Here is a 70,695-nt window from a genome sequence, read left to right as displayed (position 1 = left end):
TGTGCATGGTGGCGGGGACGGGAGGGGGTGTTGCAACCTTGTAACTATGTCCAAAAGATGAAACAAAGGAAAGTACAACAATTTCAAAGTTCCACCGACCTAAGAAAGGTGGAAGCAAGGTGCAAGCGCCAGGCGCGAATTAGAGAGTCGAACGTATGCCTTGGGGACGTCACACACATTCAAATTTTTGAGACTCCAAGTGCATTGGTGAATATTCTCTGGAGGAATGTCTAACACCTAAGAGGTGTGTCCTTCCTTCCGGTGGCGCTGTCGTGAAGCGGTGGGTTGTGTGGAACTTGGTGGGGGGGGGGGGGGAGGCGGGGGATGGCTCTTAGTTCAGGCTGGATGCTCACCTGTGGGAATTTGAAATGCTTTTTCTTTGCTCAGTCAGTGATGACTAATTTATGGGTCAATGGATCAAGAGGTGATGTTTTGAGATCGTAGGAAAGTCTAAGTTGTGTCAAAGGATAATTTGGAAGTGAAAAAAAGAAGAAGGAGAAAAGACAGAAAGAGAGGAAAAGAAAAATCAGGCTGGGTTTATTAGCTTTGCTGCAGAGACCGTGTGTGAGGGCAGTGACGGAAACGGGCCGCAGACCTAGTGACGGGGTGTCTGAGAAGCAGCCCAACAAAGCAGGCCGCTGAGCGCTGGCGTCCTGAGGCCGAGGGCTGGGCTCACAGTCGGGTCTGGCCGGGGCCGGGAGGACCAGGCCTCTGCTTTCGCAAGCAGGCAGAGCAAGCTCAGAGGAAAAGAAAAACTTCAGTTTTCGTGCGTGGACTTCCTCCCTGCATGGGTTTGCGCAGTGCTCCCTCAGTGGGGTTCTGCAGGGACGAGGAGCCACAAGAAACAACTAAGGAAAGAGAGAGGATGTTCTCACCTGTTTCCAAACTCTACAGCATGAATTTCCCAAAGACGTTTTCCCCTGGTTTCACTGAGCCCTGACGGGTAAGCAGCACCGTCTAGGTTTGAGGCGTCCAGCACGGTACTTTGACTCCCCCATATTGTGAAGTGATCCCCACAGTCAGTTTGATTAACCTCCATCATCGCTCACATAGTTACAAACCAAAAAAGAAAAAATTGTTTTTCTCCTTGTGGTGAGAACTCTTAGGATTTACTCTCAGCAACTTTCAGAGATACCGTAGAGCAGTGGTAACCGTGGTAGAGCGGTGGTAACTAACAGTGCTCGTCACGTCGTGCATCACAGCCCCAGTACTCATTTATCTGCTCACTGGAGGTTTGTACCTTTTGACCACTTTCGTCCAATTCCCACCCCCCCAGCCCCTGCCTCTGGTAAGCAGAAATCTGGTCTTTTTCTGCAAGTTTGGTTTTTTGTTGTTAGATCCCACATAAAAGTGAGATCATGCAGCATTTGTCTGAAGAAAATGCTAAGGGAGGTTCCCCCTTAGTCTGCAATTAACAGTAAGAGTCGTTCTAGGAAACCGGTATTTTAAATATGCAGCTAGTAGCAGCCTTTACCTCAGTGAGCCCGATTTGCATTTTGGTTGTGTTTATGCAGGTTTGACCGCTGGTATGCTTGGATCCCTCAAAGTGAGCCCTATCACAGTGGCTTTTTAGACTACATATTCACACAGAAGGACCCAAACACTACGGTGGGAGAGTGAAAATAAGGCAACAGGCAGAGAGAGGAGGATGCAGACTGGGACTGTCCCAAAATAGTCAACACGACGTGATTGAGCTGACTAGGATGCTGAGGGGACAATGTAGTCTAAAGGGCAGTTTTATTTTTAGTTGTTTGGATATTTTGTGACCCCCTCACCCACACGGTTGTCGACTCTCTTCCCCAACCGCTGGTTCCATCTTCTTGCCTTAAGCATAAGGGAGGAGAAGGGGACCTCCTGGGTGAGCGGCGCGGCCTAGGTTGAGTGGCATGCCGGGCATCAGCGGCCCCCTCCCAGGGTCCTGGAGCAGTGGGCTGACCTGGTCCCGAGCCCAGGAAGGTTTGGAGGGTGGGCCAGGTCGGAGCTCGCAGAATTGACAACGGTGACAGCGGTATGCCTCTTTCCCTCCAAACTCTTGCCTGGGCAAGGATTTTAAGAGAGTTAGTCAACTCGGTAAATTTGGGACTTTAGTAAAGTCGGCCCGAATTTAGTGAGTCTAAGCATTCATTTCCCCTAAAGTCTAAAAAGTTAAAGCAGTGTCCATGGCTTCAGCTATCCTCGTGTCCCAGCAAGCCCGGCCACAAACTCCCTGGGCCCCCTCTGACCGAGCCTCGCTCGCAATGCCATCTTTTTAACTACCAAGAGGTGGCAGAGGATGAATGGCCCTTTAGTCATCCCTGAAGGAAAGCTTTGGTTTAAAAATCCCACACACCCCCTTTGATTATTTCCTGTACACTGAAGATGGGCTTTTCAACATGGAGGCTGTTCCCCTCAGGATGACTTTAAGAGACACCCACTTCCTACCATACTGTGCTTCCCCAAGGCCACTGTGACACTTGCCTAGTGAGGCGGGGTTAGTGGCAGCTGGACAGCTGAGGGGCAGCTGTCAGGACACAGACGTACCAAGCAGAGCAATCACAGCAGGGACACAGTGCAATTCCTCAGCCACACCTGCGTCCGAGAGTGGGGAAAATAACATTAAAGGTGGGAGGAGAGACACAGCAATCTGCCAAGCCGGAGCCTGGCACGCGGCCAGTGCTCACCGACGGCGAGCTGGGGCGGGGGGCCATGGTGGCAACTTTCCTAAGATATTTTCGCAAGAAGGAAACAGCTTCTCCTGACGCAGTTTAAAATCTTAAGGGCATAGAGAGTTGCCTGCTGTGTTTTTTCATGACATTAAACGCTCAACGTACTAAACCAATCCCTTTTTCCCTCTGTTTGAAGGTTTGGTTTAAGAATAGGAGGGCCAAGTGGAGGAGATGGCAGAGGGCGTTGATGTTCAGAGTCATGCCCCCCGTGGTCCTGGGCCCCCCCGTCGTCATTGGCTCGGGCAGACCCTGAAGTACCATCCTGATTCGGACTCCGGATTGCATGCGGATGCTTTTGCAGCCGCTGCCGCCGGGGCTGCCTCTGCCGCCCGGGTCTCCCTTTCCTCCTGTGTTCTTGCCGCCTCCGCCCTAGCTTCTTCCACCTTTCCTTCCCTGTGGCTGCTGTCGTGTGGCATGGCCTGCTCCCTTACCATCAGGGGGCCTTTTGTAGCCCACATTTTCTAAAGAATGGTCTCTGTGACAGTTTTTTCAAAGTTCTTTTGAGCCAAGTTCAAATTCTGCATCCCTCACCATCAAGAGCAGTTCACCAAATGCCTGCTAAATGTGTTAAATAAAAGTACACAGTCATTGACCCTCTCTTGTAGGGCACGTGTTTGTATTTTCAATAAAGTTGTGAATTCTCTGCAAATTTGTCTTGTGTGTTACATGGGGTTAGTGAGTTTGATGGAAATTGCGAAGAAGATGCCGTTCAGACCGACGGCCAAGGAGGCTTCCTGTCATGCAGGAGTATCTCTGAGTCACCATCGGCAGGCCACGCACATCTCAGAAGTTTCCCAAGTGCCCGTGGCAGGCTCACACAGACCCACCTCTTCTCTGCCACCCTCTCCCCCAACACCCCATCGTCCCCCGACCCTGCCCCGTTGGGACCATACAGATGTGTCAGATGGAGTGGCATGAGTCCCTGATGAGAGAACAGTGCGTTTCAAGGCAGGCCTGAGCCCCATTCTCGCTGAGGAGCTCAGGCACAACGGAGGACTCTACGGGAAGCTTCCTAAGAGGCTCCTCCTGGGGCTTTAGGGAGAAGTGGGAGCCAGGCCTTCACCTGGTGCTCTCCAAGTTCTGTTCGCCACCTTCCCTTTTGTGGAGGGGACACGGGGATAGAAAACTATAATTAGTGTTCGGGTGGTGAACATGATGGAATGTACACAGAACTCGCAATATGATGTACAGCCGAAAAAAAGAAAACTTGAAAAAAACAGAAAGAAACCATTCTAGCAGGAGGGTCCTGCTTCTTCCAAGGCGACGCAGGGGGAGACTCCCTCAAGGCCAGAGCAAGGCTCTTCTCCCGCCCCCTTGCCCTCCTCCACCCCCCACAAGTAGAGAGCACATTATAGCTTCCTCCTCAGCTCAGAGCTGAGATCACGCCTTCAAGTGTGTTTTGTCCCCTCCACCATCCTTGAGAGAACCCTGGTTCCAGCTAATTCTACAGCGAAACGTGCCAGGGTCGGGGAAAATCACCTTTCGACCCTTGTGTTCTATGGCTGGACTAACAATAAAATTGACACAAGACCAGATTAACAGGAGAAAAACCCAGTTTAATAGCACGTTTTGGAGATCATAGAGAAATGGTGCTCAGAGAGTGCACGTGGCAGGCAGCATATATATCTTTTACACAAAGAAACAATAAATTTGTGAGGAATGACACGACAAAGAAACTCAGATTAGAGGTACGTAATTCGTGACGCATTGAAGCAGAGTTGAGGCTTGAGGGAGTAAATTAGCAAGGTTTGTCTCTGCAGGCTCCCGGGATCAGGATGCAGGGAGAGCACCCTTCACAGGGGAGATGGATTTCCTGCTTTCAGGGGGGAACAGAGACAGGAGGGTCAGAATGCCCTTGTTGCTTCTCAAGTAACTTGAATTCAAAATAACCAATATGCTATTGTGGGATATTTCGGGGTGAGGTGGCCTGCCCTGGGCCCCAACAGTTCCCTCCTCTGAAACTTCCCTGGAAGTTTCCCATATTAAAAATCGAGTTGGTAGATTGTTCCATTATTTCACGGAATTAAACTTTTAGTCTTCAAAATAGATCGGTTCAGTTGAACAGTTGGGTCTCATTGCAGGAGACCACGATGCAGGTGGGCTCCCAGAGTTAGGGCTGGGACGTGCATGCAGGCTGTCAGTTCTTTCTTTTGGCTCTCTTTGGGAATGACTCTGGATCTTGGGAAGGTAGTAACCTCTGAGGACGCCTCTTGGGTCCGTAGAGTTGTTTAATACTGGCAGAAACATTTACTGTTTGTCTCACTTAAAAACCCAACAAGATATTTAAAAGGATTTTTTTAGCAGCTGTGTGGTCAAAGATTGGCCAAACTAAACCCTGATGTTCAGAGCCTGATAGGAATTTCTTATAGGCCTTCTTTGCTCAATTAGAATAAAACTATGTACCCAGAGGAAAGAAGCAAACTAGGAATAATGTAACCGGACCGGTAGATCAACCTATGATGTCATTTAAGTTACAGCCCAGTTTCTGAGGAATTGAGAGCCCACTGTCCTTACCTTACAAGTCCTTGCAAAGCTGAAAGTGCATCTCTACAGGCAGGTCAGATTCAACCCATTCCCTTTCACCAATCCCAAAACCTTCCCTATTTGCCTCAAAAGGCTTATAACCTCTCCCAGAACTCTTTAGACCATCCCCAGTTCCTAAGACTGAAGGAAAATTTTAAATGGCAATTACCCTGAAACTCCTTTGAAAAAAAGGGAAACTCGCCTTTTTTTCCTCTCTGTCCATTAAAGTTGTAAATTTTACCACGTCTTTAAAATGTAAACACCCCAAAAGATAACAGCCCACGGTTGCCTGAGACTAAACCTGGCTAGCTCAATCAATGAAGCCTAAGGTTTAAGGAAAAAAACCGAGGGAAAATGTTTTGTTTTAAATGCAGGCTACCAGAGAGGCTCTTTTGCTGCAAATCTAACTCACACCCTCCTTGTCTAAGGCAAATATAAATCTTAAAAGTCTTCCCCACAAATATTTAAAGATAAAAAACTTGGGGCCGGCCCAGTGGCAAAGTGGTTAAGTTCGCGTGCTCCGCTTCAGCAGCCCGGGGTTCTCAGGTTTGGATCCTGGGTGCAGACATAGCACCACTCGTCAAGCCAAGCTGTGGCGAGATCCCACATAAAAAGAGGGAGATTGGCACAGAATGTTAGCTCAGAGACAATCTTCCTCAAGCCAAAAGAAGAAGATTGACAACAGATGTTAGCTCGGGGCCAGTCTTCCTCACAAAAAACAAAAAGACAAAGAAACAAAAGACGTTTAAGCAGGTAATCTTAACTTGTTCCATCTGCTAGAGACATAATTATTTATAAATTAGTGAGTTTTGTATTGTACCTGATTCATGGCTGAAATTTGTTTTTTTAAGATTTTATCTTTTTTTCCTTTTTCTCCCCAAAGCCCCCCGGTACATAGTTGTATATTCTTTGTTGTGGATCCTTCTAGTTGTGGCATGTGGGACGCCGCCTCAGCATGGTTTGATGAGCAGTGCCATGTCCGCGCCCAGCTCAGGATTCGAACCAACGAAACCCTGGGCCGCCTGCAGCGGGGCGCGCGAACTTAACCACTCGGCCACACGGCCAGCCCCCTCTCTCTTTCTAACAGGGACAGAAAATCTAATTTTAATTTTAGACTAGTTTACTTTTGATATTAAAACTTATTTACTCAATTAAATTCATTCCAATCTTAGCCAGCCCTGGCCACACATAAAATCCCTTTCCAACTTTTTTTGTTAATAAACCTTCTATAACATTTTTATGTGCATTTTAGTTTATCCCTTGTTCTTTTATCATTATTATTATTCAGAAATAACCAGCTTTATTCTGGGACAAAATTATTCTTTTCTCAACAAAAATGCATCTCCATTCCTCACACCTTTTTTTTTTTTTACCAGAAACATACAACTTAGTTTCTTTGTGTACAGAGGTTTTTCTTTATTATTTATAGTAGCTTTCATTACATATATTAATTAGAATTATTAACCCTTAGAAACTTTAATTTCTAGTGAAAACTAAGAAGTAAGCAGTTGCCTCTTGACCAGTGAGAATATTCTCCTTGGTCTCCACCATATGGAAGGGGCATTTACCAGAGTGCACATTGGTGGCCAGTCAAATAGCCTGGGGTTCCGAGCTATCTCTCTGTCCGGCTGTGCCAAGCTCTCAGGAGAGTTTGTCATAAAGGGCCCAGTCCATAAGGGCCTTTGTCGTCTCAACCTTCGTTGAGATACTTTCCTCCTATACTCATTTTATTCAGAGTTGTTATCAAAAACAGATGTTAGATCTTGTCAAATGCTTTCTCTGCATCCACTGAGATGATCATGTGACTTTTATTCTTCATTTTGTTAATGTGGTGTATCACATTGATTGATTTGCAGATGTTGAACTATTCCTGCATCCCTGGAATGAATCCCACTTGTGCATGGTGTATGATATGTTTCATGTATTGTTATATTCGATTTGCTAGTATTTTGTTGACGATTTTTGCATCAGGTTCCACAGTGGCCTGTAATTTTATTTTTTTGTGTTTTCCTTGTCTGGTTTTGGTATCAGGGTAATGAGAACGAGTTAGGAAGCTTCCCCTCCTCTTGAAGTTTTCGGAAGAGTTTGAGAAGGATAGGTATTAAGTCTTCTTTGAATGCTCAGAGGAATTCACCAGGGAAGCCGTTTGGTCCTGGACTTTTCATTTTGGGGAGGTTTTTGATTACTGTTTTGCTCTCCTTACTGGTGATTGTTCTATTCAGATTCTCTGTTTCTTCTTGATTCACTTTTGGGAGGTTGTGTGATTCTAAGAATTTATGCATTTCTTCTAGATTATCTAATTTGTTGGCATATAGCTTTTCATAGTATTCTCTTATAATCTTTTGTTTTTCTGAGGTGTCCATTGTAATTTCTCCTCTTTCACTTCTGGTTTTATTTATTTGAGCCTTCTCTCTTTTTTTCTTGGTGAGTGTAGCTAAAGGTTTGTCAGTTTTGTTTATCTTTTCAAAGAACCAGCTCTTCATTTCATTGATTTTTTTCTATTGATTTTTTTAGTCTCTATTTCATTTATTTCTGCTCTGATTTTATCATTTCCTCTGTACTACTGATTTTGGGCTTTATTTATTCTTCTTTTTCCAGTTCCTTTAGGTGCACTGTTAGATTGTTTGAGGTTTTTCTCGTTTGTTGAGGTAGGCCTGTACTGCTATAAATTTCCCTCTTAGAATCGTTTTTGCTGTATCCCATAAATTTTGGCATGTCATATTTTCATTTGTCTCCAGATATTTTTTATTTCTCCTTTGATTTCTTCATTGACCCAGTCATTGTTCAGTAGCGTTTTGTTTAATCTCCGCATATTTATTGCATTTCCGACTTTCTTCCTGTAGTTGATTTCTAGTTTTATACTGTTGTGGTCAGAAAAGATGCTTGGTATTATTTTAATCTTCTTCAATTTATTGAGACTTGTTTTGTGGCCTAATATGTGATCTATCCTGGAGAATATTCCATTTGCATTTGAAAAGAATGCGCATTTGTGGGTTTTTGGGCGCATTCTTCTGTATATATCTACTAAGTCCATCTGGTCTAAGGTATCATTTAAGGGCAGTGTTTCCTTATTGATCTGCTGTTTGGATGCTCTGTCCATTGGTGTAAGTGGAGTGTTAAAGTTCCCTACTATTATTGTGTTACTGTTTATTTCTCCTTTTATGTTTGTTAATAAGTGCTTTATATATTTAGGTGCTCCTATGTTGCGTGGATAAATATTTACAAGTGTTATATCCTCTTGTTGGATTGTTCCCTTTATCTTTATGTAGTGCCCTTCTTTGTCTCTTGTTACAGTTTTTGTTTTAAAGTCTATTTTGTCTGATATAAGTATTGCTACTCCAGCGTTCTTTTCTTTCTCATTTGCATGGAGTATCTTTTTCCAACCCTTCACTTTCAGTTTGTGAGTGGCTTTAGGTCTGAAATGGGTTTCTTGTATGCAGCATATATATGGGTCTTTTTTTCACCCAGTTGGCCAGCCTATGCCTTTTGATTGGAGCATTTAGTCCACTGACATTTAAAGTAGCTGTTGATAAGAATGTACTTATTGCCATTTTGTTACTTTTTTCTGTATGTTTAAGTAGTTCTCTGTTCCTTTCTTCTTCTCTTGGTTTTCCCTTGTGGTTTGATGGCTTTCTTTACTATTATGTTTGGGTTCCTTTCTCTTAATTATTTCTGTATTTATCATAGGTTTCTGCTTTGTGATTACCATGAGGTTCATATATAATAACCTGTGTATATAGAAATCTATATTAAGTTGATGGTCTCTTAAGTTGGGCCTCTTTCTACAAGCTCTACTCTTTTAGTCCCCTTCTCCCACATTTTATGTTTTTGATATCATATCTTACCTCTTTTTTGTGCATATGTATCCATTAGCCTCTTATCATGGAAGTAGATGATTTTAGTACTTTTGTCTTTTGACCCTCATCTTAGCTTCATACACGGTTGATCTGCTACTTTTACTCTCTACTTGCCTTTACCAGTGATTTTATTGCTTTGTTAGTTAATTTCTTATCCCTATTTGTGATTTTTCTTTTTTTAGTGAGGAAGATTGGCCCGGAGCTAACATCCATTGCCAATCTTCCTCTTCTTGCTTGAAGGAAGATTGTTGCTGAGCTAACATCTGTGCCAATCCTCCTCTATTTTATGTGGGATGCCACCACAACGTGGTCTAAGGAACAGTGCTAGGTCCATGCCTGGGATCCAAACCTGCAAACCCAGGGCTGCCAAAGCGGAGTGTGTGAACTTATCCACTATGGCCAATGTCCCAGCCCTTGTGGTCTTTCTTTTCAAGTTAAATTAGTCCCTTTAGCGTTTCTTGTAAGGCTAGTTTCTTGGTGATAAGCTCCTTTAGTTTTTGCTTGTCTGAAAAACTCTCTCTCCTTCCATTCTGAATGATAAACTTGCTGGGTAGAATATTCTTGGCTGTAGGTTTGTTCCTTTCAGCACTTTAACTACACCATGCCACTTGCTTCTAGCCTGTAAGATTTCTGCTTTGAAGTCAGCTGATAGCCTTATGGGCTTTCCTTTGTATGTAACTTGTTGCCTTTTTCTTGCAGCTTTTAGGATTCTCTCTTTATCTTTAATTCTGGGAGGTCCAGCACCTCCACCTTCAGATGTATGGCTGCGAGGGTCTCTCAGGTGTCTTTTGGGTTGTGTGAATGTGCTCTGTTGGTATATGAATGTACTTTTCATTGTATCATAGCGGGAGAGTCTGAGGGGAGGGCTCACTCCACCATGATGCTGATGTCACTCCTCTCTGTGTCTGTTTTTGTGCCAGTAGAATGCTGTTTTGATTACTATAGTTTTGTAGTAAATTTTGAAATCAGGGATTGTGATACCTCCAGCTTTGTTCTTTTTTCCCAGGATTCCCTTCACTATTCAGGATCTTTATTGTTCCATATAACTTTTACATTCTTTGTTCTCTTTCTTTGAAAAATGTCATTGGAACTTTGATAGGGATTGCATTGAAACTGTCACTATTTGCAGATGACATCATTTTATATATAGAAAACCCAAAAGAATCCACCAAAAGACTTTGAGAAATAATAAATGAATACAGTAAAGTTCCAGGATACAAAATCAATTTACAAAAATCAGTTGCGTTTCTATACAATAACAATGAAATAGCAGAAAGAGAAATTAAGAATACAATCCCATTTACAATTGCACCAAAAAGAATAAGACACCTTGGAATAAATTTTGCCAAACAGGTGAAAGGCCTGTACATTGAAAACTATAAAACATTGTTGAAAGAAATTGAAGAGGACACAAACTAATGGAAAAATATTCTAGCTCTTGGATTGGAAGAATTTAAAAGTCATTGTATTGTGCTTTTTCTTTTTGATAATTTTCTTATCCCAATATGTGATCTTTATTTATTTACTTATTTTTGGTGAGGAAGATTGGCCCCGAGCTAACATCTGTTGCCAATCTTCCTCTTTTTGCTTCAAGAAAATTGTTGCTGAGCTAACATCTATGCTAGTCCTCCTCTATTTTATGTGGGATGCCACCACAGCATGGCCTAAGGAGCAGTGCTTGGTCTGTGCTCAGGATCCAGAACTGTGAACCCTGGACCGCTGAAGCAGGGTGCATGAACTTGTCCACTACACCACCATTCCAGCCCTTGTGGTCTTTCCTTTTCCAGTTAAATTAGTCCCTTTAGCATATCTCGTAAGGTTAGTTTCTTGGTGATAAACTCCTTCAGTTTTTCCTTGTCTGGAACACTCTCTCTCTCCTTCCATTCTGAATGATAAACTTGCTGGGTAGAGTATGCTTGGCTGTAGATTTTTTCCTTTCAGCACTTTAAATATATCGTGCCACTCCCTTCTAGCCTGTAAAGTTTCTGCTGTGAAGTCAGCTGACAGCCTTATAGGGTTTTCTTTGTATGCAACTTGTTGCCTTTCTCTTGCAGCTTTTAGGATTCTCTATCTTTAATTCTTTTTTCTCTTGAGTTCATAATAGTTCACATCATTGTGAAATTTCAGTTGTACATTATTTCTTGTCTTTCACCACACAAGTGCTCCCCTTCACCCCCTGTGCCCACCTCCCACCCCCTTCCCCCCAGTAACAACTGAGCTTTTTCCTTCGTCCATGTGCTTGTTTATATTCCACAGAGGAGTGAAATCACCTGGTGTGTGTTTTTCTCAGTCTGGCTTATTTTGCTTAGCATAGGTCCCTCTAGGTCCATCCATGTTGTTGCAAATGGGATTAAATTTTCCCCTTTTTATAACTGAGTAGTATTCCATTGTATATATATATATATACCACATCTTCTTTATCCAATCATCGGTCAATGGGCACTTGGATTGTTTCCATGTCTTGGCTATTGTGAATAGGGCTGCAATGATCATAGGGGTTCATATGTTACTTTGGATTGTTGGTTTCAAGTTCTTTGGATAAATACCCAGTAGTGGGATAGCTGGGTTGTATGGTAGTTCTATTTTTAGGTTTTTGAGGAATCTCCATACTGTTTTCCATAGTGGCTGCACCAGTTTGCATTCCCACCAGCAGTGTATGAGGGTTCCTTTTTCTCCACAACCTCTCCAACATTTGTTATTTTTCGTTTTGTTTATTTTAGCCATTCTAACGGGTGTAAGGTGATATCTTAGTGGAGTTTTGATTTGCATTTCCCTGAGGATCAGTGATGATGAGCATCTTTTCATGTGCCTCTTGGCCATCTATATATCATCTTTGGAGAAATATCTGTTCATGTCCCCTGCCCAATTTTTGATCGGGTTGTTTGATTTTTTGTTGTTGACTTGTGTGAGTTCTTTATATATTATGGAGATTAACCTTTTGTCAGAGATATGATTTGCAAATATTTTTTCCCCATTGGTGGCTTGTTTTTTTGTTTCAATCTTGTTTTCCCTTGTGGAAGCTCTTTAGTCTGATGAAGTCCCATTTCTTTATTCTTTCCATCGTTTCCCTTGTCTGAGAAGACATGGTGTCTGAAAAGATCCTTTTAAGACTGATGTCAAAGAGTGTACTGCCTATATTTTCTTCTAGAAGTCTTGTGGTTTCAGGTCTTACCTTTAAGTCTTTGATCCATTTTGAGTTTATTTTTGTGAATGACATGAAAGAATGGTCGATTATCATTCTTTTGCATGTGGCTGTCCAGTTTTCCCAACACCATTTATTGAAGAGACTGTCTTTGCTCCATTGTATGTTCTTGGCACCATTGCTGAAGATTGTCCGTATACGTGCGGTTCCATTTCTGGGCTTTCAGTTCTGTTCCATTGATCTATGTGTCTGTTTTTGTGCCAGTACCATGCTGATTTGATCACTATGGCTTTGTAGTACATTTTGAAGCCAGAGATTGTGATGCCTCCAGCTCTTTGTTTCATTGATCCTTTCTAGCGCTTTTTTTGTTTCAATAGCATTGATTTCTGCTCTGATTTTTATTATTTCTCTCCTACTGACTTTTGGCTTTGTTTGTTATTCTTTTTCTAATTCAATTAGGTGTAGTTTGAGATTGCTTATTTGGGATTTTTCTTGTTTGTTAAGCTGAGCCTGTATTGCGATGAATTCCCCTCTTAATACAGCTTTTGCTGCATCCCATATGAGTTACTATGGTATGATTTCATTTTTATTTGTCTTCAGGTATTTTTTGATTTCTCCTTTAATTTCTTCAATCATCCATTGCTTGTTCAATAGCATGATTTTTAGTCTCCACATCTTCCTCCCTTTCTCAGCATTTTTCTTGTAGTTAATTTCTAGCTTTATAGCATTGTGATCGGGAAAATGCTTGTTATTATTTCAATCTTCTTGAATTTATTGAGGCTTGCCTTGTTTCCCAACATATGGTCTATGCTTGAGAATGTTCCATGTGCACTTGCGAAGAATGCGTATTCTGCTGTCTTTGGATGGAGGGTTCTATCTATGTCTATTAAGTCCATCTGGTTTAGATTTTCCACTGTTTCCTTGTTGGTTATCTGTCTGTATGATCTATCCATTGATATGAGTGGAGTGTTGAGGTCCCCTACTATTATTGTGTTATTATGAACATCTTCATTTAGGTTTGTTAATAGTTGCTTTATGTACTTTAGTGCTCCTGTGTTTGGTGCATAGATATTTATAAGCATTATTTCTTCTTGAGAGAGTGTCCCTTTGATCATTATATACTGCCTCTCCTGGTCTCTCTTTACCTGTTTTATCTTGCAGTCTACTGTGTCTGATATAAGTCTTGCGACACCTGCTTTCTTTTGTTTGCCGTTAGCTTGGAGTATCATCTTCCATCCCTTCACTCTGAGCCTGTGTTTGTCATTGGAGCTGAGATGTTTTTGCTGGAGGCAGCATATTGTTGGGTCTTGTTCTTCAATTCATCTCACCACTCTGTGCGTTTTTATTGGAGAATTCAATCCATTTACTTTTAGGGTGATTATCAATATATGAGGGCTTAATGCTGCCATTTTATCATTCATTTTCCGGTTCCCCTGCATTTCCTTTGTTTCTCGTGCTGTGTATTTTTATCTACCAATCGAGTTATGTAGTTTTTTATGTTGTGTTTCTTTGTTTTCTCCTTATTTATTATTTGTGTCTCTGTGCTGCTTTCTTGTTTGGTGGTTACCATGACATTTGTATTCAAAATCTCATGGATAAGATTGTCCCTTTTCTGATGGCCTCTTATTTCCTTAGACTAAAGTGATTCAGTCCTTTTCATCTTCCCCTCCTAAGCCATTTTTCTCACATCTTATTCCATCTTGTGTTATGAGTTTGTGCTTAAAATGACAAGGTTATCTTTGTTTTTGGTGTTTTCCTCCCCTTTGTCTTTAAGGCCACACTTGAGTATTTGCTATCCTGCTCTGATTCTGTCTACCTATTTATCTCCTTACTCTGTGCTTTGTAACCCCCTCCTCCCTTTTCTTTCAGGTATGAGGGCCTTCTTGAGGATTTCTTGTAGGGGGGACATCTCACGGCTACAAACTCCCTTAACTTATGTTTGTCTGGGAAAGTTTTTATTTCTCCATCCTATCTGAAGGATATGTTCACTGGAGAGAGTATTCTTGGATGAAAGCTTTTGTCCTTCAAAGATTTGAATATATCATTCCATTCTCTCCCAGCCTGTAAGGTTTCTGCAGAGAAATCCACTGAAAGCCTGATAGGGGTTCCTTTGTAGGTTATTTTCTTCTGCCTTGCTGCCCGTAGTCTTCTTTCTTTGTCATTCACTGTTGCCAGCGTTACTACTATATGCCTTGCAGTAGGTCTTTTTACATTGACATATTTAGGAGATTTGCTAGCTGCTTCCACATGGATTTCCATCTCCTTCCCTAGGTTTGGGAAGTTCTCTGCTATTATTTCTTTGAGCAAGGTTTCTGCTCCATTCTTCTCTTCTCCCTCTACAATACCTGTAATTCTTATGTTGCATTTCCTAATTGAGTCGGATATTTCTTGGAGACTTTCTTCATGTCTTTTTACTCTTAAATCTCTCTCCTCCTCTATCTGGAGCATTTCAACATGTCTATCTTTCATTATGCTGATATGCTCCTCCATGATGTCCACTCAAGCATTCGGGGAATCCATATTTTGCTTTATTTCTTCCATTGTGTCTTTCATCTCTAATCTTTCTGATAGATTCTTCTTTATAGATTCAATCTCTTTTGTGAAGTAGCTCCTGAACTCGATTTGTTTCTTTACATTCTGTTTTAACTCATTGAGTTTTTTGATGATAGCTATTTTGAATTGTTTGTCATTTTGATTACATATTTCTGTGTCCTCAGGACTTATTTCTGGGTACTTGTCATTTTCTCTCTGGTCTGGATATCCAGTATAATGTTGGTATTGCCAGAGGGAGTCACTCTGTTTTTCCACATCTGGGTGTTATTTGGTTGCAGTTACCGTCTATCACCACTGGGTGGTGGTCGAGAACCACATAGTCTGAGCCCTCTGTCTTCAGCCAAGATTCCAGGTGCTAGAGCCACACAGGGTGGGTGAAGGGAAGGGTACTTTCTCCTGCGTGTTCTCGGGGTTTGCTCGCTCTGCTCTTGCTATCTGCTCTCCTGGGGTGTTGGCTTGATAAGGTCACACCCCATGCAAGCTTTTGCCCTGGTAGAGGGCTTCACTCTAGGCTTCAAGGATCCTTGGAGATCCTTGATGTTCCTGTGATCGAATGCCCCCCTCCGTTCCTTCCCTCTCAGAGGCTGCCCACAGTCCCGGATCACAGGCTCTAGGGGAGGAAGCAATGTTTTCTCTTACCCTGTTCCACCTCCTCTGAGGAGGCATTCCAGCCTCTTGACCCTCCATCGTATGGCTGCATGGGTTTCTCTGATGTTTCTCGTGTTGTGTTAGGATGTCCTCTGTTGGAGTATGAATGTTCTTTTCATTGTATGTTGGAAGGGAGAGATTACTGGGAGAACTTACTCCGCCATAATGCTGACGCCACTGGTTTTATCTTTAATTCTTGACATTTCAATTATAATCTGTCTTGGTGTGGGTGTCTTTGGGTTTATCTTGTTTGTTGCTCTCTGTGGTTCCTGTAGCTAGAGGTCTGTTTCCAGCCTTAGGTTAGGAAAGTTTTCAGCTATTATTTCTTCAAATAGATTCTCTGCTCCTTTGTCTCCCTTCTCTTTCCGGGACACCTATAATATGGATGTTAGTGTGCTGGACGTTATCCCAGATTTCCCTTACACTGTCCTCGTTCTTTTTAATTATTTTTTCTTTTATCTGTTCAGCCTGGGTGATTTCCTCTAGTCTTGCACTCAGCTCGCTGATCAATTCTTTTGTGTCATCTACTCTGCTATTGATTCCCTCTACTGAATTTTTCATTTCCAGTAGTGTGTTCTTCATTTCTGATTGGTTCTTTTTTCTATTTTCCAGTTCTTTGTTGATGTTCTCACAGTGCTCATCCAGTCTTCTCCCAAGATCAGTGAGAATCCTTATGACTTTTTGTTTGAACTCTTTGTCAGGTAGATTGTTTATTTCTGTTTCCTTTAGTTCTTTTTCTGTGGATTTGTCCTGTTCCCTTATGTGGAATGTATTCCTTTGCCTCCTCATTTTGCCTCTTCCTCTGTGCTTATGTCTATCTATTAGGTAGATCAGCTATGTCTCCCAAACTTGGAGAGGTGGCCTTAAGCAAGAGATCCTTTATGAGGTCCAGAAGTGTGCTTCCCTCTTTTCACGAGTTCCAAATGTTCCAGGAGTGTCCCCCTGTGAGGGCTACCTGTGTCCTTCTTTTCTGGCAGGGCTGCTCTTGCTTCATGTGCCCAGGGAGGCTTGGCTGTCCCCCCGGCTGGTTGTAATGCTCAGCTGCATGAAGCTGCTACAGTCACTTTGGTCTTTTTATCGGGCGTGGGGGCCCCGGCACAGTTGGTTGCAAGCTCTAATAGCACATTCCTGTTGCAGGCTTTCTGTTAAGTGAGTAGGCTCCCAGCTTGGCTTGTTGCTAGGCTCAGTGGCTTACAATTGCTGTAGGGCCCTAGCCTACAAAGCTGTTGTCAAATCTCAGTAATCCAGCTGGCTGGGGCTGGCCCCAGGTGTGGGAGCACCCAACCGTTTCAGGCGTTGGAAATTGTGGTTGATCCCCTAGGTGGCTGTTTGAGAATCCCAAGCCTGCTGCAGCTGACAAGCTCCAACTCCCGCAGACCCACACACCCCATCAACACAGTCCTGCCCCATGCCCATGTCCTGACTCACTGAACTGGACCCACTCACCCTGCTGCAGAGGCCCCACACACTTCACCAACACAGACCTGCCCCTCATACATGCCATGCCCTGCAGAGGCGTAAAGCTCTCCCACCCAGATCCCCCACTCCTCCAGGGAAGCCTTCATACCTTAAGATTGCTCCTGGCTGGCTGCGAAGCACCATGGCTAGGACGTGGTTTTTTCCTCTCCAGAAAGGAATTTCTGCCTCTTCCACCTCAGTCAGAACTGTCCCTTGTTGTCAGGGTTCTTTTTATCCAGTTTTCAGTTCTCTCTCAGGGGAATTGTTCCAAGAGTATTTGTAAATTTGTTGTGTCCAGGGGAGGAGGTGAGTTCAGAGTCTTCTTACACCACCATCTTGACACTGGATTCTAAAATATGTGAAAATATATTTGTAAATAATATATAAAATATCTATATTAACAAAATTATATTAAAATATCTATTTTGCTCTATATTTTAATAATTTAATAATTACATAGTATAAATATGTAATAATTATGTATTATTACATTTATATCATTATATAACATGAATTATCATATAAAATAGTATGAACATTATATATATTTTTTTTTTCCTAAAGACTGTCACCAGAGCTAACAACTATTGCCAATCCTCTTTTTTTTTTCTCTCCTGCTTCCCCTCACTGCCCCCCAGTACTCAGTTGTATATTGTAGTTGTGAGTGCCTCTGGTTGTGCTGTGTGGGATGCCACCTCAGCATGGCCTGATGAACGGTGCCATGTCCACGCCCAGGATCCGAGCCAGTGAAACCCTGGGCCGCCAAAGTGGAGCACACGAACTTCACCACTTGGCCACGGGGCCAGCCCCAATATTTTTAAATATGTAGAATATAAAAAATATTTTATAAATATTTGAAGCTGACATGCTTTATTAAAGGCATTTTTTAAGCATTATTAGTGCACATGATTCTAAAATCAAATATATTTTTCACCATTCATTCAAATACTGTGTAAAATTTACATTTATACATATTTTACATAATAATAAACAATATTTTGTGTTTTATGGCCACGCACTAGTGCAGGCACACACCAGCATGTCCCACTTACTGCAACTGGTGGTGAGAAAGCCAATGGCTGGCATCTAATATGTAGTACTGCTGTGTATGGGTTTGATATGATTTCAAATCCACTTGTTTGGGATTTAAGTGAAGTTGTTTTAATGCACCTGCTTATGACAAAGACAAGAACTTGTTGTTTTGGTATAAGAATGAAGTTGTGTCAGGATGTCATTGTCTCATCTGTTGTCATTGATAAGAACTCAGTGGCTCAGCTGATGATGAACCCTGCTGGGGGCTTATCCGTAAGAACATGTGGAGAAGCAAGGATGGCAAGGGGGTTATAAATGCCCAGAGTTTGTGAGGAATAGCCGAGCGTGTCGGTCTGGGCAAGGTGACTCTTTGCTGACCTAAATAAGCTCTGCAAAGATCCTTGGGACATTAGCTTCTGCTGTAGTAATCGTGACTCTTTTAGGGGCGATGGTGAAAACTGAGCGGTGGCCCCTCAAAGATCATCATGCCCACCAACGCCAACTCCCTCATTCCCTAGCAATGTGCTCTAGCAACAGGGGGCTTTTATTTTGCACTGGCAGCTGGACGTCAGCTCTCCATTGGCCAATCCGCCTCTCCTCAGAAGAAACTCATAGGAAAGGTACACCTCAGACTAAATCTGGACTTTATCTCTTTTATGTCCCCTTGCCTGGAACAATAGTGTAATTAATCTATCATCGTTTTAGAATATGTTATTTATTTATTAGCTTATTAAGACATATTATCCCGTATGCTCTTGGCTTGTGAAATTCCTGCAGTGAACCTGTGTTAAATAAACTGCCGGCAAAGACAAACTCAGTCTCTGAGCATAATTTTGACCCCAAAACAAAACAAGTACATATGCTTTGAACCTGATGCTGACACACTGTCACCAAGATCAGACACTCCGAGACAATTCAACTCGGCTGCTGGTTACACCTCTGGACCCAACGAGGGATCGCAGCACACTGCAGGGCAGAGTCTGCAGAGACGCACAGCTACAGCGACAGCACTGAGGACAAGGAGCCTCTACCCGGGTGCCGCGCGATGAAACTGGTTACCTGGGAGTCAGCGAAAACCAGGAAAACCGCATTGTCAGTGGCTGGATGGTGACAGGTACTTCAGTGAACTCCAGGAAATGACCTTTCCCTGGGACAGTGGAGCAGACTGATGCTGAGCTTCTCTCTCTGCTGCTTTCAGTTCCAGGCCCTGGCCTCCTCCTGCCCTTGAACCCTGGCATCCAATGCCCTGATCTCTCTACTTGCCTTTTCTCCTTTCCAGATGCAAATCCTCCCACGACCTCAGTGATTGCATCACATGGTGAGAGTGAGGAAGTACCACCCGAACCTAAGGAAGGAGCAGCAGCACCAGCGGCACCAGTAAAAGGCCATGTTGGTAGGGGAGCTCCTGGCCCCATGGACAGACAAAGAGAACCTCGGGGTGGCAGGCGGGAGCCCAGGCATCCTGAGGACAGGCAGCAGCCATTCTACTGCACTGCTTTCACCCTGTTGCAGGTCCAGGAGCAGGAGAGCATCTTACAACAAATTCCCTACTCAGGCATGTTAGCATGGTAGGCTTCGTGCTCAGGCGGTTCTCCCTTTCCAAGGGACCCCTGGCTAGACCCAGGCCTCATTTTCTTTCCCAGAGCCTCTTCCCTCCCTTCCTGAGCCAAAGGACAACTAGGGATCCCAAGGCCGTGGGGCCCACCTGTCCTCAGGCCCCAGGGTAGAGGCAATGCCTCCTGGGCACCAAGATAAGTATTTTCATGCAGCATTAAAAGTGGGCAAACTTTGGCCTGTTGCTAGGGTTTTGTAAACAGTGTTTGATTGGACCCAGTGTCATGATCAAGGTGAAGAGAGTAAGGCATGGTGCGTAGTGCGAGTGAAGTGTCAGATCCCGTCTTTATCTAAAATTTTGATAATTTGTTCATAATTATCATCAATTTTGATTTTTTAAAATCTCGCAAAATGTATTATGTATCTGGAATCCCGAGTTTCTGGTGCCCCTTAGATTTAGTCTGGAGGGAAAACCACCCCTAAAGCAAGGCCTCAGTCTGGATATTACAGAATAATGTCACGGGGAAGAGGGGTTGTGTGATAGGTATTTAAAAGCAAGTGTGATCTGACTATGGTGTATTGAATTTCATCTGCAACTCCAAACACGGAGTATTTGTGGTTTTCTCCCCTCAGAAAGGAGCTTGCAAGATTCATGCACGTGACTGAGGCCAGCATGCAGGTCAGTATAGCTGAAAAAACGTATTTGGCAAGGCAGCCATTCTAAAATTTGCTTCAAGACTTGGACATCTATGTTGCGGACATTCTCAAGTTGAGTGTTTTTGTTGCCTTTTCCATGTTTGGAAAATAAGTTTTGAACTTTGAATCTTTGTGGGTGGGAAATGGGATATGTAAACCCCAGCTTATGGGACTTTCTCATTACCAGAAGAAACACGATTTCCTAAAGAAAGAAAACAGAGTTGAACTACTTCTTCTAGGCTTTGTATACAGATATATATGAATAATATATCTAAGTAATATAAAAATATATTCTTTTTTTTTTTTTGAGGAAGATTAGCCCTGAACTAACTACTGCCAATCCTACTCTTTTTGCTGAGGAAGACTGGTCCTGAGCTAACATCCATGCCCATCTTCCTCTACTTTATATGTGGGACGCCCACCACAGCATGGCTTTTGCCAAGCGGTGCCATGTCTGCACCCAGGATCCGAGCCGGCGAACCACGGGCCGCTGAGAAGCGGAACGTGCGCACTTAACTGCTGCGCCACCAGGCTGGCCCCTATTAATATATTCTATATGATATAAATAAATATGTGCACATTTGCATGTGTATACATACACATGCATATATATATATGTATTAGGGAGGACTTCTGTGTGGAGACTATACGATGGAAATAATAACACTATCTATGTCATAGAACTGATGAGGGGAACAAATGACATAATGCACATAAGTACCCAGCACAACGCCCAGCGACAGAGGAAGCCCTGAGAAATGTTCAGTACTATTACTCCATGATATAGCCTATCACCGCGGTACAACCTGTGGCATATGTGACATAGTGGGAAGAGGCCTGGTTAGGAGTCACACATTCTGGTTCCTTTAGAGATACACGCTGAGATATTTACAGATGAAACGATGCGAGGCCTAGATTTGCATCGAAATAATCCAGGGGCAGATGCAGGGGTGTTGGAGCATTGGTTAGGGCATTGATGAAATGCGACGGCTGTTAATAACTGTTGAAACTGAGTAATGAGGACGCGGGACTCATGCTACGATTCTCTCTGTATATGTTTGACATTTCTCATAATAAAAAAATCATGTTTTTAAATGATTGGCGTTACAAACTCAAATGTTGAGAAGGCCAGGCGTGAGAACAGCAAGGAGGGTGGGGACTGGCACGTGTCTTTCCCAAAGGGGACGGCTGGTATTCAGCTCAGCTCAGCGTTGCTGGGCAAGAATGTTGGGTCAGGATGGCCAGATTTTCCAGCTTTTCAAGACTGGCCCCAAATCAAAATGCTGGTATGAAACCTTCCATTCTTTAAATGTTGGCAACTAACTGAGATGTTTTACCACAAAGCATGCTGGCCACCTAAAACAGGTCCGCAGAATACACTCAGCTTGCAGCTGCCCATTTGTGGCCCTTGCCTGAGAGCTAACTTTCAACAAGTTTCATTCGCAGAAGCAGAAGAATGTAATTAAAAGCACTCTTAAGGCCAAGAATCCTAGGTTGCCATTGTTCCACTCTGTCGTTTCTCATTATAAGACCTGCTCCCATACATGTTTTGGTCTCTCCCCTCCATCCCTGCCTGTGAGTTTCTCTACCTGGATGCTTCGCTCGGCTTACCTAGTTCTGATCTCAAATTTTTTCCCACTGATGCCCAAGACATTAGGAGCGTCTGAGAGAGGAGGCCCCAAGCTAACGAACCAGGACGTGCTTGACCTGCTCCTACTTGCTGGCACATTTTCTAACGGTTCTTCACGATAAGCGGGCATACTGAGTGAATCTTAAGAAACATTATGCCTCAGGGACAAGGTGATAGGCTGGGAAGGTCAGAGCACCCAGCAGAAGAAAAAAAGGATTTTATGAAACATTCACATCCAAAAATATATATGTTGTTTACCAGTAATTCAAACGTAACTCAGCCTCCTGTATTTTTAATGCTAAATATCGCAACTGTAATGTAAACCTATTGTCGTTTGCATAGGAAATATTTTCAATACTTTGTACTCTTTTTCCCATTCCATTTATATTTTTCTTTTCATTCAGGAGAAATTAAAAAACATGTACTTTGATTTGAGCCATTCCTATATGATACACACATGTGTGCATCCATGGAAATGAGCCACTGGGGCAACCGGTTCCCTGCAGCCTTCCGGCTCCTCAGGAGGCTCTTGGAGTCTAAGCTGATGAACAGGAGACTGTGTCCTTTCTCAGCCCCATGTTTGCAATGACGCAAGGGAAGGGCATGGGCCACAGGACATATTTCACCAGGGAGTGACCCAACTGGCATTTGAAATACTGGTGGCACAAGCTTTCAGCATCACAGCAACATGCCTCCACCACAGTATGAAAACCGACAGACGGATGGTGTGGTTCCCTGACCAGGAAACAAACCCTGTCAGGTAGTGAGAGCACAGAATCTTAGCCACTAGACCTCCAGGGCTGGCTACAGACATATACATATAGAGATGTATAAAACGGTACACACCCTATATTATATAATACGTGATACACACACCCACACACACACATATACATACAACCTACACAAGCTGGATTGACTGTGTTGTTGATACGGCCTCTCTGTGAAATATGTCCTGTGGCCCATGCCCTTCCCTTCAGTCATTTCAACGTGGGACTGAGAAAGGACACGGTCTCACGTCCAGCTTAGACTCCAAGAGCCTCCTGAGGAACCGGAAGTGTGCAGGGAACCGGTTGCCCCAGTGGCTCATTTCCGTGGATGCACACAGCACTTCTCATGGGCTGAGCTCACTCTAGGCACGAGAAGGGCTTTGTTGACTTACTCACAACTATTCTCAAGGTGTCTTCTGCTTTGGGCAGGTGTGTGGCATTGTCAGTCTCGAAGCCAAAGTACCAGCTCCCCAGAGCACCTGCAATTTTTCACAATTCGGGGAAGACTTCCAGGGCGGCTCGCCAGACCTCTCTTCAGACAGAGAGGGGAGCACCTTGCTGATCTGTTCCTCAACCCGTATCTAAGACCACCAAGTAAATGCCAGACGTCTTCTGGGAAGGTCTTTGCTACCTCAGAGTTTGTTGCTCAGGTCTGCCAGATGGCCTGGGAGGAAAATAAGAGGATGGAGCCAACACTCGACAAACTCAGCTATTAAAAGTTCCCAGGCTTGTTGGCCTTGGTCAAGGCCATCCACCCTTCATCTATATTCTCCAACCAATCAACAAGTCCTTACTGAATGCCTACTAGGTACACAGCACTGCTTTGGGGTTCTGCATGGGCAAAACTGAGAAGCGTGTCAAGTGCAGGGAGTTTACAATCTAATTGAGAAATCACAAAATACACACACACACACACACATACATACTGCATTGACCCGTGTACATACACATGCATATACATCTGTGCTCCCATACATTTAAGAGTGGCTCACAACCGAGGTAAGGGGTGATAGGAATCTAATGACTTGGTCCCATTTCAAAGGCAGTAAGAGCTCAGAAGATGAGAGTACTATGGGCTGGGAAGGCTTCTTACAGGAGATGGGGACTGAGCTAGACCCAAACATCTGAAAGTCAATGGTAGTTAGCACATTGCATTTCTTTTACCATCAAGTAGACTAAAAGCAAATAACTTTCCCAATCATAGCAAGGATGAAGGATGTCATATAAGGTTCCCCTCTGAAAGGGCCCTGCAGAGAATGCGACCATAGGGAGCAGCCCTTTGAGGATTGAGCCCAGGCAGCCGGAGGTGAAGACATCCTTGGGGGTGGTGTCTGGTTCATGCTTCACCACGTGGAGCCGTGGACGGCAGTGGTTGTACAAGCTTCCTGGTCATAATGGCTTACTATTTCAGGCACAATTTAAAGAAAAATCATGGAATTTTACCCTTAGCTCCTGGTTACGGTAAAAGGATGCAACGTTCCAGGGTCTGGGCAGGGAGTTAGTGTGCAAATGATTCAGCTCCCTGGAACCAACCTGAAGAGCCTGTGGTGTCCTATGACAGGGCAGCGAACACAAGAACTGAATCACTTTCATTGCCACACACAACCACCAGCAGTCATAGACATGTAGGGGCTCTCTTTAATTTAGTCCATCCCTTTCTAAGGCAAATGGCCCCCACGAGTTTTCCTCTTACTCTATCAGTGTAGACACAGCAAAACTTACATCCTAAAAAAAAAACTGTAAAAAGTCACCTTGCAGGCAAGTGGGGAATTCTGAATACAGACGACTGGGTGATGATACCAAGGGAATACGGTACCATTCATGCGCCTGGACGGCACTGTGGTTGTGTTGGAAAAGCCTATCTTTTTTAGAAAGTGCACACACATAAAAATATAGAGATGAAAAGACATATTGTCTTGAGTTTCTTTTAAATTATCACAACAAGAGGAGAATGAATGGGAGGGGAGGAGGACGAAAGCGAAGAAAGAAGGAAGAGAGGGTGGGAGGGACAATGAAAGAGGCTAGAGGAAGCAAGTTTGACAAAAGCCTGATAAATATGGAAGCTGGATGATTATTTTTATGGGGGTTCATTACAATATTCTTTCTACTTTTGTGTATGTTTGAAGATTTCATGATAACAGGTATTTTTAAAAATGAAGAGGCCAGCGCCGTGGCCGAGTGGTTAGGTTTGCCTGCTCCGCTTCTGAGGCCCAGCGTTTCACCAGTTTGGTCCCGGGTGCAGACATGGCCCCGCTCATCAGGCCATGCTGAGGCAGTGCCCTACGTAGCACAACCAGAAGGACCTACAATTAGAATATACAACTATGTACTGGGCAGCTGTGGGGAGAAGAAAGAGAAAAAAAAAGATTGGCAACAGACGTTAGCTCAGGTGCCGATCTTTAAAAAATAAATAAACAAATAAATAAAAAGTCAAAACCCTTAACACAATTGACAATAATAAAAATCACCCCCTATATTTTTACTGGTAAAATTAGCAATGTAGCTTTCCATACTTCATTCTAGCTTCACAAGAATTCCGGGAATAGCAAGACATGGAAACAACCCACGTGTCCATTGATGGATGAATGGATAAAGAAGATGTGGGGTATACATACATATGTATATGTACGTATGGATATTTACAATGGGATATTATTCAGCCGTGAGAAAAGAGAAAATGCTGCCATTTGCAACAACATGGGCGAATCTCGAGGACGTTATGCTGAGTGAAATGAGCCAGGCAGAGAGAGACAGAAAAACAGAGAAAGAAAAAGTATTCCGTGAGACGGTTATCTTTAGCCATTAGTAGTAGTAATAACAGTCACCCTATTTTATCGTTGGGACACTGAAGCTCAGAGAGACGATGAGGCTTGCTCAGTGTCACGTGACAAGAACATGGGGCCGAAGTTCTCGCTATGAGGAGGAAACAAGAAGAGCAATGCTGTGCGCTGAATCCCACTTCAGGTGTTCCAACTCCCAACCTGGCTTCTTTACTCAAACCCCTGGGCTTCGGTATTTTGGCAGGGGGATGGTCAGTGCCATCACGCACCCCCTTGAGAATCTGAGGGAAGGCGCGCACACGCTTAAAGTCACAGTACGGACAGATTTTACATTCGAGTTCCGAGAGACTCACGATCTCCCTGGTGGCCAACCATGGCCTCCAAATCAGGAGCCCCACGTCCAGACAATGTGCCCCACCCCAGTCACTGCAATGAATGGAGCCAGGTAGCACCCTAGACTCTCCCCCTCTACCCCGCATCCTAAGACACTGCTCTCACCAAGTCACTGCCGCTGACCAAAACACTTACAGTGACCCACGCCCAAATCCAGGCATTCGAACTCCTCCCATAACTTTGGCCCCAACCCACCTTTCAAACTAGTTCTCACCCACACCAGTGTTGTCTTCAGGCTCTCCCTCCAGCTCCCCCTCAAAGTCACGTGTTACATGCACTCACTCTGCTGGCCACTCTGGCCGTGTGGGGGTTCCCTGAGACAAGCTTGCACTTGGTTCCTCCTCGGGCAGCTCACGCCACTTCTTGTAACCGGGATTCCCTGCACAGCTCAGCATCTGCCAATGCCTGACCCATCCTGTGAGGTGCAAAGGACACCCTCTTCCCCACAAAAGCCAAACCTGCTTCTAGCACGGGGTGCTGAGAACAAAGTGTCTTGCAAGGTTTGAATCCTGGCGCACTTCCGCCGAGCTGTGTAACCTTGGGGGAGTCAGTGAACGTCTCTGAGCCTCCATTTCCTCGGTCAGGAACTAAAGACGGTGATGGTCCCCTCCTCAGGGGAGGGCTGGAACACACCGATTAGCCAGGCCCTGGTGCGCGGTGAGCTCCCACATGATGTCGCCAGCATGAGCAAGCACAGCGATGTGCCGCTCCACAGACTCTCATATCCACTCGGGAGCAGGGGCTACGCTCCATGTCTGGCACCTTCAGTCACAGTGTGGGCTCACGTGCGGACTGACCCCACTCGGTCTTGACCCCTTAACTCCGGCATCAGCTCAAGATGTCTGAGCCTTCACCATGGGCCTTCCTTGTATTACTTCATGCAAATTTCACAACACCACAGAGGAGGTACGGTCACGATCCCCATTTTACACATGCGGCACCTGAGGCACAGAGAGGTCAGCTAACTCCCCCGGGGTCACAGAGCAAGTAAGTGGTGGGGCTGGGCTGCCTGCCTCCAAGCTGTGGGGCCTCCTGCTCCTGGGTGGGCCAATCCGCCTCCCCAGATGGTGAGAACCGACGGCGCCATGGCCAGCTGGGCCTTCTCAGCCCTCCCCACACGGCTGCCCTGCATACGCAGCAGCCGACATGGGCTTCTTGCGTGAAGCATGTACATCTCCAAAAAGACACGGTAGGGACGCCATTTTCACAAGAAGACATCCTCTCCTCTCCTCGGTGCCCACACTCAGATGATAAGCATCTCGATCTCCTCTCACGGGCCCTCATGAAAAATAACCAGGAAAAAGATGGAAGTAGGAAATGGGAGGCAACAGGGTACGGTCATTCATAAAGTTTTTTTAAATCGTCTCTATTAATCTTCTCGCAACCGCGTGTGTTAGCTTCTACTGTTGTCTCCATTTGGCAGATAAGAAAACTAAGACTAGGGGAGAATAAGCAACTCAGGTTAGCGTGGGGGCCCCGCGCAGGGCACCCCAAAGTATCCCACAAGGGCCTATGGATGATTTTGAATTAAAGGTAAGAAGCTTCGAGAAGCGGCCAATGCAAAAAGGGGCTTTCCCCCTCCTCTTTCTGTTTCCGCGGAAAGCAGGAAATAAATGTCCCATGTGGAAGGTACCCTCCCGCCACCAGGCGACGGAGACAGCCTGATCGCCAGAGCTAGGGAATTCGGGGCCAGGAAGCCGGCAGACACAAAATCCGTTACTTCGACTAATTTGCTACCTCAAGCCTAAACTCTGCTTAAATTCCTCTCTAATTACACACCCCAAACCTAAGCTTCTCGGTCCTGACATTTTCGCACAGATTGTTTCTCTGTGTCAAAAGATGTAACAAGCAGCCTGCTTTGCCCATCTTGGAGAGCGTCGTTCGTATGATCTCCAATGTGGACCTATCAAATTGGCTTTTCTCCTGTTAATCTGGTCTCGTGTCAATTTTATTCTTAGTCAAGAGGGGTAGAAGGGGGAATTTCCCCCTGTCGGACCAGACCCAAGGCCAAGCTCCTGTTCCTGGAGTCCCGGGGAGTATGGCGAACTCTGACTTCAGCCTCATTGCAAAAACTCAGAGCAGGCAACCTCCTGGCCAATCATACTAGTTTACTATTCCCTGCCTACGACTGGATGCTGGATATGGAGGGCTGGGCCAAGAGAGATTCTCCAAACATCTCTCCAACGTCTACGGAGCTAGCGTGGGTTCTCTCGCTTCCCCTGCACAAATCGGCTGGAACGATCCAACGCAACCCCGTCTTCCTCTGGAAAGACAACCCAGGAGGTCGGGCGTAGTCGGGCAAAGGGCAACCCGGAGTCCCAAGTTCTGTCCTGGCGCATGCGCCCTCCTTGCAGGCACACCCTCCCATTTGATGGCCACGCCCCTGCCGTATGGGCACCTCAGCCCGCCCAATCGCCAGCAACTGGCGGTGAGCCCACACACGGCGCCTACTCAGACACGCTCTAGTCCGACTAGCTGCTCTAACCTGCCTAGACGCTCTGACCTGACTAGACGCCCGAAGAGCCTTGAAGGAGCCGGGTCGCGGGCCGCCACTCCAGCCTTGAGCCATGGATCCCAGAGCAGAATCCCCAGAAGCACACGGCCTCTTGGACAGCACTCGGGACCTGGAGCCTCCACAGCAGTGCAGCGACGAGGGAGACGACGAGGACCGGGAAGAAGGGCATGGTGAGTGGTGGTCGGGACAGGCCCTTCGGCCAACTCCAAGCAAGGAGCGTGCCCTGGGAGAGGCGAGCGGACAGGACACCCCTCCGATGCAGCCCCTCACCCCCTTCTTCCCACAGCCTGGGCTCCAACGCCCTGATCTTTCTCTTTGGGATTCCTCCTTTGCAGAAGCGAAACGTGTGGAGATCTCGCTTAGCGCAGACGGAGGAGAAGAGGAAGAAGGGATACAGGCCGAACCTGAGCAGGAAGCAGCAGCAGCAGCCGCACAAGGGAAAGAGGCAGGAGACGGAGCAGGAGAAGGAGAAGAAAAGGACGACGGCGCCGTTGGCGCTGGAGCTCCCGCGAACCGCGAGGCCGGCGGCGATGGCGGCCGAGAAGCGGGAGAGCAGGGGCCGGAGGAGCAGCCCCCGCAGGCCGCCGTCGAATGTCCGCAGCCTGGAGCCAGGCGGCAGGCGGGCCGCCGCGCCACGTTCACCCCGGTGCAGCTGCGGGAGCTGGAGGGCGTTTTCCGCCACACTCCGTATCCCGAATTGTGGTTGCGGTAAGCCGATTGCTCTGCTTCGCGTCGTTTCCAGGCAGCATGTGGGGCTGGTCCAGGGCGGCCTTCGGCTCTCTCACAGGTCCCTCTCCTCCCCTCCCTCACGAAGAGCCACCTGGGGGACTCCAGGCTGCCAGGGCCCCCGCCCCTGCCCTTGGGTTCTAGGGTTGGGGTGAGGGCTGTGCCTCTTGGGAGTCAAGGTAAATGTTTTCATTCAGGATTTCAATAAATCGAGGCAGGAAACTTTGGCTGCCGCCTTTAAGATAGAAAACGTTCGGTCGGGACCAGGCCAGGGAGAAAAGTGAGCAGCGTGAGGCAGGGTGAAGCAAACGCCGGACTGGATCGTGCCTTCGTTTAACGTTTGGATCATCTGTTGTTCACGGATTGTTTTTGCCTTGATTTTCATAGTTTTAAACGCTGCGTTTGAAAGTGATTGATCTTGATTAGCGATTTTTCTGCATCCCCGTAAATCCTGTTCTTGAGAGAAAACTGTCCGTAAAGCAAGCCTCATCTTACATACTAGGGAATAGTGTAGCCGAGTGTGGTGGGGAGTTGGTGATTTTAAAAAGTTTAAAAATAAGTGCAACCGGGGGCTGGCCCCGTGGCCGAGTGGTTAGGTTCGCGCGCTCCGCTGCAGGCGGCCCAGTGTTTCGTCGGTTCGAATCCTGGGCGCGGACATGGCACTGCCCATCAGACCACGCTGAGGCAGCGTCCCACATGCCACAACTAGAAGGACCCACAACGAAGAATACACAACTATGTACCGGGGGGCGTTGGGGAGGAAAAGGAAAAAATAAAATCTTAAAAAAAAAAAAAAATAAGTGCAACCGAAGAATGAACAGCAGAGAGTTTGTGCCATCCTTAAGCATCGTCTAGGAATGGACTCCAGCCTGTTCATCACTCATAGGCAGATAATAGATAATAGACAGATAGACAGATAGATAGATAGATAGATAGATAGCAGGCTATTTTAAGGTTCTAATTTAATGCACAACACGAGTGAGAGCAATGGTTGAAAGTTGGTAGGGAAATTTGCTCAGTCAGATATTCTTTTTCATTTTGAAGTCGGTAACACTCGGTGAACTAGAACTTCATGTGTCCTTGGGAACCGTGCCTCCTTCACCCGTGATACTTGGCTCTCCTTCAGTGCTTTGTCAACGTCAGTTCACTGTCAGTCCTGAGGTGGTGTGAGTTTTCCTACTGCAGAAGTGGGTTCGTAAAGCAAATGGCTGACATTTCCCTGAAAGAAAAAGTTTCAAATAAGAATGCACTATCACGCTAGATTTAATTTAACGCACAGCTCCAAATACTGAACACTTGCGATTTTTCCCCCTCAGACAGGAGCTTGCTAGACGCATGGGTGTGACTGAAGCCAGGGTGCAGGTGAGTAAACCTGAACAAAGCAGCTCGGCAGGGCAGCCCTTCTAAAACCTGCTTCTGTCCTACACGGTCTCACGTTTGTGTGTTTTTGTTGCCTCTTCCGTGTTTGGGAAATGAGTTTTGAACTTTGGGGTCCTGGTGGGTGGAAAACGGGGTAAGTAAACAGCAGCTTTTGGAAACTGCCCGTCACCAGAAGGAACATGATTTCCTAAAGGAGAAAAAAAATGATCATTAGTACACTGTTCCTTATATACAAAGGTAGATGTGTATGTATAGCTCAACTCCTTTTGACACGGGTATCCTTTAGGTAACACTTGTGTGTGGAGTCACATTGGGGTTAAGTCTGAAGTGGAAATTGCTCAGATGAATGCACCAAGAAGTTCCATTATACTAAATTACTTAAAACCAAGCATAAGCTCTTTATGTAAGGAGTGAATTTATAAGTATCTAGGCATTGAAGAGGGGGCGTAATTCACACATAGAACACAGCAGAGGAGCAGCTGATGTGTGTTTGGTTCGGCCGAGACCGGTGGGGAGGGTATAGCATGAGTCCAAGCGCCTGGTCCTCCTGCCGTTGTTTTGAAGTGTTTGGCAGAGTGGTGTAGAGAATGGCGGCCCTAAATTTTAATCTTCTGCAATTCTTTGATATGTGAGCCTGCAAACACTGCTAACATAGTAGGTTGTGCATGGTGGCGGGGACGGGAGGGGGTGTTGCAACCTTGTAACTATGTCCAAAAGATGAAACAAAGGAAAGTACAACAATTTCAAAGTTCCACCGACCTAAGAAAGGTGGAAGCAAGGTGCAAGCGCCAGGCACGAATTAGAGAGTCGAACGTATGCCTTGGGGACGTCACACACATTCAAATTTTTGAGACTCCAAGTGCATTGGTGAATATTCTCTGGAGGAATGTCTAACACCTAAGAGGTGTGTCCTTCCTTCCGGTGGCGCTGTCGTGAAGCGGTGGGTTGTGTGGAACTTGGTGGGGGGGGGGGGAGGCGGGGGATGGCTCTTAGTTCAGGCTGGATGCTCACCTGTGGGAATTTGAAATGCTTTTTCTTTGCTCAGTCAGTGATGACTAATTTATGGGTCAATGGATCAAGAGGTGATGTTTTGAGATCGTAGGAAAGTCTAAGTTGTGTCAAAGGATAATTTGGAAGTGAAAAAAAGAAGAAGGAGAAAAGACAGAAAGAGAGGAAAAGAAAAATCAGGCTGGGTTTATTAGCTTTGCTGCAGAGACCGTGTGTGAGGGCAGTGACGGAAACGGGCCGCAGACCTAGTGACGGGGTGTCTGAGAAGCAGCCCAACAAAGCAGGCCGCTGAGCGCTGGCGTCCTGAGGCCGAGGGCTGGGCTCTCAGTCGGGTCTGGCCGGGGCCGGGAGGACCAGGCCTCTGCTTTCGCAAGCAGGCAGAGCAAGCTCAGAGGAAAAGAAAAACTTCAGTTTTCGTGCGTGGACTTCCTCCCTGCATGGGTTTGCGCAGTGCTCCCTCAGTGGGGTTCTGCAGGGACGAGGAGCCACAAGAAACAACTAAGGAAAGAGAGAGGATGTTCTCACCTGTTTCCAAACTCTACAGCATGAATTTCCCAAAGACGTTTTCCCCTGGTTTCACTGAGCCCTGACGGGTAAGCAGCACCGTCTAGGTTTGAGGCGTCCAGCACGGTACTTTGACTCCCCCATATTGTGAAGTGATCCCCACAGTCAGTTTGATTAACCTCCATCATCGCTCACATAGTTACAAACCAAAAAAGAAAAAATTGTTTTTCTCCTTGTGGTGAGAACTCTTAGGATTTACTCTCAGCAACTTTCAGAGATACCGTAGAGCAGTGGTAACCGTGGTAGAGCGGTGGTAACTAACAGTGCTCGTCACGTCGTGCATCACAGCCCCAGTACTCATTTATCTGCTCACTGGAGGTTTGTACCTTTTGACCACTTTCGTCCAATTCCCACCCCCCCAGCCCCTGCCTCTGGTAAGCAGAAATCTGGTCTTTTTCTGCAAGTTTGGTGTTTTGTTGTTAGATCCCACATAAAAGTGAGATCATGCAGCATTTGTCTGAAGAAAATGCTAAGGGAGGTTCCCCCTTAGTCTGCAATTAACAGTAAGAGTCGTTCTAGGAAACCGGTATTTTAAATATGCAGCTAGTAGCAGCCTTTACCTCAGTGAGCCCGATTTGCATTTTGGTTGTGTTTATGCAGGTTTGACCGCTGGTATGCTTGGATCCCTCAAAGTGAGCCCTATCACAGTGGCTTTTTAGACTACATATTCACACAGAAGGACCCAAACACTACGGTGGGAGAGTGAAAATAAGGCAACAGGCAGAGAGAGGAGGATGCAGACTGGGACTGTCCCAAAATAGTCAACACGACGTGATTGAGCTGACTAGGATGCTGAGGGGACAATGTAGTCTAAAGGGCAGTTTTATTTTTAGTTGTTTGGATATTTTGTGACCCCCTCACCCACACGGTTGTCGACTCTCTTCCCCAACCGCTGGTTCCATCTTCTTGCCTTAAGCATAAGGGAGGAGAAGGGGACCTCCTGGGTGAGCGGCGCGGCCTAGGTTGAGTGGCATGCCGGGCATCAGCGGCCCCCTCCCAGGGTCCTGGAGCAGTGGGCTGACCTGGTCCCGAGCCCAGGAAGGTTTGGAGGGTGGGCCAGGTCGGAGCTCGCAGAATTGACAACGGTGACAGCGGTATGCCTCTTTCCCTCCAAACTCTTGCCTGGGCAAGGATTTTAAGAGAGTTAGTCAACTCGGTAAATTTGGGACTTTAGTAAAGTCGGCCCGAATTTAGTGAGTCTAAGCATTCATTTCCCCTAAAGTCTAAAAAGTTAAAGCAGTGTCCATGGCTTCAGCTATCCTCGTGTCCCAGCAAGCCCGGCCACAAACTCCCTGGGCCCCCTCTGACCGAGCCTCGCTCGCAATGCCATCTTTTTAACTACCAAGAGGTGGCAGAGGATGAATGGCCCTTTAGTCATCCCTGAAGGAAAGCTTTGGTTTAAAAATCCCACACACCCCCTTTGATTATTTCCTGTACACTGAAGATGGGCTTTTCAACATGGAGGCTGTTCCCCTCAGGGTGACTTTAAGAGACACCCACTTCCTACCATACTGTGCTTCCCCAAGGCCACTGTGACACTTGCCTAGTGAGGCGGGGTTAGTGGCAGCTGGACAGCTGAGGGGCAGCTGTCAGGACACAGACGTACCAAGCAGAGCAATCACAGCAGGGACACAGTGCAATTCCTCAGCCACACCTGCGTCGGAGAGTGGGGAAAATAACATTAAAGGTGGGAGGAGAGACACAGCAATCTGCCAAGCCGGAGCCTGACACGCGGCCAGTGCTCACCGACGGCGAGCTGGGGCGGGGGGCCATGGTGGCAACTTTCCTAAGATATTTTCGCAAGAAGGAAACAGCTTCTCCTGACGCAGTTTAAAATCTTAAGGGCATAGAGAGTTGCCTGCTGTGTTTTTTCATGACATTAAACGCTCAACGTACTAAACCAATCCCTTTTTCCCTCTGTTTGAAGGTTTGGTTTAAGAATAGGAGGGCCAAGTGGAGGAGATGGCAGAGGGCGTTGATGTTCAGAGTCATGCCCCCCGTGGTCCTGGGCCCCCCCGTCGTCATTGGCTCGGGCAGACCCAGAAGTACCATCCTGATTCGGACTCCGGATTGCATGCGGATGCTTTTGCAGCCGCTGCCGCCGGGGCTGCCTCTGCCGCCCGGGTCTCCCTTTCCTCCTGTGTTCTTGCCGCCTCCGCCCTAGCTTCTTCCACCTTTCCTTCCCTGTGGCTGCTGTCGTGTGGCATGGCCTGCTCCCTTACCATCAGGGGGCCTTTTGTAGCCCACATTTTCTAAAGAATGGTCTCTGTGACAGTTTTTTCAAAGTTCTTTTGAGCCAAGTTCAAATTCTGCATCCCTCACCATCAAGAGCAGTTCACCAAATGCCTGCTAAATGTGTTAAATAAAAGTACACAGTCATTGACCCTCTCTTGTAGGGCACGTGTTTGTATTTTCAATAAAGTTGTGAATTCTCTGCAAATTTGTCTTGTGTGTTACATGGGGTTAGTGAGTTTGATGGAAATTGCGAAGAAGATGCCGTTCAGACCGACGGCCAAGGAGGCTTCCTGTCATGCAGGAGTATCTCTGAGTCACCATCGGCAGGCCACGCACATCTCAGAAGTTTCCCAAGTGCCCGTGGCAGGCTCACACAGACCCACCTCTTCTCTGCCACCCTCTCCCCCAACACCCCATCGTCCCCCGACCCTGCCCCGTTGGGACCATACAGATGTGTCAGATGGAGTGGCATGAGTCCCTGATGAGAGAACAGTGCGTTTCAAGGCAGGCCTGAGCCCCATTCTCGCTGAGGAGCTCAGGCACAACGGAGGACTCTACGGGAAGCTTCCTAAGAGGCTCCTCCCGGGGCTTTAGGGAGAAGTGGGAGCCAGGCCTTCACCTGGTGCTCTCCAAGTTCTGTTCGCCACCTTCCCTTTTGTGGAGGGGACACGGGGATAGAAAACTATAATTAGTGTTCGGGTGGTGAACATGATGGAATGTACACAGAACTCGCAATATGATGTACAGCCGAAAAAAAGAAAACATGAAAAAAACAGAAAGAAACCATTCTAGCAGGAGGGTCCTGCTTCTTCCAAGGCGACGCAGGGGGAGACTCCCTCAAGGCCAGAGCAAGGCTCTTCTCCCGCCCCCTTGCCCTCCTCCACCCCCCACAAGTAGAGAGCACATTATAGCTTCCTCCTCAGCTCAGAGCTGAGATCACGCCTTCAAGTGTGTTTTGTCCCCTCCACCATCCTTGAGAGAACCCTGGTTCCAGCTAATTCTACAGCGAAACGTGCCAGGGTCGGGGAAAATCACCTTTCGACCCTTGTGTTCTATGGCTGGACTAACAATAAAATTGACACAAGACCAGATTAACAGGAGAAAAACCCAGTTTAATAGCACGTTTTGGAGATCATAGAGAAATGGTGCTCAGAGAGTGCACGTGGCAGGCAGCATGTATATCTTTTACACAAAGAAACAATAAATTTGTGAGGAATGACACGACAAAGAAACTCAGATTTGAGGTAGGTAATTCGTGACGCATTGAAGCAGAGTTGAGGCTTGAGGGAGTAAATTAGCAAGGTTTGTCTCTGCAGGCTCCCGGGATCAGGATGCAGGGAGAGCACCCTTCACAGGGGAGATGGATTTCCTGCTTTCAGGGGGGAACAGAGACAGGAGGGTCAGAATGCCCTTGTTGCTTCTCAAGTAACTTGAATTCAAAATAACCAATATGCTATTGTGGGATATTTCGGGGTGAGGTGGCCTGCCCTGGGCCCCAACAGTTCCCTCCTCTGAAACTTCCCTGGAAGTTTCCCATATTAAAAATCGAGTTGGTAGATTGTTCCATTATTTCACGGAATTAAACTTTTAGTCTTCAAAATAGATCGGTTCAGTTGAACAGTTGGGTCTCATTGCAGGAGACCACGATGCAGGTGGGCTCCCAGAGTTAGGGCTGGGACGTGCATGCAGGCTGTCAGTTCTTTCTTTTGGCTCTCTTTGGGAATGACTCTGGATCTTGGGAAGGTAGTAACCTCTGAGGACGCCTCTTGGGTCCGTAGAGTTGTTTAATACTGGCAGAAACATTTACTGTTTGTCTCACTTAAAAACCCAACAAGATATTTAAAAGGATTTTTTTAGCAGCTGTGTGGTCAAAAATTGGCCAAACTAAACCCTGATGTTCAGAGCCTGATAGGAATTTCTTATAGGCCTTCTTTGCTCAATTAGAATAAAACTATGTACCCAGAGGAAAGAAGCAAACTAGGAATAATGTAACCGGACCGGTAGATCAACCTATGATGTCATTTAAGTTACAGCCCAGTTTCTGAGGAACTGAGAGCCCACTGTCCTTACCTTACAAGTCCTTGCAAAGCTGAAAGTGCATCTCTACAGGCAGGTCAGATTCAACCCATTCCCTTTCACCAATCCCAAAACCTTCCCTATTTGCCTCAAAAGGCTTATAACCTCTCCCAGAACTCTTTAGACCATCCCCAGTTCCTAAGACTGAAGGAAAATTTTAAATGGCAATTACCCTGAAACTCCTTTGAAAAAAAGGGAAACTCGCCTTTTTTTCTCTCTGTCCATTAAAGTTGTAAATTTTACCACGTCTTTAAAATGTAAACACCCCAAAAGATAACAGCCCACGGTTGCCTGAGACTAAACCTGGCTAGCTCAATCAATGAAGCCTAAGGTTTAAGGAAAAAAACCGAGGGAAAATGTTTTGTTTTAAATGCAGGCTACCAGAGAGGCTCTTTTGCTGCAAATCTAACTCACACCCTCCTTGTCTAAGGCAAATATAAATCTTAAAAGTCTTCCCCACAAATATTTAAAGATAAAAAACTTGGGGCCGGCCCAGTGGCAAAGTGGTTAAGTTCGCGTGCTCCGCTTCAGCAGCCCCGGGTTCTCAGGTTTGGATCCTGGGTGCAGACATAGCACCGCTCGTCAAGCCAAGCTGTGGCGAGATCCCACATAAAAAGAGGGAGATTGGCACAGAATGTTAGCTCAGAGACAATCTTCCTCAAGCCAAAAGAAGAAGATTGACAACAGATGTTAGCTCGGGGCCAGTCTTCCTCACAAAAAACAAAAAGACAAAGAAACAAAAGACGTTTAAGCAGGTAATCTTAACTTGTTCCATCTGCTAGAGACATAATTATTTATAAATTAGTGAGTTTTGTATTGTACCTGATTCATGGCTGAAATTTGTTTTTTTAAGATTTTATCTTTTTTTCCTTTTTCTCCCCAAAGCCCCCCGGTACATAGTTGTATATTCTTTGTTGTGGATCCTTCTAGTTGTGGCATGTGGGACGCCGCCTCAGCATGGTTTGATGAGCAGTGCCATGTCCGCGCCCAGCTCAGGATTCGAACCAACGAAACCCTGGGCCGCCTGCAGCGGGGCACGCGAACTTAACCACTCGGCCACACGGCCAGCCCCTCTCTCTTTCTAAAAGGGACAGAAAATCTAATTTTAATTTTAGACTAGTTTACTTTTGATATTAAAACTTATTTACTCAATTAAATTCATTCCAATCTTAGCCAGCCCTGGCCACACATAAAATCCCTTTCCAACTATTTTTTTTTATAAACCTTCTATAACATTTTTATGTGCATTTTAGTTTATCCCTTGTTCTTTTATCATTATTATTATTCAGAAATAACCAGCTTTATTCTGGGACAAAATTATTCTTTTCTCAACAAAAATGCATCTCCATTCCTCACACCTTTTTTTTTCACCAGAAACATACAACTTATTTTCTTTGTGTACAGAGGTTTTTCTTTATTATTTATAGTAGCTTTCATTACATATATTAATTAGAATTATTAACCCTTAGAAACTTTAATTTCTAGTGAAAACTAAGAAGTAAGCAGTTGCCTCTTGACCAGTGAGAATATTCTCCTTGGTCTCCACCATATGGAAGGGGCATTTACCAGAGTGCACATTGGTGGCCAGTCAAATAGCCTGGGGTTCCGAGCTATCTCTCTGTCCGGCTGTGCCAAGCTCTCAGGAGAGTTTGTCATAAAGGGCCCAGTCCATAAGGGCCTTTGTCGTCTCAACCTTCGTTGAGATACTTTCCTCCTATACTCATTTTATTCAGAGTTGTTATCAAAAACAGATGTTAGATCTTGTCAAATGCTTTCTCTGCATCCACTGAGATGATCATGCGACTTTTATTCTTCATTTTGTTAATGTGGTGTATCACATTGATTGATTTGCAGATGTTGAACTATTCCTGCATCCCTGGAATGAATCCCACTTGTGCATGGTGTATGATATTTTTCATGTATTGTTATATTCGATTTGCTAGTATTTTGTTGACGATTTTTGCATCAGGTTCCACAGTGGCCTGTAATTTTATTTTTTTGTGTTTTCCTTGTCTGGTTTTGGTATCAGGGTAATGAGAACGAGTTAGGAAGCTTCCCCTCCTCTTGAAGTTTTCGGAAGAGTTTGAGAAGGATAGGTATTAAGTCTTCTTTGAATGCTCAGAGGAATTCACCAGGGAAGCCGTTTGGTCCTGGACTTTTCATTTTGGGGAGGTTTTTGATTACTGTTTTGCTCTCCTTACTGGTGATTGTTCTATTCAGATTCTCTGTTTCTTCTTGATTCACTTTTGGGAGGTTGTGTGATTCTAAGAATTTATGCATTTCTTCTAGATTATCTAATTTGTCGGCATATAGCTTTTCATAGTATTCTCTTATAATCTTTTGTTTTTCTGAGGTGTCCATTGTAATTTCTCCTCTTTCACTTCTGGTTTTATTTATTTGAGCCTTCTCTCTTTTTTTCTTGGTGAGTGTAGCTAAAGGTTTGTCAGTTTTGTTTATCTTTTCAAAGAACCAGCTCTTCATTTCATTGATTTTTTTCTATTGATTTTTTTAGTCTCTATTTCATTTATTTCTGCTCTGATTTTATCATTTCCTCTGTACTACTGATTTTGGGCTTTATTTATTCTTCTTTTTCCAGTTCCTTTAGGTGCACTGTTAGATTGTTTGAGGTTTTTCTCGTTTGTTGAGGTAGGCCTGTACTGCTATAAATTTCCCTCTTAGAATCGTTTTTGCTGTATCCCATAAATTTTGGCATGTCATATTTTCATTTGTCTCCAGATATTTTTTATTTCTCCTTTGATTTCTTCATTGACCCAGTCATTGTTCAGTAGCGTTTTGTTTAATCTCCGCATATTTATTGCATTTCCGACTTTCTTCCTGTAGTTGATTTCTAGTTTTATACTGTTGTGGTCAGAAAAGATGCTTGGTATTATTTTAATCTTCTTCAATTTATTGAGACTTGTTTTGTGGCCTAATATGTGATCTATCCTGGAGAATATTCCATTTGCATTTGAAAAGAATGCGCATTTGTGGGTTTTTGGGCGCATTCTTCTGTATATATCTACTAAGTCCATCTGGTCTAAGGTATCATTTAAGGGCAGTGTTTCCTTATTGATCTGCTGTTTGGATGCTCTGTCCATTGGTGTAAGTGGAGTGTTAAAGTTCCCTACTATTATTGTGTTACTGTTTATTTCTCCTTTTATGTTTGTTAATAAGTGCTTTATATATTTAGGTGCTCCTATGTTGCGTGGATAAATATTTACAAGTGTTATATCCTCTTGTTGGATTGTTCCCTTTATCTTTATGTAGTGCCCTTCTTTGTCTCTTGTTACAGTTTTTGTTTTAAAGTCTATTTTGTCTGATATAAGTATTGCTACTCCAGCGTTCTTTTCTTTCTCATTTGCATGGAGTATCTTTTTCCAACCCTTCACTTTCAGTTTGTGAGTGGCTTTAGGTCTGAAATGGGTTTCTTGTATGCAGCATATATATGGGTCTTTTTTTCACCCAGTTGGCCAGCCTATGCCTTTTGATTGGAGCATTTAGTCCACTGACATTTAAAGTAGCTGTTGATAAGAATGTACTTATTGCCATTTTGTTACTTTTTTCTGTATGTTTAAGTAGTTCTCTGTTCCTTTCTTCTTCTCTTGGTTTTCCCTTGTGGTTTGATGGCTTTCTTTACTATTATGTTTGGGTTCCTTTCTCTTAATTATTTCTGTATTTATCATAGGTTTCTGCTTTGTGATTACCATGAGGTTCATATATAATAACCTGTGTATATAGAAATCTATATTAAGTTGATGGTCTCTTAAGTTGGGCCTCTTTCTACAAGCTCTACTCTTTTAGTCCCCTTCTCCCACATTTTATGTTTTTGATATCATATCTTACCTCTTTTTTGTGCATATGTATCCATTAGCCTCTTATCATGGAAGTAGATGATTTTAGTACTTTTGTCTTTTGACCCTCATCTTAGCTTCATACACGGTTGATCTGCTACTTTTACTCTCTACTTGCCTTTACCAGTGATTTTATTGCTTTGTTAGTTAATTTCTTATCCCTATTTGTGATTTTTCTTTTTTTAGTGAGGAAGATTGGCCCGGAGCTAACATCCATTGCCAATCTTCCTCTTCTTGCTTGAAGGAAGATTGTTGCTGAGCTAACATCTGTGCCAATCCTCCTCTATTTTATGTGGGATGCCACCACAACGTGGTCTAAGGAACAGTGCTAGGTCCATGCCTGGGATCCAAACCTGCAAACCCAGGGCTGCCAAAGCGGAGTGTGTGAACTTATCCACTATGGCCAATGTCCCAGCCCTTGTGGTCTTTCTTTTCAAGTTAAATTAGTCCCTTTAGCGTTTCTTGTAAGGCTAGTTTCTTGGTGATAAGGTCCTTTAGTTTTTGCTTGTCTGAAAAACTCTCTCTCCTTCCATTCTGAATGATAAACTTGCTGGGTAGAATATTCTTGGCTGTAGGTTTGTTCCTTTCAGCACTTTAACTACACCATGCCACTTGCTTCTAGCCTGTAAGATTTCTGCTTTGAAGTCAGCTGATAGCCTTATGGGCTTTCCTTTGTATGTAACTTGTTGCCTTTTTCTTGCAGCTTTTAGGATTCTCTCTTTATCTTTAATTCTGGGAGGTCCAGCACCTCCACCTTCAGATGTATGGCTGCGAGGGTCTCTCAGGTGTCTTTTGGGTTGTGTGAATGTGCTCTGTTGGTATATGAATGTACTTTTCATTGTATCATAGCGGGAGAGTCTGAGGGGAGGGCTCACTCCACCATGATGCTGATGTCACTCCTCTCTGTGTCTGTTTTTGTGCCAGTAGAATGCTGTTTTGATTACTATAGTTTTGTAGTAAATTTTGAAATCAGGGATTGTGATACCTCCAGCTTTGTTCTTTTTTCCCAGGATTCCCTTCACTATTCAGGATCTTTATTGTTCCATATAACTTTTACATTCTTTGTTCTCTTTCTTTGAAAAATGTCATTGGAACTTTGATAGGGATTGCATTGAAACTGTCACTATTTGCAGATGACATCATTTTATATATAGAAAACCCAAAAGAATCCACCAAAAGACTTGGAGAAATAATAAATGAATATAGTAAAGTTCCAGGATACAAAATCAATTTACAAAAATCAGTTGCGTTTCTATACAATAACAATGAAATAGCAGAAAGAGAAATTAAGAATACAATCCCATTTACAATTGCACCAAAAAGAATAAGACACCTTGGAATAAATTTTGCCAAACAGGTGAAAGGCCTGTACATTGAAAACTATAAAACATTGTTGAAAGAAATTGAAGAGGACACAAACTAATGGAAAAATATTCTAGCTCTTGGATTGGAAGAATTTAAAAGTCATTGTATTGTGCTTTTTCTTTTTGATAATTTTCTTATCCCAATATGTGATCTTTATTTATTTACTTATTTTTGGTGAGGAAGATTGGCCCCGAGCTAACATCTGTTGCCAATCTTCCTCTTTTTGCTTCAAGAAAATTGTTGCTGAGCTAACATCTATGCTAGTCCTCCTCTATTTTATGTGGGATGCCACCACAGCGTGGCCTAAGGAGCAGTGCTTGGTCTGTGCTCAGGATCCAGAACTGTGAACCCTGGACCGCTGAAGCAGGGTGCATGAACTTGTCCACTACACCACCATTCCAGCCCTTGTGGTCTTTCCTTTTCCAGTTAAATTAGTCCCTTTAGCATATCTCGTAAGGTTAGTTTCTTGGTGATAAACTCCTTCAGTTTTTCCTTGTCTGGAACACTCTCTCTCTCCTTCCATTCTGAATGATAAACTTGCTGGGTAGAGTATGCTTGGCTGTAGATTTTTTCCTTTCAGCACTTTAAATATATCGTGCCACTCCCTTCTAGCCTGTAAAGTTTCTGCTGTGAAGTCAGCTGACAGCCTTATAGGGTTTTCTTTGTATGCAACTTGTTGCCTTTCTCTTGCAGCTTTTAGGATTCTCTATCTTTAATTCTTTTTTCTCTTGAGTTCATAATAGTTCACATCATTGTGAAATTTCAGTTGTACATTATTTCTTGTCTTTCACCACACAAGTGCTCCCCTTCACCCCCTGTGCCCACCTCCCACCCCCTTCCCCCCAGTAACAACTGAGCTTTTTCCTTCGTCCATGTGCTTGTTTATATTCCACAGAGGAGTGAAATCACCTGGTGTGTGTTTTTCTCAGTCTGGCTTATTTTGCTTAGCATAGGTCCCTCTAGGTCCATCCATGTTGTTGCAAATGGGATTAAATTTTCCCCTTTTTATAACTGAGTAGTATTCCATTGTATATATATATACCACATCTTCTTTATCCAATCATCGGTCAATGGGCACTTGGATTGTTTCCATGTCTTGGCTATTGTGAATAGGGCTGCAATGATCATAGGGGTTCATATGTTACTTTGGATTGTTGGTTTCAAGTTCTTTGGATAAATACCCAGTAGTGGGATAGCTGGGTTGTATGGTAGTTCTATTTTTAGGTTTTTGAGGAATCTCCATACTGTTTTCCATAGTGGCTGCACCAGTTTGCATTCCCACCAGCAGTGTATGAGGGTTCCTTTTTCTCCACAACCTCTCCAACATTTGTTATTTTTCGTTTTGTTTATTTTAGCCATTCTAACGGGTGTAAGGTGATATCTTAGTGGAGTTTTGATTTGCATTTCCCTGAGGATCAGTGATGATGAGCATCTTTTCATGTGCCTCTTGGCCATCTATATATCATCTTTGGAGAAATATCTGTTCATGTCCCCTGCCCAATTTTTGATCGGGTTGTTTGATTTTTTCTTGTTGACTTGTGTGAGTTCTTTATATATTATGGAGATTAACCTTTTGTCAGAGATATGATTTGCAAATATTTTTTCCCCATTGGTGGCTTGTTTTTTTGTTTCAATCTTGTTTTCCCTTGTGGAAGCTCTTTAGTCTGATGAAGTCCCATTTCTTTATTCTTTCCATCGTTTCCCTTGTCTGAGAAGACATGGTGTCTGAAAAGATCCTTTTAAGACTGATGTCAAAGAGTGTACTGCCTATATTTTCTTCTAGAAGTCTTGTGGTTTCAGGTCTTACCTTTAAGTCTTTGATCCATTTTGAGTTTATTTTTGTGAATGACATGAAAGAATGGTCGATTATCATTCTTTTGCATGTGGCTGTCCAGTTTTCCCAACACCATTTATTGAAGAGACTGTCTTTGCTCCATTGTATATTCTTGGCACCATTGCTGAAGATTGTCCGTATACGTGCGGTTCCATTTCTGGGCTTTCAGTTCTGTTCCATTGATCTATGTGTCTGTTTTTGTGCCAGTACCATGCTGATTTGATCACTATGGCTTTGTAGTACATTTTGAAGCCAGAGATTGTGATGCCTCCAGCTCTTTGTTTCATTGATCCTTTCTAGCGCTTTTTTTGTTTCAATAGCATTGATTTCTGCTCTGATTTTTATTATTTCTCTCCTACTGACTTTTGGCTTTGTTTGTTATTCTTTTTCTAATTCAATTAGGTGTAGTTTGAGATTGCTTATTTGGGATTTTTCTTGTTTGTTAAGCTGAGCCTGTATTGCGATGAATTCCCCTCTTAATACAGCTTTTGCTGCATCCCATATGAGTTACTATGGTATGATTTCATTTTTATTTGTCTCCAGGTATTTTTTGATTTCTCCTTTAATTTCTTCAATCATCCATTGCTTGTTCAATAGCATGATTTTTAGTCTCCACATCTTCCTCCCTTTCTCAGCATTTTTCTTGTAGTTAATTTCTAGCTTTATAGCATTGTGATCGGGAAAATGCTTGTTATTATTTCAATCTTCTTGAATTTATTGAGGCTTGCCTTGTTTCCCAACATATGGTCTATGCTTGAGAATGTTCCATGTGCACTTGCGAAGAATGCGTATTCTGCTGTCTTTGGATGGAGGGTTCTATCTATGTCTATTAAGTCCATCTGGTTTAGATTTTCCACTGTTTCCTTGTTGGTTATCTGTCTGTATGATCTATCCATTGATATGAGTGGAGTGTTGAGGTCCCCTACTATTATTGTGTTATTATGAACATCTTCATTTAGGTTTGTTAATAGTTGCTTTATGTACTTTAGTGCTCCTGTGTTTGGTGCATAGATATTTATAAGCATTATTTCTTCTTGAGAGAGTGTCCCTTTGATCATTATATACTGCCTCTCCTGGTCTCTCTTTACCTGTTTTATCTTGCAGTCTACTGTGCCTGATATAAGTCTTGCGACACCTGCTTTCTTTTGTTTGCCGTTAGCTTGGAGTATCATCTTCCATCCCTTCACTCTGAGCCCGTGTTTGTCATTGGAGCTGAGATGTTTTTGCTGGAGGCAGCATATTGTTGGGTCTTGTTCTTCAATTCATCTCACCACTCTGTGCGTTTTTATTGGAGAATTCAATCCATTTACTTTTAGGGTGATTATCAATATATGAGGGCTTAATGCTGCCATTTTATCATTCATTTTCCGGTTCCCCTGCATTTCCTTTGTTTCTCGTGCTGTGTATTTTTATCTACCAATCGAGTTATGTAGTTTTTTATGTTGTGTTTCTTTGTTTTCTCCTTATTTATTATTTGTGTCTCTGTGCTGCTTTCTTGTTTGGTGGTTACCATGACATTTGTATTCAAAATCTCATGGATAAGATTGTCCCTTTTCTGATGGCCTCTTATTTCCTTAGACTAAAGTGATTCAGTCCTTTTCATCTTCCCCTCCTAAGCCATTTTTCTCACATCTTATTCCATCTTGTGTTATGAGTTTGTGCTTAAAATGACAAGGTTATCTTTGTTTTTGGTGTTTTCCTCCCCTTTGTCTTTAAGGCCACACTTGAGTATTTGCTATCCTGCTCTGATTCTGTCTACCTATTTATCTCCTTACTCTGTGCTTTGTAACCCCCTCCTCCCTTTTCTTTCAGGTATGAGGGCCTTCTTGAGGATTTCTTGTAGGGGGGACATCTCACGGCTACAGACTCCCTTAACTTATGTTTGTCTGGGAAAGTTTTTATTTCTCCATCCTATCTGAAGGATATGTTCACTGGAGAGAGTATTCTTGGATGAAAGCTTTTGTCCTTCAAAGATTTGAATATATCATTCCATTCTCTCCCAGCCTGTAAGGTTTCTGCAGAGAAATCCACTGAAAGCCTGATAGGGGTTCCTTTGTAGGTTATTTTCTTCTGCCTTGCTGCCCGTAGTCTTCTTTCTTTGTCATTCACTGTTGCCAGTGTTACTACTATATGCCTTGCAGTAGGTCTTTTTACATTGACATATTTAGGAGATTTGCTAGCTGCTTCCACATGGATTTCCATCTCCTTCCCTAGGTTTGGGAAGTTCTCTGCTATTATTTCTTTGAGCAAGGTTTCTGCTCCATTCTTCTCTTCTCCCTCTACAATACCTGTAATTCTTATGTTGCATTTCCTAATTGAGTCGGATATTTCTTGGAGACTTTCTTCATGTCTTTTTACTCTTAAATCTCTCTCCTCCTCTATCTGGAGCATTTCAACATGTCTATCTTTCATTATGCTGATATGCTCCTCCATGATGTCCACTCAAGCATTCGGGGAATCCATATTTTGCTTTATTTCTTCCATTGTGTCTTTCATCTCTAATCTTTCTGATAGATTCTTCTTTATAGATTCAATCTCTTTTGTGAAGTAGCTCCTGAACTCGATTTGTTTCTTTACATTCTGTTTTAACTCATTGAGTTTTTGATGATAGCTATTTTGAATTGTTTGTCATTTTGATTACATATTTCTGTGTCCTCAGGACTTATTTCTGGGTACTTGTCATTTTCTCTCTGGTCTGGATATCCAGTATAATGTTGGTATTGCCAGAGGGAGTCACTCTGTTTTTCCACATCTGGGTGTTATTTGGTTGCAGTTACCGTCTATCACCACTGGGTGGTGGTCAAGAACCACATAGTCTGAGCCCTCTGCCTTCAGCCAAGACTCCAGGTGCTAGAGCCACACAGGGTGGGTGAAGGGAAGGGTACTTTCTCCTGCGTGTTCTCGGGGTTTGCTCGCTCTGCTCTTGCTATCTGCTCTCCTGGGGTGTTGGCTTGATAAGGTCACACCCCATGCAAGCTTTTGCCCTGGTAGAGGGCTTCACTCTAGGCTTCAAGGATCCTTGGAGATCCTTGATGTTCCTGTGATCGAATGCCCCCCTCCATTCCTTCCCTCTCAGAGGCTGCCCACAGTCCCGGATCACAGGCTCTAGGGGAGGAAGCAATGTTTTCTCTTACCCTGTTCCACCTCCTCTGAGGAGGCATTCCAGCCTCTTGACCCTCCATCGTATGGCTGCATGGGTTTCTCTGATGTTTCTCGTGTTGTGTTAGGATGTCCTCTGTTGGAGTATGAATGTTCTTTTCATTGTATGTTGGAAGGGAGAGATTACTGGGAGAACTTACTCCGCCATAATGCTGACGCCACTGGTTTTATCTTTAATTCTTGACATTTCAATTATAATCTGTCTTGGTGTGGGTGTCTTTGGGTTTATCTTGTTTGTTGCTCTCTGTGGTTCCTGTAGCTAGAGGTCTGTTTCCAGCCTTAGGTTAGGAAAGTTTTCAGCTATTATTTCTTCAAATAGATTCTCTGCTCCTTTGTCTCCCTTCTCTTTCCGGGACACCTATAATATGGATGTTAGTGTGCTGGACGTTATCCCAGATTTCCCTTAGACTGTCCTCGTTCTTTTTAATTATTTTTTCTTTTATCTGTTCAGCCTGGGTGATTTCCTCTAGTCTTGCACTCAGCTCGCTGATCAATTCTTTTGTGTCATCTACTCTGCTATTGATTCCCTCTACTGAATTTTTCATTTCCAGTAGTGTGTTCTTCATTTCTGATTGGTTCTTTTTTCTATTTTCCAATTCTTTGTTGATGTTCTCACAGTGCTCATCCAGTCTTCTCCCAAGATCAGTGAGAATCCTTATGACTTTTTGTTTGAACTCTTTGTCAGGTAGATTGTTTATTTCTGTTTCCTTTAGTTCTTTTTCTGTGGATTTGTCCTGTTCCCTTATGTGGAATGTATTCCTTTGCCTCCTCATTTTGCCTCTTCCTCTGTGCTTATGTCTATCTATTAGGTAGATCAGCTATGTCTCCCAAACTTGGAGAGGTGGCCTTAAGCAAGAGATCCTTTATGAGGTCCAGAAGTGTGCTTCCCTCTTTTCACGAGTTCCAAATGTTCCAGGAGTGTCCCCCTGTGAGGGCTACCTGTGTCCTTCTTTTCTGGCAGGGCTGCTCTTGCTTCATGTGCCCAGGGAGGCTTGGCTGTCCCCCCGGCTGGTTGTAATGCTCAGCTGCATGAAGCTGCTACAGTCACTTTGGTCTTTTTATCGGGCGTGGGGGCCCCGGCACAGTTGGTTGCAAGCTCTAATAGCACATTCCTGTTGCAGGCTTTCTGTTAAGTGAGTAGGCTCCCAGCTTGGCTTGTTGCTAGGCTCAGTGGCTTACAATTGCTGTAGGGCCCTAGCCTACAAAGCTGTTGTCAAATCTCAGTAATCCAGCTGGCTGGGGCTGGCCCCAGGTGTGGGAGCACCCTACCGTTTCAGGCGTTGGAAATTGTGGTTGATCCCCTAGGTGGCTGTTTGAGAATCCCAAGCCTGCTGCAGCTGACAAGCTCCAACTCCCGCAGACCCACACACCCCATCAACACAGTCCTGCCCCATGCCCATGTCCTGACTCACTGAACTGGACCCACTCACCCTGCTGCAGAGGCCCCACACACTTCACCAACACAGACCTGCCCCTCATACATGCCATGCCCTGCAGAGGCGTAAAGCTCTCCCACCCAGATCCCCCACTCCTCCAGGGAAGCCTTCATACCTTAAGATTGCTCCTGGCTGGCTGCGAAGCACCATGGCTAGGACGTGGTTTTTTCCTCTCCAGAAAGGAATTTCTGCCTCTTCCACCTCAGTCAGAACTGTCCCTTGTTGTCAGGGTTCTTTTTATCCAGTTTTCAGTTCTCTCTCAGGGGAATTGTTCCAAGAGTATTTGTAAATTTGTTGTGTCCAGGGGAGGAGGTGAGTTCAGAGTCTTCTTACACCACCATCTTGACACTGGATTCTAAAATATGTGAAAATATATTTGTAAATAATATATAAAATATCTATATTAACAAAATTATATTAAAATATCTATTTTGCTCTATATTTTAATAATTTAATAATTACATAGTATAAATATGTAATAATTATGTATTATTACATTTATATCATTATATAACATGAATTATCATATAAAATAGTATGAACATTATATATATATTTTTTTTCCTAAAGACTGTCACCAGAGCTAACAACTATTGCCAATCCTCTTTTTTTTTTCTCTCCTGCTTCCCCTCACTGCCCCCCAGTACTCAGTTGTATATTGTAGTTGTGAGTGCCTCTGGTTGTGCTGTGTGGGATGCCACCTCAGCATGGCCTGATGAACGGTGCCATGTCCACGCCCAGGATCCGAGCCAGTGAAACCCTGGGCCGCCAAAGTGGAGCACACGAACTTCACCACTTGGCCACGGGGCCAGCCCCAATATTTTTAAATATGTAGAATATAAAAAATATTTTATAAATATTTGAAGCTGACATGCTTTATTAAAGGCATTTTTTAAGCATTATTAGTGCACATGATTCTAAAATCAAATATATTTTTCACCATTCATTCAAATACTGTGTAAAATTTACATTTATACATATTTTACATAATAATAAACAATATTTTGTGTTTTATGGCCACGCACTAGTGCAGGCACACACCAGCATGTCCCACTTACTGCAGCTGGTGGTGAGAAAGCCAATGGCTGGCATCTAATATGTAGTACTGCTGTGTATGGGTTTGATATGATTTCAAATCCACTTGTTTGGGATTTAAGTGAAGTTGTTTTAATGCACCTGCTTATGACAAAGACAAGAACTTGTTGTTTTGGTATAAGAATGAAGTTGTGTCAGGATGTCATTGTCTCATCTGTTGTCATTGATAAGAACTCAGTGGCTCAGCTGATGATGAACCCTGCTGGGGGCTTATCCGTAAGAACATGTGGAGAAGCAAGGATGGCAAGGGGGTTATAAATGCCCAGAGTTTGTGAGGAATAGCCGAGCGTGTCGGTCTGGGCAAGGTGACTCTTTGCTGACCTAAATAAGCTCTGCAAAGATCCTTGGGACATTAGCTTCTGCTGTAGTAATCGTGACTCTTTTAGGGGCGATGGTGAAAACTGAGCGGTGGCCCCTCAAAGATCATCATGCCCACCAACGCCAACTCCCTCATTCCCTAGCAATGTGCTCTAGCAACAGGGGGCTTTTATTTTGCACTGGCAGCTGGACGTCAGCTCTCCATTGGCCAATCCGCCTCTCCTCAGAAGAAACTCATAGGAAAGGTACACCTCAGACTAAATCTGGACTTTATCTCTTTTATGTCCCCTTGCCTGGAACAATAGTGTAATTAATCTATCATCGTTTTAGAATATGTTATTTATTTATTAGCTTATTAAGACATATTATCCCGTATGCTCTTGGCTTGTGAAATTCCTGCAGTGAACCTGTGTTAAATAAACTGCCGGCAAAGACAAACTCAGTCTCTGAGCATAATTTTGACCCCAAAACAAAACAAGTACATATGCTTTGAACCTGATGCTGACACACTGTCACCAAGATCAGACACTCCGAGACAATTCAACTCGGCTGCTGGTTACACCTCTGGACCCAACGAGGGATCGCAGCACACTGCAGGGCAGAGTCTGCAGAGACGCACAGCTACAGCGACAGCACTGAGGACAAGGAGCCTCTAACCGCGTGCCGCACGATGAAACTGGTTACCTGGGAGTCAGCGAAAACCAGGAAAACCGCATTGTCAGTGGCTGGATGGTGACAGGTACTTCAGTGAACTCCAGGAAATGACCTTTCCCTGGGACAGTGGAGCAGACTGATGCTGAGCTTCTCTCTCTGCTGCTTTCAGTTCCAGGCCCTGGCCTCCTCCTGCCCTTGAACCCTGGCATCCAATGCCCTGATCTCTCTACTTGCCTTTTCTCCTTTCCAGATGCAAATCCTCCCACGACCTCAGTGATTGCATCACATGGTGAGAGTGAGGAAGTACCACCCGAACCTAAGGAAGGAGCAGCAGCACCAGCGGCACCAGTAAAAGGCCATGTTGGTAGGGGAGCTCCTGGCCCCATGGACAGACAAAGAGAACCTCGGGGTGGCAGGCGGGAGCCCAGGCATCCTGAGGACAGGCAGCGGCCATTCTACTGCACCGCTTTCACCCTGTTGCAGGTCCAGGAGCAGGAGAGCATCTTACAACAAATTCCCTACTCAGGCATGTTAGCATGGTAGGCTTCGTGCTCAGGCGGTTCTCCCTTTCCAAGGGACCCCTGGCTAGACCCAGGCCTCATTTTCTTTCCCAGAGCCTCTTCCCTCCCTTCCTGAGCCAAAGGACAACTAGGGATCCCAAGGCCGTGGGGCCCACCTGTCCTCAGGCCCCAGGGTAGAGGCAATGCCTCCTGGGCACCAAGGTAAGTATTTTCATGCAGCATTAAAAGTGGGCAAACTTTGGCCTGTTGCTAGGGTTTTGTAAACAGTGTTTGATTGGACCCAGTGTCATGATCAAGGTGAAGAGAGTAAGGCATGGTGCGTAGTGCGAGTGAAGTGTCAGATCCCGTCTTTATCTAAAATTTTGATAATTTGTTCATAATTATCATCAATTTTGATTTTTTAAAATCTCGCAAAATGTATTATGTATCTGGAATCCCGAGTTTCTGGTGCCCCTTAGATTTAGTCTGGAGGGAAAACCACCCCTAAAGCAAGGCCTCAGTCTGGATATTACAGAATAATGTCCCGGGGAAGAGGGGTTGTGTGATAGGTATTTAAAAGCAAGTGTGATCTGACTATGGTGTATTGAATTTCGTCTGCAACTCCAAACACGGAGTATTTGTGGTTTTCTCCCCTCAGAAAGGAGCTTGCAAGATTCATGCACGTGACTGAGGCCAGCATGCAGGTCAGTATAGCTGAAAAAACGTATTTGGCAAGGCAGCCATTCTAAAATTTGCTTCAAGACTTGGACATCTATGTTGCGGACATTCTCAAGTTGAGTGTTTTTGTTGCCTTTTCCATGTTTGGAAAATAAGTTTTGAACTTTGAATCTTTGTGGGTGGGAAATGGGATATGTAAACCCCAGCTTATGGGACTTTCTCATTACCAGAAGAAACACGATTTCCTAAAGAAAGAAAACAGAGTTGAACTACTTCTTCTAGGCTTTGTATACAATTAGATATATATGAATAATATATCTAAGTAATATAAAAATATATTCTTTTTTTTTTTTGAGGAAGATTAGCCCTGAACTAACTACTGCCAATCCTACTCTTTTTGCTGAGGAAGACTGGTCCTGAGCTAACATCCATGCCCATCTTCCTCTACTTTATATGTGGGACGCCCACCACAGCATGGCTTTTGCCAAGCGGTGCCATGTCTGCACCCAGGATCCAAGCCGGCGAACCACGGGCCGCTGAGAAGCGGAACGTGCGCACTTAACTGCTGCGCCACCAGGCTGGCCCCTAGAAATATATTCGATATGATATAAATAAATATGTGCACATTTGCATGTGTATACATACACATGCATATATATATATGTATTAGGGAGGACTTCTGTGTGGAGACTATACGATGGAAATAATAACACTATCTATGTCATAGAACTGATGAGGGGAACAAATGACATAATGCACATAAGTACCCAGCACAACGCCCAGCGACAGAGGAAGCCCTGAGAAATGTTCAGTACTATTACTCCATGATATAGCCTATCACCGCGGTACAACCTGTGGCATATGTGACATAGTGGGAAGAGGCCTGGTTAGGAGTCACACATTCTGGTTCCTTTAGAGATACACGCTGAGATATTTACAGATGAAACGATGCGAGGCCTAGATTTGCATCGAAATAATCCAGGGGCAGATGCAGGGGTGTTGGAGCATTGGTTAGGGCATTGATGAAATGCGACGGCTGTTAATAACTGTTGAAACTGAGTAATGAGGACGCGGGACTCATGCTACGATTCTCTCTGTATATGTTTGACATTTCTCATAATAAAAAAATCATGTTTTTAAATGATTGGCGTTACAAACTCAAATGTTGAGAAGGCCAGGCGTGAGAACAGCAAGGAGGGTGGGGACTGGCACGTGTCTTTCCCAAAGGGGACGGCTGGTATTCAGCTCAGCTCAGCGTTGCTGGGCAAGAATGTTGGGTCAGGATGGCCAGATTTTCCAGCTTTTCAAGACTGGCCCCAAATCAAAATGCTGGTATGAAACCTTCCATTCTTTAAATGTTGGCAACTAACTGAGATGTTTTACCACAAAGCATGCTGGCCACCTAAAACAGGTCCGCAGAATACACTCAGCTTGCAGCTGCCCATTTGTAGCCCTTGCCTGAGAGCTAACTTTCAACAAGTTTCATTCGCAGGAGCAGAAGAATGTAATTAAAAGCACTCTTAAGGCCAAGAATCCTAGGTTGCCATTGTTCCACTCTGTCGTTTCTCATTATAAGACCTGCTCCCATACATGTTTTGGTCTCTCCCCTCCATCCCTGCCTGTGAGTTTCTCTACCTGGATGCTTCGCTCGGCTTACCTAGTTCTGATCTCAAATTTTTTCCCACTGATGCCCAAGACATTAGGAGCGTCTGAGAGAGGAGGCCCCAAGCTAACGAACCAGGACGTGCTTGACCTGCTCCTACTTGCTGGCACATTTTCTAACGGTTCTTCACGATAAGCGGGCATACTGAGTGAATCTTAAGAAACATTATGCCTCAGGGACAAGGTGATAGGCTGGGAAGGTCAGAGCACCCAGCAGAAGAAAAAAAGGATTTTATGAAACATTCACATCCAAAAATATATATGTTGTTTACCAGTAATTCAAACGTAACTCAGCCTCCTGTATTTTTAATGCTAAATATCGCAACTGTAATGTAAACCTATTGTCGTTTGCATAGGAAATATTTTCAATACTTTGTACTCTTTTTCCCATTCCATGTATATTTTTCTTTTCATTCAGGAGAAATTAAAAAACATGTACTTTGATTTGAGCCATTCCTATATGATACACACATGTGTGCATCCATGGAAATGAGCCACTGGGGCAACCGGTTCCCTGCAGCCTTCCGGCTCCTCAGGAGGCTCTTGGAGTCTAAGCTGATGAACAGGAGACTGTGTCCTTTCTCAGCCCCATGTTTGCAATGACGCAAGGGAAGGGCATGGGCCACAGGACATATTTCACCAGGGAGTGACCCAACTGGCATTTGAAATACTGGTGGCACAAGCTTTCAGCATCACAGCAACATGCCTCCACCACAGTATGAAAACCGACAGACGGATGGTGTGGTTCCCTGACCAGGAAACAAACCCTGTCAGGTAGTGAGAGCACAGAATCTTAGCCACTAGACCTCCAGGGCTGGCTACAGACATATACATATAGAGATGTATAAAACGGTACACACCCTATATTATATAATACGTGATACACACACCCACACACACACATATACATACAACCTACACAAGCTGGATTGACTGTGTTGTTGATACGGCCTCTCTGTGAAATATGTCCTGTGGCCCATGCCCTTCCCTTCAGTCATTTCAACGTGGGACTGAGAAAGGACACGGTCTCACGTCCAGCTTAGACTCCAAGAGCCTCCTGAGGAACCGGAAGTGTGCAGGGAACCGGTTGCCCCAGTGGCTCATTTCCGTGGATGCACACAGCCCTTCTCATGGGCTGAGCTCACTCTAGGCACGAGAAGGGCTTTGTTGACTTACTCACAACTATTCTCAAGGTGTCTTCTGCTTTGGGCAGGTGTGTGGCATTGTCAGTCTCGAAGCCAAAGTACCAGCTCCCCAGAGCACCTGCAATTTTTCACAATTCGGGGAAGACTTCCAGGGCGGCTCGCCAGACCTCTCTTCAGACAGAGAGGGGAGCACCTTGCTGATCTGTTCCTCAACCCGTATCTAAGACCACCAAGTAAATGCCAGACGTCTTCTGGGAAGGTCTTTGCTACCTCAGAGTTTGTTGCTCAGGTCTGCCAGATGGCCTGGGAGGAAAATAAGAGGATGGAGCCAACACTCGACAAACTCAGCTATTAAAAGTTCCCAGGCTTGTTGGCCTTGGTCAAGGCCATCCACCCTTCATCTATATTCTCCAACCAATCAACAAGTCCTTACTGAATGCCTACTAGGTACACAGCACTGCTTTGGGGTTCTGCATGGGCAAAACTGAGAAGCGTGTCAAGTGCAGGGAGTTTACAATCTAATTGAGAAATCACAAAATACACACACACACACACACATACATACTGCATTGACCCGTGTACATACACATGCATATACATCTGTGCTCCCATACATTTAAGAGTGGCTCACAACCGAGGTAAGGGGTGATAGGAATCTAATGACTTGGTCCCATTTCAAAGGCAGTAAGAGCTCAGAAGATGAGAGTACTATGGGCTGGGAAGGCTTCTTACAGGAGATGGGGACTGAGCTAGACCCAAACATCTGAAAGTCAATGGTAGTTAGCACATTGCATTTCTTTTACCATCAAGTAGACTAAAAGCAAATAACTTTCCCAATCATAGCAAGGACGAAGGATGTCATATAAGGTTCCCCTCTGAAAGGGCCCTGCAGAGAATGCGACCATAGGGAGCAGCCCTTTGAGGATTGAGCCCAGGCAGCCGGAGGTGAAGACATCCTTGGGGGTGGTGTCTGGTTCATGCTTCACCACGTGGAGCCGTGGACGGCAGTGGTTGTACAAGCTTCCTGGTCATAATGGCTTACTATTTCAGGCACAATTTAAAGAAAAATCATGGAATTTTACCCTTAGCTCCTGGTTACGGTAAAAGGATGCAACGTTCCAGGGTCTGGGCAGGGAGTTAGTGTGCAAATGATTCAGCTCCCTGGAACCAACCTGAAGAGCCTGTGGTGTCCTATGACAGGGCAGCGAACACAAGAACTGAATCACTTTCATTGCCACACACAACCACCAGCAGTCATAGACATGTAGGGGCTCTCTTTAATTTAGTCCATCCCTTTCTAAGGCAAATGGCCCCCACGAGTTTTCCTCTTACTTTATCAGTGTAGACACAGCAAAACTTACATCCTAAAAAAAAAAAACTGTAAAATGTCACCTTGCAGGCAAGTGGGGAATTCTGAATACAGACGACTGGGTGATGATACCAAGGGAATACGGTACCATTCATGCGCCTGGACGGCACTGTGGTTGTGTTGGAAAAGCCTATCTTTTTTAGAAAGTGCACACACATAAAAATATAGAGATGAAAAGACATATTGTCTTGAGTTTCTTTTAAATTATCACAACAAGAGGAGAATGAATGGGAGGGGAGGAGGACGAAAGCGAAGAAAGAAGGAAGAGAGGGTGGGAGGGACAATGAAAGAGGCTAGAGGAAGCAAGTTTGACAAAAGCCTGATAAATATGGAAGCTGGATGATTATTTTTATGGGGGTTCATTACAATATTCTTTCTACTTTTGTGTATGTTTGAAGATTTCATGATAACAGGTATTTTTAAAAATGAAGAGGCCAGCGCCGTGGCCGAGTGGTTAGGTTTGCCTGCTCCGCTTCTGAGGCCCAGCGTTTCACCAGTTTGGTCCTGGGTGCAGACATGGCCCCGCTCATCAGGCCATGCTGAGGCAGTGCCCTACGTAGCACAACCAGAAGGACCTACAATTAGAATATACAACTATGTACTGGGCAGCTGTGGGGAGAAGAAAGAGAAAAAAAAAGATTGGCAACAGACGTTAGCTCAGGTGCCGATCTTTAAAAAATAAATAAACAAATAAATAAAAAGTCAAAACCCTTAACACAATTGACAATAATAAAAATCACCCCCTATATTTTTACTGGTAAAATTAGCAATGTAGCTTTCCATACTTCATTCTAGCTTCACAAGAATTCCGGGAATAGCAAGACATGGAAACAACCCACGTGTCCATTGATGGATGAATGGATAAAGAAGATGTGGGGTATACATACATATGTATATGCACGTATGGATATTTACAATGGGATATTATTCAGCCGTGAGAAAAGAGAAAATGCTGCCATTTGCAACAACATGGGCGAATCTCGAGGACGTTATGCTGAGTGAAATGAGCCAGGCAGAGAGAGACAGAAAAACAGAGAAAGAAAAAGTATTCCGTGAGACGGTTATCCTTAGCCATTAGTAGTAGTAATAACAGTCACCCTATTTTATCGTTGGGACACTGAAGCTCAGAGAGACGATGAGGCTTGCTCAGTGTCACGTGACAAGAACATGGGGCCGAAGTTCTCGCTATGAGGAGGAAACAAGAAGAGCAATGCTGTGCGCTGAATCCCACTTCAGGTGTTCCAACTCCCAACCTGGCTTCTTTACTCAAACCCCTGGGCTTCGGTATTTTGGCAGGGGGATGGTCAGTGCCATCACGCACCCCCTTGAGAATCTGAGGGAAGGCGCGCACACGCTTAAAGTCACAGTACGGACAGATTTTACATTCGAGTTCCGAGAGACTCACGATCTCCCTGGTGGCCAACCATGGCCTCCAAATCAGGAGCCCCACGTCCAGACAATGTGCCCCACCCCAGTCACTGCAATGAATGGAGCCAGGTAGCACCCTAGACTCTCCCCCTCTACCCCGCATCCTAAGACACTGCTCTCACCAAGTCACTGCCGCTGACCAAAACACTTACAGTGACCCACGCCCAAATCCAGGCATTCGAACTCCTCCCATAACTTTGGCCCCAACCCACCTTTCAAACTAGTTCTCACCCACACCAGTGTTGTCTTCAGGCTCTCCCTCCAGCTCCCCCTCAAAGTCACGTGTTACATGCACTCACTCTGCTGGCCACTCTGGCCGTGTGGGGGTTCCCTGAGACAAGCTTGCACTTGGTTCCTCCTCGGGCAGCTCACGCCACTTCTTGTAACCGGGATTCCCTGCACAGCTCAGCATCTGCCAATGCCTGACCCATCCTGTGAGGTGCAAAGGACACCCTCTTCCCCACAAAAGCCAAACCTGCTTCTAGCACGGGGTGCTGAGAACAAAGTGTCTTGCAAGGTTTGAATCCTGGCGCACTTCCGCCGAGCTGTGTAACCTTGGGGGAGTCAGTGAACGTCTCTGAGCCTCCATTTCCTCGGTCAGGAACTAAAGACGGTGATGGTCCCCTCCTCAGGGGAGGGCTGGAACACACCGATTAGCCAGGCCCTGGTGCGCGGTGAGCTCCCACATGATGTCGCCAGCATGAGCAAGCACAGCGATGTGCCGCTCCACAGACTCTCATATCCACTCGGGAGCAGGGGCTACGCTCCATGTCTGGCACCTTCAGTCACAGTGTGGGCTCACGTGCGGACTGACCCCACTCGGTCTTGACCCCTTAACTCCGGCATCAGCTCAAGATGTCTGAGCCTTCACCATGGGCCTTCCTTGTATTACTTCATGCAAATTTCACAACACCACAGAGGAGGTACGGTCACGATCCCCATTTTACACATGCGGCACCTGAGGCACAGAGAGGTCAGCTAACTCCCCCGGGGTCACAGAGCAAGTAAGTGGTGGGGCTGGGCTGCCTGCCTCCAAGCTGTGGGGCCTCCTGCTCCTGGGTGGGCCAATCCGCCTCCCCAGATGGTGAGAACCGACGGCGCCATGGCCAGCTGGGCCTTCTCAGCCCTCCCCACCCGGCTGCCCTGCATACGCAGCAGCCGACATGGGCTTCTTGCGTGAAGCATGTACATCTCCAAAAAGACACGGTAGGGACGCCATTTTCACAAGAAGACATCCTCTCCTCTCCTCGGTGCCCACACTCAGATGATAAGCATCTCGATCTCCTCTCACGGGCCCTCATGAAAAATAACCAGGAAAAAGATGGAAGTAGGAAATGGGAGGCAACAGGGTACGGTCATTCATAAAGTTTTTTTAAATCGTCTCTATTAATCTTCTCGCAACCGCGTGTGTTAGCTTCTACTGTTGTCTCCATTTGGCAGATAAGAAAACTAAGACTAGGGGAGAATAAGCAACTCAGGTTAGCGTGGGGGCCCCGCGCAGGGCACCCCAAAGTATCCCACAAGGGCCTATGGATGATTTTGAATTAAAGGTAAGAAGCTTCGAGAAGCGGCCAATGCAAAAAGGGGATTTCCCCCTCCTCTTTCTGTTTCCGCGGAAAGCAGGAAATAAATGTCCCATGTGGAAGGTACCCTCCCGCCACCAGGCGACGGAGACAGCCTGATCGCCAGAGCTAGGGAATTCGGGGCCAGGAAGCCGGCAGACACAAAATCCGTTACTTCGACTAATTTGCTACCTCAAGCCTAAACTCTGCTTAAATTCCTCTCTAATTACACACCCCAAACCTAAGCTTCTCGGTCCTGACATTTTCGCACAGATTGTTTCTCTGTGTCAAAAGATGTAACAAGCAGCCTGCTTTGCCCATCTTGGAGAGCGTCGTTCGTATGATCTCCAATGTGGACCTATCAAATTGGCTTTTCTCCTGTTAATCTGGTCTCGTGTCAATTTTATTCTTAGTCAAGAGGGGTAGAAGGGGGAATTTCCCCCTGTCGGACCAGACCCAAGGCCAAGCTCCTGTTCCTGGAGTCCCGGGGAGTATGGCGAACTCTGACTTCAGCCTCATTGCAAAAACTCAGAGCAGGCAACCTCCTGGCCAATCATACTAGTTTACTATTCCCTGCCTACGACTGGATGCTGGATATGGAGGGCTGGGCCAAGAGAGATTCTCCAAACATCTCTCCAACGTCTACGGAGCTAGCGTGGGTTCTCTCGCTTCCCCTGCACAAATCGGCTGGAACGATCCAACGCAACCCCGTCTTCCTCTGGAAAGACAACCCAGGAGGTCGGGCGTAGTCGGGCAAAGGGCAACCCGGAGTCCCAAGTTCTGTCCTGGCGCATGCGCCCTCCTTGCAGGCACACCCTCCCATTTGATGGCCACGCCCCTGCCGTATGGGCACCTCAGCCCGCCCAATCGCCAGCAACTGGCGGTGAGCCCACACACGGCGCCTACTCAGACACGCTCTAGTCCGACTAGCTGCTCTAACCTGCCTAGACGCTCTGACCTGACTAGACGCCCGAAGAGCCTTGAAGGAGCCGGGTCGCGGGCCGCCACTCCAGCCTTGAGCCATGGATCCCAGAGCAGAATCCCCAGAAGCACACGGCCTCTTGGACAGCACTCGGGACCTGGAGCCTCCACAGCAGTGCAGCGACGAGGGAGACGACGAGGACCGGGAAGAAGGGCATGGTGAGTGGTGGTCGGGACAGGCCCTTCGGCCAACTCCAAGCAAGGAGCGTGCCCTGGGAGAGGCGAGCGGACAGGACACCCCTCCGATGCAGCCCCTCACCCCCTTCTTCCCACAGCCTGGGCTCCAACGCCCTGATCTTTCTCTTTGGGATTCCTCCTTTGCAGAAGCGAAACGTGTGGAGATCTCGCTTAGCGCAGACGGAGGAGAAGAGGAAGAAGGGATACAGGCCGAACCTGAGCAGGAAGCAGCAGCAGCAGCCGCACAAGGGAAAGAGGCAGGAGACGGAGCAGGAGAAGGAGAAGAAAAGGACGACGGCGCCGTTGGCGCGGGAGCTCCCGCGAACCGCGAGGCCGGCGGCGATGGCGGCCGAGAAGCGGGAGAGCAGGGGCCGGAGGAGCAGCCCCCGCAGGCCGCCGTCGAATGTCCGCAGCCTGGAGCCAGGCGGCAGGCGGGCCGCCGCGCCACGTTCACCCCGGTGCAGCTGCGGGAGCTGGAGGGCGTTTTCCGCCACACTCCGTATCCCGAATTGTGGTTGCGGTAAGCCGATTGCTCTGCTTCGCGTCGTTTCCAGGCAGCATGTGGGGCTGGTCCAGGGCGGCCTTCGGCTCTCTCACAGGTCCCTCTCCTCCCCTCCCTCACGAAGAGCCACCTGGGGGACTCCAGGCTGCCAGGGCCCCCGCCCCTGCCCTTGGGTTCTAGGGTTGGGGTGAGGGCTGTGCCTCTTGGGAGTCAAGGTAAATGTTTTCATTCAGGATTTCAATAAATCGAGGCAGGAAACTTTGGCTGCCGCCTTTAAGATAGAAAACGTTCGGTCGGGACCAGGCCAGGGAGAAAAGTGAGTAGCGTGAGGCAGGGGGAAGCAAACGCCGGACTGGATCGTGCCTTCGTTTAACGTTTGGATCATCTGTTGTTCACGGATTGTTTTTGCCTTGATTTTCATAGTTTTAAACGCTGCGTTTGAAAGTGATTGATCTTGATTAGCGATTTTTCTGCATCCCCGTAAATCCTGTTCTTGAGAGAAAACTGTCCGTAAAGCAAGCCTCATCTTAGATACTAGGGAATAGTGTAGCCGAGTGGGGTGGGGAGCTGGTGATTAAAAAAAGTTTAAAAATAAGTGCAACCGGGGGCTGGCCCCGTGGCCGAGTGGTTAGGTTCGCGCGCTCCGCTGCAGGCGGCCCAGTGTTTCGTCGGTTCGAATCCTGGGCGCGGACATGGCACTGCTCATCAGACCACGCTGAGGCAGCGTCCCACATGCCACAACTAGAAGAACCCACAACGAAGAATACACAACTATGTACCGGGGGGCGTTGGGGAGAAAAAGGAAAAAATAAAATCTTAAAAAAAAAAAAAAATAAGTGCAACCGAAGAATGAACAGCAGAGAGTTTGTGCCATCCTTAAGCATCGTCTAGGAATGGACTCCAGCCTGTTCATCACTCATAGGCAGATAATAGATAATAGACAGATAGACAGATAGATAGATAGATAGATAGCAGGCTATTTTAAGGTTCTAATTTAACGCATAACACGAGTGAGAGCAATGGTTGAAAGTTGGTAGGGAAATTTGCTCAGTCAGATATTCTTTTTCATTTTGAAGTCGGTAACACTCGGTGAACTAGAACTTCATGTGTCCTTGGGAACCGTGCCTCCTTCACCCGTGATACTTGGCTCTCCTTCAGTGCTTTGTCAACGTCAGTTCACTGTCAGTCCTGAAGTGGTGTGAGTTTTCCTACTGCAGAAGTGGGTTCGTAAAGCAAATGGCTGACATTTCCCTGAAAGAAAAAGTTTCAAATAAGAATGCACTATCACGCTAGATTTAATTTAACGCACAGCTCCAAATACTGAACACTTGCGATTTTTCCCCCTCAGACAGGAGCTTGCTAGACGCATGGGTGTGACTGAAGCCAGGGTGCAGGTGAGTAAACCTGAACAAAGCAGCTCGGCAGGGCAGCCCTTCTAAAACCTGCTTCTGTCCTACACGGTCTCACGTTTGTGTGTTTTTGTTGCCTCTTCCGTGTTTGGGAAATGAGTTTTGAACTTTGGGGTCCTGGTGGGTGGAAAACGGGGTAAGTAAACAGCAGCTTTTGGAAACTGCCCGTCACCAGAAGGAACGTGATTTCCTAAAGGAGAAAAAGAAATGATCATTAGTACACTGTTCCTTATATACAAAGGTAGATGTGTATGTATAGCTCAACTCCTTTTGACACGGGTATCCTTTAGGTAACACTTGTGTGTGGAGTCACATTGGGGTTAAGTCTGAAGTGGAAATTGCTCAGATGAATGCACCAAGAAGTTCCATTATACTAAATTACTTAAAACCAAGCATAAGCTCTTTATGTAAGGAGTGAATTTATAAGTATCTAGGCATTGAAGAGGGGGCGTAATTCACACATAGAACACAGCAGAGGAGCAGCTGATGTGTGTTTGGTTCGGCCGAGACCGGTGGGGAGGGTATAGCATGAGTCCAAGCGCCTGGTCCTCCTGCCGTTGTTTTGAAGTGTTTGGCAGAGTGGTGTAGAGAATGGCGGCCCTAAATTTTAATCTTCTGCAATTCTTTGATATGTGAGCCTGCAAACACTGCTAACATAGTAGGTTGTGCATGGTGGCGGGGACGGGAGGGGGTGTTGCAACCTTGTAACTATGTCCAAAAGATGAAACAAAGGAAAGTACAACAATTTCAAAGTTCCACCGACCTAAGAAAGGTGGAAGCAAGGTGCAAGCGCCAGGCACGAATTAGAGAGTCGAACGTATGCCTTGGGGACGTCACACACATTCAAATTTTTGAGACTCCAAGTGCATTGGTGAATATTCTCTGGAGGAATGTCTAACACCTAAGAGGTGTGTCCTTCCTTCCGGTGGCGCTGTCGTGAAGCGGTGGGTTGTGTGGAACTTGGTGGGGGGGGGGGGGGGCGGCGGGGGATGGCTCTTAGTTCAGGCTGGATGCTCACCTGTGGGAATTTGAAATGCTTTTTCTTTGCTCAGTCAGTGATGACTAATTTATGGGTCAATGGATCAAGAGGTGATGTTTTGAGATCGTAGGAAAGTCTAAGTTGTGTCAAAGGATAATTTGGAAGTGAAAAAAAGAAGAAGGAGAAAAGACAGAAAGAGAGGAAAAGAAAAATCAGGCTGGGTTTATTAGCTTTGCTGCAGAGACCGTGTGTGAGGGCAGTGACGGAAACGGGCCGCAGACCTAGTGACGGGGTGTCTGAGAAGCAGCCCAACAAAGCAGGCCGCTGAGCGCTGGCGTCCTGAGGCCGAGGGCTGGGCTCTCAGTCGGGTCTGGCCGGGGCCGGGAGGACCAGGCCTCTGCTTTCGCAAGCAGGCAGAGCAAGCTCAGAGGAAAAGAAAAACTTCAGTTTTCGTGCGTGGACTTCCTCCCTGCATGGGTTTGCGCAGTGCTCCCTCAGTGGGGTTCTGCAGGGACGAGGAGCCACAAGAAACAACTAAGGAAAGAGAGAGGATGTTCTCACCTGTTTCCAAACTCTACAGCATGAATTTCCCAAAGACGTTTTCCCCTGGTTTCACTGAGCCCTGACGGGTAAGCAGCACCGTCTAGGTTTGAGGCGTCCAGCACGGTACTTTGACTCCCCCATATTGTGAAGTGATCCCCACAGTCAGTTTGATTAACCTCCATCATCGCTCACATAGTTACAAACCAAAAAAGAAAAAATTGTTTTTCTCCTTGTGGTGAGAACTCTTAGGATTTACTCTCAGCAACTTTCAGAGATACCGTAGAGCAGTGGTAACCGTGGTAGAGCGGTGGTAACTAACAGTGCTCGTCACGTCGTGCATCACAGCCCCAGTACTCATTTATCTGCTCACTGGAGGTTTGTACCTTTTGACCACTTTCGTCCAATTCCCACCCCCCCAGCCCCTGCCTCTGGTAAGCAGAAATCTGGTCTTTTTCTGCAAGTTTGGTTTTTTGTTGTTAGATCCCACATAAAAGTGAGATCATGCAGCATTTGTCTGAAGAAAATGCTAAGGGAGGTTCCCCCTTAGTCTGCAATTAACAGTAAGAGTCGTTCTAGGAAACCGGTATTTTAAATATGCAGCTAGTAGCAGCCTTTACCTCAGTGAGCCCGATTTGCATTTTGGTTGTGTTTATGCAGGTTTGACCGCTGGTATGCTTGGATCCCTCAAAGTGAGCCCTATCACAGTGGCTTTTTAGACTACATATTCACACAGAAGGACCCAAACACTACGGTGGGAGAGTGAAAATAAGGCAACAGGCAGAGAGAGGAGGATGCAGACTGGGACTGTCCCAAAATAGTAAACACGACGTGATTGAGCTGACTAGGATGCTGAGGGGACAATGTAGTCTAAAGGGCAGTTTTATTTTTAGTTGTTTGGATATTTTGTGACCCCCTCACCCACACGGTTGTCGACTCTCTTCCCCAACCGCTGGTTCCATCTTCTTGCCTTAAGCATAAGGGAGGAGAAGGGGACCTCCTGGGTGAGCGGCGCGGCCTAGGTTGAGTGGCATGCCGGGCATCAGCGGCCCCCTCCCAGGGTCCTGGAGCAGTGGGCTGACCTGGTCCCGAGCCCAGGAAGGTTTGGAGGGTGGGCCAGGTCGGAGCTCGCAGAATTGACAACGGTGACAGCGGTATGCCTCTTTCCCTCCAAACTCTTGCCTGGGCAAGGATTTTAAGAGAGTTAGTCAACTCGGTAAATTTGGGACTTTAGTAAAGTCGGCCCGAATTTAGTGAGTCTAAGCATTCATTTCCCCTAAAGTCTAAAAAGTTAAAGCAGTGTCCATGGCTTCAGCTATCCTCGTGTCCCAGCAAGCCCGGCCACAAACTCCCTGGGCCCCCTCTGACCGAGCCTCGCTCGCAATGCCATCTTTTTAACTACCAAGAGGTGGCAGAGGATGAATGGCCCTTTAGTCATCCCTGAAGGAAAGCTTTGGTTTAAAAATCCCACACACCCCCTTTGATTATTTCCTGTACACTGAAGATGGGCTTTTCAACATGGAGGCTGTTCCCCTCAGGATGACTTTAAGAGACACCCACTTCCTACCATACTGTGCTTCCCCAAGGCCACTGTGACACTTGCCTAGTGAGGCGGGGTTAGTGGCAGCTGGACAGCTGAGGGGCAGCTGTCAGGACACAGACGTACCAAGCAGAGCAATCACAGCAGGGACACAGTGCAATTCCTCAGCCACACCTGCGTTGGAGAGTGGGGAAAATAACAATAAAGGTGGGAGGAGAGAGACACAGCAATCTGCCAAGCCGGAGCCTGGCACGCGGCCAGTGCTCACCGACGGCGAGCTGGGGCGGGGGGCCATGGTGGCAACTTTCCTAAGATATTTTCGCAAGAAGGAAACAGCTTCTCCTGACGCAGTTTAAAATCTTAAGGGCATAGAGAGTTGCCTGCTGTGTTTTTTCATGACATTAAACGCTCAGCGTACTAAACCAATCCCTTTTTCCCTCTGTTTGAAGGTTTGGTTTAAGAATAGGAGGGCCAAGTGGAGGAGATGGCAGAGGGCGTTGATGTTCAGAGTCATGCCCCCCGTGGTCCTGGGCCCCCCCGTCCTCATTGGCTCGGGCAGACCCAGAAGTACCATCCTGATTCGGACTCCGGATTGCATGCGGATGCTTTTGCAGCCGCTGCCGCCGGGGCTGCCTCTGCCGCCCGGGTCTCCCTTTCCTCCTGTGTTCTTGCCGCCTCCGCCCTGGTTTCTTCCACCTTTCCTTCCCTGTGGCTGCTGTCGTGTGGCATGGCCTGCTCCCTTACCATCAGGGGGCCTTTTGTAGCCCACATTTTCTAAAGAATGGTCTCTGTGACAGTTTTTTCAAAGTTCTTTTGAGCCAAGTTCAATTTCTGCATCCCTCACCATCAGGAGCAGTTCACCAAATGCCTGCTAAATGTGTTAAATAAAAGTACACAGTCATTGACCCTCTCTTGTAGGGCACGTGTTTGTATTTTCAATAAAGTTGTGAATTCTCTGCAAATTTGTCTTGTGTGTTACATGGGGTTAGTGAGTTTGATGGAAATTGCGAAGAAGATGCCGTTCAGACCGACGGCCAAGGAGGCTTCCTGTCATGCAGGAGTATCTCTGAGTCACCATCGGCAGGCCACGCACATCTCAGAAGTTTCCCAAGTGCCCGTGGCAGGCTCACACAGACCCACCTCTTCTCTGCCACCCTCTCCCCCAACACCCCATCGTCCCCCGACCCTGCCCCGTTGGGACCATACAGATGTGTCAGATGGAGTGGCATGAGTCCCTGATGAGAGAACAGTGCGTTTCAAGGCAGGCCTGAGCCCCATTCTCGCTGAGGAGCTCAGGCACAACGGAGGACTCTACGGGAAGCTTCCTAAGAGGCTCCTCCCGGGGCTTTAGGGAGAAGTGGGAGCCAGGCCTTCACCTGGTGCTCTCCAAGTTCTGTTCGCCACCTTCCCTTTTGTGGAGGGGACACGGGGATAGAAAACTATAATTAGTGTTCGGGTGGTGAACATGATGTAATGTACACAGAACTCGCAATATGATGTACAGCCGAAAAAAAGAAAAATTGAAAAAAAAGAAAGAAACCATTCTAGCAGGAGGGTCCTGCTTCTTCCAAGGCGACACGGGGGGGAGACTCCCTCAAGGCCGGAGCAAGGCTCTTCTCCCGCCTCCTTGCCCTCCTCCACCCCCCACAAGTAGAGAGCACATTATAGCTTCCTCCTCAGCTCAGAGCTGAGATCACGCCTTCAAGTGTGTTTTGTCCCCTCCACCATCCTTGAGAGAACCCTGGTTCCAGCTAATTCTACAGCGAAACGTGCCAGGGTCGGGGAAAATCACCTTTCGACCCTTGTGTTCTATGGCTGGACTAAGAATAAAATTCACACAAGACCAGATTAACAGGAGAAAAACCCAGTTTAATAGCACGTTTTGGAGATCATAGAGAAATGGTGCTCAGAGAGTGCACGTGGCAGGCAGCATGTATATCTTTTACACAAAGAAACAATAAATTTGTGAGGAATGACACGACAAAGAAACTCAGATTTGAGGTAGGTAATTCGTGACGCATTGAAGCAGAGTTGAGGCTTGAGGGAGTAAATTAGCAAGGTTTGTCTCTGCAGGCTCCCGGGATCAGGATGCAGGGAGAGCACCCTTCACAGGGGAGATGGATTTCCTGCTTTCAGGGGGGAACAGAGACAGGAGGGTCAGAATGCCCTTGTTGCTTCTCAAGTAACTTGAACTCAAAATAACCAATATGCTATTGTGGGATATTTTGGGGTGAGGTGGCCTGCCCTGGGCCCCAACAGTTCCCTCCTCTGAAACTTCCCTGGAAGTTTCCCATATTAAAAATCGAGTTGGTAGATTGTTCCATTATTTCACGGAATTAAACTTTTAGTCTTCAAAATAGATCGGTTCAGTTGAACAGTTGGGTCTCATTGCAGGAGACCACGATGCAGGTGGGCTCCCAGAGTTAGGGCTGGGACGTGCATGCAGGCTGTCAGTTCTTTCTTTTGGCTCTCTTTGGGAATGACTCTGGATCTTGGGAAGGTAGTAACCTCTGAGGACGCCTCTTGGGTCCGTAGAGTTGTTTAATACTGGCAGAAACATTTACTGTTTGTCTCACTTAAAAACCCAACAAGATATTTAAAAGGATTTTTTTAGCAGCTGTGTGGTCAAAAATTGGCCAAACTAAACCCTGATGTTCAGAGCCTGATAGGAATTTCTTATAGGCCTTCTTTGCTCAATTAGAATAAAACTATGTACCCAGAGGAAAGAAGCAAACTAGGAATAATGTAACCGGACCGGCAGATCAACCTATGATGTCATTTAAGTTACAGCCCAGTTTCTGAGGAATTGAGAGCCCACTGTCCTTACCTTACAAGTCCTTGCAAAGCTGAAAGTGCATCTCTACAGGCAGGTCAGATTCAACCCATTCCCTTTCACCAATCCCAAAACATTCCCTATTTGCCTCAAAAGGCTTATAACCTCTCCCAGAACTCTTTAGACCTTCCCCAGTTCCTAAGACTAAAGGAAAATTTTAAATGGCAATTACCCTGAAACTCCTTTGAAAAAAAGGGAAACTCGCCTTTTTTTCTCTCTGTCCATTAAAGTTGTAAATTTTACCACGTCTTTAAAATGTAAACACCCCAAAAGATAACAGCCCACGGTTGCCTGAGACTAAACCTGGCTAGCTCAATCAATGAAGCCTAAGGTTTAAGGAAAAAAACCGAGGGAAAATGTTTTGTTTTAAATGCAGGCTACCAGAGAGGCTCTTTTGCTGCAAATCTAACTCACACCCTCCTTGTCTAAGGCAAATATAAATCTTAAAAGTCTTCCCCACAAATATTTAAAGATAAAAAACTTGGGGCCGGCCCAGTGGCAAAGTGGTTAAGTTCGCGTGCTCCGCTTCAGCAGCCCGGGGTTCTCAGGTTTGGATCCTGGGTGCAGACATAGCACCGCTCGTCAAGCCAAGCTGTGGCGAGATCCCACATAAAAAGAGGGAGATTGGCACAGAATGTTAGCTCAGAGACAATCTTCCTCAAGCCAAAAGAAGAAGATTGACAACAGATGTTAGCTCGGGGCCAGTCTTCCTCACAAAAAACAAAAAGACAAAGAAACAAAAGACGTTTAAGCAGGTAATCTTAACTTGTTCCATCTGCTAGAGACATAATTATTTATAAATTAGTGAGTTTTGTATTGTACCTGATTCATGGCTGAAATTTGTTTTTTTAAGATTTTATCTTTTTTTCCTTTTTCTCCCCAAAGCCCCCCGGTACATAGTTGTATATTCTTTGTTGTGGATCCTTCTAGTTGTGGCATGTGGGACGCCGCCTCAGCATGGTTTGATGAGCAGTGCCATGTCCGCGCCCAGCTCAGGATTCGAACCAACGAAACCCTGGGCCGCCTGCAGCGGGGCGCGTGAACTTAACCACTCGGCCACACGGCCAGCCCCTCTCTCTTTCTAACAGGGACAGAAAATCTAATTTTAATTTTAGACTAGTTTACTTTTGATATTAAAACTTATTTACTCAATTAAATTCATTCCAATCTTAGCCAGCCCTGGCCACACATAAAATCCCTTTCCAACTTTTTTTGTTAATAAACCTTCTATAACATTTTTATGTGCATTTTAGTTTATCCCTTGTTCTTTTATCATTATTATTATTCAGAAATAACCAGCTTTATTCTGGGACAAAATTATTCTTTTCTCAACAAAAATGCATCTCCATTCCTCACACCTTTTTTTTTCACCAGAAACATACAACTTATTTTCTTTGTGTACAGAGGTTTTTCTTTATTATTTATAGTAGCTTTCATTACATATATTAATTAGAATTATTAACCCTTAGAAACTTTAATTTCTAGTGAAAACTAAGAAGTAAGCAGTTGCCTCTTGACCAGTGAGAATATTCTCCTTGGTCTCCACCATATGGAAGGGGCATTTACCAGAGTGCACATTGGTGGCCAGTCAAATAGCCTGGGGTTCCGAGCTATCTCTCTGTCCGGCTGTGCCAAGCTCTCAGGAGAGTTTGTCATAAAGGGCCCAGTCCATAAGGGCCTTTGTCGTCTCAACCTTCGTTGAGATACTTTCCTCCTATACTCATTTTATTCAGAGTTGTTATCAAAAACAGATGTTAGATCTTGTCAAATGCTTTCTCTGCATCCACTGAGATGATCATGCGACTTTTATTCTTCATTTTGTTAATGTGGTGTATCACATTGATTGATTTGCAGATGTTGAACTATTCCTGCATCCCTGGAATGAATCCCACTTGTGCATGGTGTATGATATTTTTCATGTATTGTTATATTCGATTTGCTAGTATTTTGTTGACGATTTTTGCATCAGGTTCCACAGTGGCCTGTAATTTTATTCTTTTGTGTTTTCCTTGTCTGGTTTTGGTATCAGGGTAATGAGAACGAGTTAGGAAGCTTCCCCTCCTCTTGAAGTTTTCGGAAGAGTTTGAGAAGGATAGGTATTAAGTCTTCTTTGAATGCTCAGAGGAATTCACCAGGGAAGCCGTTTGGTCCTGGACTTTTCATTTTGGGGAGGTTTTTGATTACTGTTTTGCTCTCCTTACTGGTGATTGTTCTATTCAGATTCTCTGTTTCTTCTTGATTCACTTTTGGGAGGTTGTGTGATTCTAAGAATTTATGCATTTCTTCTAGATTATCTAATTTGTTGGCATATAGCTTTTCATAGTATTCTCTTATAATCTTTTGTTTTTCTGAGGTGTCCATTGTAATTTCTCCTCTTTCACTTCTGGTTTTATTTATTTGAGCCTTCTCTCTTTTTTTCTTGGTGAGTGTAGCTAAAGGTTTGTCAGTTTTGTTTATCTTTTCAAAGAACCAGCTCTTCATTTCATTGATTTTTTTAGTCTCTATTTCATTTATTTCTGCTCTGATTTTATCATTTCCTCTGTACTACTGATTTTGGGCTTTATTTATTCTTCTTTTTCCAGTTCCTTTAGGTGCACTGTTAGATTGTTTGAGGTTTTTCTCGTTTGTTGAGGTAGGCCTGTACTGCTATAAATTTCCCTCTTAGAATCGTTTTTGCTGTATCCCATAAATTTTGGCATGTCATATTTTCATTTGTCTCCAGATATTTTTTATTTCTCCTTTGATTTCTTCATTGACCCAGTCATTGTTCAGTAGCGTTTTGTTTAATCTCCGCATATTTATTGCATTTCCGACTTTCTTCCTGTAGTTGATTTCTAGTTTTATACTGTTGTGGTCAGAAAAGATGCTTGGTATTATTTTAATCTTCTTCAATTTATTGAGACTTGTTTTGTGGCCTAATATGTGATCTATCCTGGAGAATATTCCATTTGCATTTGAAAAGAATGCGCATTTGTGGGTTTTTGGGCGCATTCTTCTGTATATATCTACTAAGTCCATCTGGTCTAAGGTATCATTTAAGGGCAGTGTTTCCTTATTGATCTGCTGTTTGGATGCTCTGTCCATTGGTGTAAGTGGAGTGTTAAAGTTCCCTACTATTATTGTGTTACTGTTTATTTCTCCTTTTATGTTTGTTAATAAGTGCTTTATATATTTAGGTGCTCCTATGTTGCGTGGATAAATATTTACAAGTGTTATATCCTCTTGTTGGATTGTTCCCTTTATCTTTATGTAGTGCCCTTCTTTGTCTCTTGTTACAGTTTTTGTTTTAAAGTCTATTTTGTCTGATATAAGTATTGCTACTCCAGCGTTCTTTTCTTTCTCATTTGCATGGAGTATCTTTTTCCAACCCTTCACTTTCAGTTTGTGAGTGGCTTTAGGTCTGAAATGGGTTTCTTGTATGCAGCATATATAT

General features: G+C 45.2%; 3 protein-coding genes across 4 annotated transcripts in view; all 3 read left to right on the top strand.

Annotated features, from left to right (window-relative positions):
- LOC106781385 (rhox homeobox family member 2) overlaps positions 1 to 3,354 on the top strand; it is a 6,284-nt gene extending 2,930 nt beyond the window's left edge. The window contains exon 4 of the mRNA XM_023633693.2: positions 2,842 to 3,354. Within this exon, the coding sequence (XP_023489461.1) occupies positions 2,842 to 2,958 (117 nt within the window). The 3' untranslated portion in view covers positions 2,959 to 3,354. The remainder of the gene's footprint in view (positions 1 to 2,841) is intronic.
- Positions 3,355 to 26,919: 23,565 nt separating this feature from the next.
- LOC138921887 (rhox homeobox family member 1-like) lies at positions 26,920 to 34,374 on the top strand. Of its 2 annotated transcripts, none has more exons than XM_070257745.1 (4): positions 26,920 to 28,426; positions 28,592 to 28,964; positions 30,299 to 30,344; positions 33,862 to 34,374. In XM_070257745.1, exons 1-4 carry the CDS (start codon positions 28,309 to 28,311, stop codon positions 34,096 to 34,098), a joined length of 774 nt encoding a protein of 257 aa, XP_070113846.1. In that variant the 5' UTR covers positions 26,920 to 28,308; the 3' UTR covers positions 34,099 to 34,374. The 2 variants fall into 2 exon arrangements, with proteins under 2 accessions (XP_070113846.1, XP_070113847.1); XM_070257746.1 differs by having other exon boundaries at positions 28,148 to 28,426; positions 30,299 to 30,321; positions 34,099 to 34,374.
- Positions 34,375 to 59,175: 24,801 nt separating this feature from the next.
- On the top strand, positions 59,176 to 65,391 carry LOC138921940 (rhox homeobox family member 2-like). The gene is made up of 4 exons (XM_070258001.1): positions 59,176 to 59,441; positions 59,607 to 59,979; positions 61,310 to 61,355; positions 64,879 to 65,391. Exons 1-4 carry the CDS (start codon positions 59,324 to 59,326, stop codon positions 65,191 to 65,193), a joined length of 852 nt encoding a protein of 283 aa, XP_070114102.1. The 5' UTR covers positions 59,176 to 59,323; the 3' UTR covers positions 65,194 to 65,391.
- The last annotated feature ends 5,304 nt before the right edge of the window (positions 65,392 to 70,695 follow it).

Source organism: Equus caballus, chromosome X (genome assembly GCF_041296265.1).
Source record: "Equus caballus isolate H_3958 breed thoroughbred chromosome X, TB-T2T, whole genome shotgun sequence".
Taxonomy (NCBI): Eukaryota; Metazoa; Chordata; class Mammalia; order Perissodactyla; family Equidae; genus Equus; species Equus caballus.
This window is presented reverse-complemented; position numbering and strand designations above follow the sequence as displayed.

Excerpts from the sequence above, each read along its gene's own strand:
- LOC138921887 (XM_070257745.1), top strand. The coding sequence starts at position 28,309 with ATGGATCCCAGAGCAGAATCCCCAGAAGCACACGGCCTCTTGGACAGC. Across the intron at positions 28,427-28,591 it reads GGACCGGGAAGAAGGGCATG|AAGCGAAACGTGTGGAGATC; the intron begins GTGAGTGGTGGT and ends CCTCCTTTGCAG. Across the intron at positions 30,345-33,861 it reads TGACTGAAGCCAGGGTGCAG|GTTTGGTTTAAGAATAGGAG; the intron begins GTGAGTAAACCT and ends CTCTGTTTGAAG.
- LOC138921940 (XM_070258001.1), top strand. The coding sequence starts at position 59,324 with ATGGATCCCAGAGCAGAATCCCCAGAAGCACACGGCCTCTTGGACAGC. Across the intron at positions 59,980-61,309 it reads TATCCCGAATTGTGGTTGCG|ACAGGAGCTTGCTAGACGCA; the intron begins GTAAGCCGATTG and ends TTTCCCCCTCAG. Across the intron at positions 61,356-64,878 it reads TGACTGAAGCCAGGGTGCAG|GTTTGGTTTAAGAATAGGAG; the intron begins GTGAGTAAACCT and ends CTCTGTTTGAAG.